This window comes from Acipenser ruthenus, chromosome 16, assembly GCF_902713425.1.
Source record: "Acipenser ruthenus chromosome 16, fAciRut3.2 maternal haplotype, whole genome shotgun sequence".
Lineage (NCBI taxonomy): Eukaryota > Metazoa > Chordata > Actinopteri > Acipenseriformes > Acipenseridae > Acipenser > Acipenser ruthenus.
In genome coordinates this window covers 26,937,867-27,005,103 of record NC_081204.1, presented here as the reverse complement: position 1 = coordinate 27,005,103, position 67,237 = coordinate 26,937,867, and the positions used below count along the sequence as shown (strand labels likewise).

The 67,237-nt window shown below is 38.8% G+C and overlaps 5 protein-coding genes across 5 annotated transcripts in view; 2 read left to right on the top strand and 3 right to left on the bottom strand.

Annotated features, from left to right (window-relative positions):
* Positions 1 to 6,743: 6,743 nt before the first annotated feature.
* Positions 6,744 to 14,420, bottom strand: LOC131697798 (uncharacterized). Its single transcript, XM_058989214.1, has 11 exons — positions 14,411 to 14,420; positions 12,698 to 12,872; positions 10,863 to 12,329; positions 10,377 to 10,469; positions 10,141 to 10,245; positions 9,595 to 9,704; positions 9,204 to 9,401; positions 8,904 to 9,066; positions 8,169 to 8,334; positions 7,779 to 7,873; positions 6,744 to 7,677 (listed from the first exon to the last, which is right to left on the bottom strand). The coding sequence occupies exons 2-11, from the start codon at positions 12,852 to 12,854 to the stop codon at positions 7,592 to 7,594; spliced, it is 2,640 nt and encodes an 879-aa protein (XP_058845197.1). The 5' UTR covers positions 12,855 to 12,872; positions 14,411 to 14,420; the 3' UTR covers positions 6,744 to 7,591.
* Positions 14,421 to 14,662: 242 nt separating this feature from the next.
* LOC131697799 (cis-aconitate decarboxylase-like) lies at positions 14,663 to 18,631 on the top strand. The gene is made up of 6 exons (XM_058989215.1): positions 14,663 to 14,787; positions 14,966 to 15,026; positions 15,230 to 15,417; positions 15,678 to 15,770; positions 16,516 to 16,721; positions 17,057 to 18,631. Exons 1-6 carry the CDS (start codon positions 14,770 to 14,772, stop codon positions 17,979 to 17,981), a joined length of 1,491 nt encoding a protein of 496 aa, XP_058845198.1. The 5' UTR covers positions 14,663 to 14,769; the 3' UTR covers positions 17,982 to 18,631.
* A 13,912-nt stretch (positions 18,632 to 32,543) lies between these two features.
* LOC117963452 (uncharacterized) lies at positions 32,544 to 40,196 on the bottom strand. Its single transcript, XM_058989212.1, has 11 exons — positions 40,187 to 40,196; positions 38,474 to 38,648; positions 36,639 to 38,105; positions 36,153 to 36,245; positions 35,917 to 36,021; positions 35,371 to 35,480; positions 34,980 to 35,177; positions 34,680 to 34,842; positions 33,949 to 34,114; positions 33,559 to 33,653; positions 32,544 to 33,457 (listed from the first exon to the last, which is right to left on the bottom strand). The coding sequence occupies exons 2-11, from the start codon at positions 38,628 to 38,630 to the stop codon at positions 33,372 to 33,374; spliced, it is 2,640 nt and encodes an 879-aa protein (XP_058845195.1). The 5' UTR covers positions 38,631 to 38,648; positions 40,187 to 40,196; the 3' UTR covers positions 32,544 to 33,371.
* A 241-nt stretch (positions 40,197 to 40,437) lies between these two features.
* Positions 40,438 to 44,423, top strand: LOC131697797 (cis-aconitate decarboxylase-like). Its single transcript, XM_058989213.1, has 6 exons — positions 40,438 to 40,563; positions 40,742 to 40,802; positions 41,006 to 41,193; positions 41,454 to 41,546; positions 42,292 to 42,497; positions 42,840 to 44,423. The coding sequence occupies exons 1-6, from the start codon at positions 40,546 to 40,548 to the stop codon at positions 43,762 to 43,764; spliced, it is 1,491 nt and encodes a 496-aa protein (XP_058845196.1). The 5' UTR covers positions 40,438 to 40,545; the 3' UTR covers positions 43,765 to 44,423.
* A 15,020-nt stretch (positions 44,424 to 59,443) lies between these two features.
* LOC117412292 (uncharacterized) overlaps positions 59,444 to 67,237 on the bottom strand; it is a 7,881-nt gene continuing 87 nt past the window's right edge. Inside the window, exons 1-11 of the mRNA XM_058989210.1 lie at positions 67,131 to 67,237; positions 65,399 to 65,573; positions 63,564 to 65,030; positions 63,078 to 63,170; positions 62,842 to 62,946; positions 62,296 to 62,405; positions 61,905 to 62,102; positions 61,605 to 61,767; positions 60,869 to 61,034; positions 60,479 to 60,573; positions 59,444 to 60,377 (exon numbers count right to left, since the gene is read on the bottom strand). The exon at positions 67,131 to 67,237 is cut by the window's right edge and continues 87 nt beyond it. Coding sequence (XP_058845193.1) covers positions 60,292 to 60,377; positions 60,479 to 60,573; positions 60,869 to 61,034; positions 61,605 to 61,767; positions 61,905 to 62,102; positions 62,296 to 62,405; positions 62,842 to 62,946; positions 63,078 to 63,170; positions 63,564 to 65,030; positions 65,399 to 65,555 — 2,640 coding nt within the window. The 5' untranslated portion in view covers positions 65,556 to 65,573; positions 67,131 to 67,237 and the 3' untranslated portion in view covers positions 59,444 to 60,291. The remainder of the gene's footprint in view (positions 60,378 to 60,478; positions 60,574 to 60,868; positions 61,035 to 61,604; positions 61,768 to 61,904; positions 62,103 to 62,295; positions 62,406 to 62,841; positions 62,947 to 63,077; positions 63,171 to 63,563; positions 65,031 to 65,398; positions 65,574 to 67,130) is intronic.

Here is a 67,237-nt window from a genome sequence, read left to right as displayed (position 1 = left end):
TTTTCACTAATTCGCCGTGGCAACATTTGACCTTTTCCAGTGGTTGATAATACTGCACGCCGCATGAGCACCAAGGAAGCGTAGAAAGGAACATGTTGACGTGATGTTTTTAAAGAAACACTGCTGTGTAGTTACACTTACAGCTCCAATGGGCACAGTCCCACGTGGATATTGCAAATGCAATTGAATGCATCTGAGATCAAACTGAATATGTCATGCCTGACTGGGTTTATCTTTCTCCTGGTCCAGCATCGTATCCTGTCTGTGTGCCGTTTTTACAAATATGAATCCTCACTACACCCCTAGTAACCAGTCATCTTTATTCCAGTTCTTTTTCTCTGGGGTGTGTTAAGATATCCCCAAGTGGTTCATGCGGTTACACTTTAGTCATAAACACTCAATAATGCATCTGCAGCACTAAATGCATTTTATAAGCAATAGTAATAGGCATTAGCAATGCTGTGGGCCATGATTTTAAGGGACATTTCAGTTTAGTAACTGTTAACAACAGCCTACTAACATGGCAACAAACATTATTTTGTGTTAACCTATATATAAACTAAGGTATAATAAAATAAAAACAGCTCTAACTTGCTAAACATTACTACAGTAACATGTTTAAAAGTGCCTTTGCACATCGTTCAATAACATGACAGACGTGAAGTTGATAACACTGAAATAGGGATCAGCTGAACAGGTTTAGCTGACCTTTTTTATTATTTATAAATAGGTTACTGTATATTACCTAACCACTGGTAAAAATGAAAATAAGTTTAGTAAACCAGTTGTCAGCAGTTAATAAACCAAATTGAAGCATGACCCACATGAAATGCATATTTAAAATCACATAAGGAATAAAGTACACCCAAAAGAACATAATACGTCTGCATTGATTTTATATGTACGGTAAGGTGTACTGGATTTGTTATAACTAGTTGTAAACAATTTTTTTTTTTAGAGGCATATATATATTTATTATAGCAGCATTTTTTTTCAAAATAATTTCAAATCTGGATGTTGTTTTGATATAATATTGTAATAAACTATTCCTCTTCAAAATTATCATTATTAATTCACAGATGCTTTTTATGCAAAGCGACTTACAGTGATTAAGGGGTGAGCTATGCATCAACAACTGCTGCCGCAGATTCACTTACAATAGGACCTCAGTTTGATGTCTTATTTGTGGGATGGAGCACAAGGAGGTTATATGACTTGCTCAGGGTCACACAAAGTGAGTGAGTAGCTGAGAATTTGAAGTAGGAACCTCCTTTTCTTTAACCACTGGACCGCCAAGGATTTAATGGTATGTTTTTAGATTTTATGAATCAATCTTAAACTGCAGTCTAACGGTCAACTTTAATGGTATAAATACTGATGTTCAGTTTTAAGCAATTTCAATGTCTTTAAATGAAACTTAATTCCATAATATCTTTTAAGAAGTCACCATCAAGGTCTCCTCCCCCAGATCACCTCACCCCGCCTGAGGAACATGCTGACAGCCAATCAGGAGATCCTAGATCACCTCCTCAACACGAGTGAGGCTGTGGAGTGCCCTCTACAGGCCGGACAAATGTCTGTAAGTAACCTCTATGTACACAATAACACACACACACACACATATATATATATATATATATATATATATATATATATATATATATATATATATGTGTGCATTTGGTATCAAAAGAAAGCTTAACATCTCAGGAACAATAAATGACCACATGTATGCTTGGCAATTGCGGCCTTCCCTTTCAAATTGGGCTTCTAAGAGTACTATTACAACCAAAAAATGACATCCTTGAGAAATTTTATGTATTTTTTATACATAAAAAATGTTGGATACTCAATAAAAAGGAGTAGAATTCACAAGAAATTCTCCTGTCGGCACAAGAGGGCGCTATACTCACTCTTATACCCCAGGTCCACGATGGTCTGACAGTCCATGGCAGTGAGCCCAACCTGTCCACTCGGAGGCGCTGTGGTTTCGTTATTCGCTATGTGCCAACCTCTGCCTATCCTGTTCAGGTAAGCACATCACTTTTGAGATGGGAGATGGGGGGTGGCCCCAAGACTATAAAAGTAGAGTTTAAAAAGTCGGGAGACACTAAGACTCTTGAAAATGAGACATATCCTATAGTTGTTCCATACTTGTTTTATTGTAAAACATATTTATGATTCATGTTCTGTAAATGTAACTTTTCTGTTGCCTTGCAATTTTGCAATCATTGAGTGGTTCTTAATTTTTAATCAGTTAACGCATAGGTTACATTTAGTGTAGATTAAATATTAGCAAAATTGATTTCCTTAATCCCCAAAGTCGTGCGAGGCTGTTTCTGTTGGCTTCACCTGCTTTACAGTTTAATACCGTGTAACAGTGGAACATTGGCTTAGACTTGTGAGCTCCAGCTCATCCAGAACTCCGCTGCTCGCCTGGTGTGCTTCCTGCCTTCACTTCTCCCACGCTACTCCACTGCTCTGCTCACTCCACTGACTCCGGATCACCGCTCGCATCCAGGACTGCCCAGTCCCTGACCACCTTCCGGCGCCTCCTCAAGACACACCTCTTCAGACAACACCTGTGTGTAGTTGAATGTTTATGGCATTGCAGTATAAAAGCATCTGAGCGATTTACTGAGCTTTGGCAGAGCTTCATGCTTACTTTAGTAATGAAGGAGCATGAAGTTGTCATGAATATTGATTTTAAACACAATGTCCCCGTGGGAGAGCTGAGGAGTTAAGATCCAGACCCAGAGTGGGCCTAGTGATTCCAGTTCATCACCTTTAGCTGCCTGTAAAAGCAGGAGGGCCGTGCGTCAATTCTCTCTGCCTGGTGTGTTTTTTGCATTTAAAAACCGTTTACATTTCAAATCAGCCACAGCCAGATGAATCTGCAATATAGTTTTTATTGTGCCTTTCATTAGACTTGTCTATTTGAATTTCAAGGATGATGCGATGAGCATCATGTAACAGTGCTCCCCAGGCTATTTTACAAACTCTGTGATTGCATATCAGTCAGGACACCACTTGCATTTTAAGAGCAGTATTTTATTACACATACATAGAGACATTTTACCCCAAAGGGAAGTAGGTTTAAATGTACCTTACTTTAATTCAGTCTGCGTCGCTTTATCGGGACGCCTTGGAAGAAGGAAAAATATCCCGAATAAGTGGCTATCCCAATTATTATAAATCACATATGAGAAATCAACCAATCACAGAGCAGCATTTCCAAACATTCCTATACCTCTTGTCTTGTGTATAAATGTCATTCTGTGCATAGAATGATCTGTATTTAAAGAAATAAAATGCTCTAAATAAAAACATAGCAAAATGGAAAATCCTGTTATTAACGTTGACCTTTATTTTAATTTGGATAAGTAATTGGGTCATATTACGTGATGTCACTGGCCGTGAATATGTCACTCAAACATCAGCATTACAGACACAAGAGCAAACTCAGTCTCAAGCATTACGTGACAAACACGGATGAAATGCAAAAAAGGGAAATAAATAGGCTACATTTCTTCACGCAAGTCTTCAGGAACAAGTCCCACCTGCTGCGACAGCGATGCTTCTTTCCTACACCAAATCAGAGCCACTGTTTCAACTCTTCAGTTACTAACTGCACTTCAGGACACTTACATGCTAGTGGTGCAAGTTTTACAGGATGTACGTTTGTTTTTTAATAAATAGTTTCGTCACGTTTAACTAGTCTGCAAACACAGCACAGACCGGCTACTGTAGTAGGTCATTTATGGTCGATCCTGGACCAAACCATTTTCAGACAGGGAGAAGGGGGGTTGAATGTTATATTTAACGAAAATAAAAGTTATTTTCACTGTATAGATATGTGTGTGTCTAATCCTTATGTGTGTGATTTATAATACGTTAATACGTCGTGTGAAGGGTGTCTCTTACTGTGAAAGTGACATCATTTCGCGCAGTTAGTCCTGTAGCTTCGCGGTCCTCTCACCCAAATTACGCAAGATGACATCTCTTATACAATAAAGAGACACCCTTCTTATAAACGACTTAAAAACGAGAGGCAGTTGAGACAACCTTAGTTACACTTTTTTTGATTCTTAATGAAAAGAAAAATAATGAAATCACATCACATTATGATTAAATGTTAAATACATAATTTAAAATGCAAAAAATGGAGACCGATTTGTTCTGTCTTTCCCCCACAATAATGCAGTCAGTGAAGGGTAGGCTTGAGGAATGCTCGTGGGTAATGTTTGGAAGCTCATAATGAACAGAAAACAATATTGTAAAAGTTTACCATGGTAAAATGCACATTCATTTTGCAGTTTGTCATACTTAGTCTATACATTTACCTTAATTTGCCATGTATCATACCTTTTTTTGCTGTCTTAAACTACACTTTGCAATGCTTTTACCATGATATAAGTCAACTTTGAAAAGGAAAACATTTTAGAAATCAATTATGTTGCTTGAAAACATCCTATTAAAATGTGCTTTCAATTTCCATTTCCATTTCTACACAATGTGTTTCCATTATAATCTCAGAGATTGATACACTGTCAGCAATTCAAATGTAATCATGCATGAGAAAGCACATGGTATTGAATTCCCAGGCAGTACACATCTATTTTAGACAGATTTACATGTATTTATTTTAAATGAACATGAACAGGGACTTTTTTTCAAAAGAAAGGCTGCATGCAGTTACTATACTATACTACAGCTACTGTATGGCCAAAACTTTTGCATCACCCTGTAGAATGAACACATTTTGCTTCATAAAGTCAGTTGAAACCGGCTAATAATGTTACGTTAACATATTAAATTACATACCGCTTCATAGTTTTCCAAACTTAACGAGAAAGAGACAAAAAGTTGACATTTCAAAATCTAATGTGAAATATTGTACTATTATTATGGCTTCTGGTAGACTTTTGCAAGATCATTTGATTACATTATGTTAAATAAAATAGCTAAATTATGCTAATATAGGCACTTTATTTTAATTTTGACTCAATCCTAAAATTCTAGGTGATGCAAAACTTTCGACCTTGGCTGCTGTATACATTCCATAATGTTTTATACTGTAGTATTTTTACATGTAACCCTACAATAATGAATCAATTAGACATATACACATACACATGTATAAGGTAATTTACTTAAAAAAAGACTGCAGTTTTATTATTATTATTATTATTACTATTATTATTATTATTATTATTATTATTATTATTATTATTATTATTATTATTATTATTATTATTATTATTATTAATATTATTATTATTATTACTATTTTTTTTTTTTTTAAGTTTTATTTTCCAACCGAGCAGTTATTAGTGTGACACTGGAACTATTTTTGTTAGAGAGGGAAGCAGAATTTCGTTTCACTTTGTTTTGACTTTACTTATTTATTTTGGTACTGTAAGCCAAATAATAATAAAAAAAGTGCTTTGAACATGAATTGCTTCTGAAGTGTCCTTTATCGAAACTCTGCATGGAAAACATGTCTTTACTGAAGAAGAGCAACTTGTTAAGGTAATGTGTAATAAAATAAAAATAATAAATAATAACAATGATAATAACTTGAAACAAACCAGGCAGCTACTTCACAATAACTTAAGACCCTGAATGCATCTCAGGCAGGCAGCAAGTATAGCTACAAAGTTGTGCGCAGTGATGCGGTGTAACGGGGCTCATGATGGAGGTCTGTCGCTGTAAAGGTGTCTCGCTGTATTGGGTCACGCAGTGGTGGGGTTGTGATGTACTGGGTCATGCGGTGGTGGGGTTGGGCTGTACTTCTCAGGGGTAATTCTCAGGGGTTTGATACTTCTAACTTTTAATAGTGAAAGATATCACTGTACCGATCCTAGTTCAGGTTTCATCCCAAACCTTTTTGTTTGTATTTAGTATGTTCCAAACCTAAATTAAACAGCTGAATTCAGAATTACTTTCCTTTTATCAAGCTGCGCGCCTGCTTAGCAATACAGCATAATTTGGAGCTGTACTAGACTAGACTGCTGTACTGTGTAATTGACTGGTTTAATGATTTAGATCTACTGTCCTTAGTTATAATGAAAAGTTGACTTTTTCTCAGCTGTCTGTCGATACACCTAGAACTATCTGTGATGAAAGGTGAGTAAGAGACCGATTTGAGTTTAACCAATTAAGAAAGTCTGAGTTGCTGTAAAACTCAAGTCTCAAATCCAGATAACACACAGAGGGAGTTTTAATGATGTCCTCAGTGAACTATGTATAGAAAGTAAAAATGTCAAGGGGAAATGCCTGAGTGTACCAAAGATGCGTTCAGGCTTCGGCAGATGTATTATATCAAGCTTTGGCAGGAGAATATATATGCACTGACCGATAGTTAACCTATGGTATATATTGTAAGGTGATGGCTGGGATATAAACATATTGACTTGTTTGACAGAAATTGGTTTATGACCAGTTTCATGAGAAAAGCTAAAAGGAAATAGTTAAGGGGCCTCATCTTATTTTTAAACATGTTTTCAGTATAGATATAAGGGTAGTGAGACATCCCAAGATGAATCCAACATCTCCAGATCTCCTATCCACCATGTGAAGGAATCATATACCATCACCTCCCAGCAGAAAACAGGTAACCTGGCCATTATCTTAAATCTGCTGTTGGATGCTGCAACTAAATGTAATGGAAGTTTAATACATGTAAGTTGTGCTTTGGAAATTAAATAAATGTAATCTTGTTAAGTTTCAAGTATTAGTCATTTGAGTCTTAATTATACTTTATTGATGGTCATTGATAAGGACAATCACAGAATAAATGTTGTAATTATAAGACATTGAACAGTTTATACAGTTTTAACAAGGATTAATTACAGATTCAAAATCCAGTCACTTCTTCCTAGACATAGTATACTTTATAAGAATAGAAAAAAAAATATCTATATACATATATACACAGTATTAAAAATGTCTTATGAAATAAAACAGTACATGTTTAAGGAAGGAAATTCACAGCAGATACAAAACAGAAATGTCACCCCGACAAATATAATTTTTAACACTTTTTAACACTTTTAACAACCATGTTTTTCTAATGCCTATACTATGCATTTAATTGCTTGACCAGTTCTTTTATATCCAGGATTTTGAGACAATCATAGCAAATAGCATTCAGGGGTAAGATTCACCAAATTATTTGATTTGTTTTATTAGTTTATAAATACAAACCTATAACAAATATAATTACATAAAGTACATAGCATACACAAATTGTATTATAATTTACCATCAAAGTGTTTTAAATATATGCACACACAAAATGTTTATTAACTTTATTAATATATGCATTATTCACAAATGTGGACTGTAAAATTTGAAATCTTCATTTCAGGAGTAAATGTTGCCAGTCTTCACAGAAACAAGTTTAAGAATAAATTAAATGGCACAGTTTTTATAATTATAAATACTATAATAATAATTTATTATCCTAGTGATGTCACTACATCATAATTGAAGATCACTGCTCACATTTTCACCAGCTAGTACACTTCTCACATCCTGAGAGGTGATTCACTACGTTAATGTTATTTGTAGTGAGTGTTCCTTGTCTTTACTCCATGGAATTTTTGACTTTTTCAAAAATGTGTCTAACTTGGGCAGCAGGAAAACAGCCTTCTCGTATAATAGTGATTGTACCTGAAAGAGAAAATAAAACTGAGTAACAGTGTTCAGTAAAAAAAGCTCTCAGTCCAGGCTGCCTTAAACAAAAGGGAACAGGAAAAATATCAAGGAAATACCTTCATCTATCTTCAAACAGTTGACCACAGTGGAACCGACCGCTTCATTTGATTCTCCGTCACACAGAACCCCACTGATTTTGTGCCCGAGACGCCTGTGGGAAACAAAAAGGAAATTATAGCATTTATAACAGTGACTACAAAATATTAGCTTTCCTACACTAGCCCAGTAGGTCCTTTAATGCAGGTAAATATTATTCTAACATGCAATATTATGTATCCATGATACAACACTTTTTTCCCATTAGTACCCAGTAGACGCTCAATAATTAGGACCAACCTCACACTGCCATGAATATAGTATCTAACAATTAGAATAGAAATGAATCTTCCTTAACGGCTGCTGTTGTGGCTGTCACCTGGTCATTAGCATACAGCACAAATACTTACGTTATCACCATGTCATGGTGTGTGCTATCAGGCTCTCCACTTGGATTGGCTGAAGTGATGGCCAGTGGTCCAGTCATATTGCACAGATGGGCGGTCACTGTGTGGTCAGGGACTCTGATCATGATGCTTTCTTTAGTCCCCACTCTGTCATAGGCTGCCCCGACTCCTAAACCAGAACCAAGAGAAGGCTGTGAGCGTGGGTCTTTGGACAGAGCCTCTCTTACAAACTAAACTCACACAGGTTTTTGGATTTTCTTAAAGGAAACAAATGATAGCCTTCCATATGAGTAAAAGAGTCAACAGATGTAGCAGTGCTATAAAAGGGAGAGTGAAGTCACCTGTGGTTTTACACAGAAATTGCCATAACACCCATAAACTATTAGACCAATGCAGTGATGACTGCCAGGATTTGAAACACAGACCTCGCTTTTTTCTCTAAATTATACATTCCAATTTTTGGAAGGACAAAAACATCTATTAATGTTACAAAACTAGAAACATACAACTAAACTTTCAACAGGAGTTTTAAAGTACTTTCATTAAATTAACAGGTGTTTAAATAGTTCATATTACACTTAAGTTTTTTTTTCCATTTGCCAGTAATATCAGTAATACAACTAAATAACAAAAATGTACTGTGTAAAATCCTATATACATACAAACGGTAGCTGACCTAACTGCCTGTACGGTGGCAGGGATCATTTCCTTTAGATGGAAGAGCCTGTCTGAACTCACCTAGCCTATTGAGCCACTCGCCCTTCTTGACAATGCAGCTGATGCCTCCTGGGTAGACGTTCCTCATGAACTCCCAGAGCAGGGGGCTGAAGGGGGGCTTGGCAGTTGACAGCTGCTCCAAGTTGGAGATGCAGATACAGATGGGCTTCTCCTGTGGGCGATCCTGAAAGAGGGACAGAAGTGTGAGCTGAGAGCATGGCTCTGGAAAGTGACTCTACTCCTGCCTCCATGCAAAAGAACTCTTGAGTGCTTATTTTGTACAGCACAGACAAACAAACACATAAATACGCCAGTCCATACCTTGATATTGTAGATCTTCTCTATAGCCTGTGGGTGTTTGCAGGATGCTGCCAATGCGTACACAGTATCAGTGGGAATACCACAGACCCCACCAGCATCCAGGAGTTTTGAGATGCTCAGCAGCCCACTGGTCTTTCTTGAGGTGGCGATGGAACAAGGAGGAGGAGGGGGAGTTTTGTCAGCTTTTTCCTGTGTAGCCTATAAGAAAGAGTGCATTTAAAAGCATGCTCAAATCTACAACAATCCACTTCAGCACTTTTGTAATGACCACTGGGAATTCAAAGGCTTCGTGGACATACCTTAGTTTAAGGATCTATTAAAAATCTTTATTATTTTGAAAAAAAAACATTATTTTAAAACTAATTCCGATATAGCTGGATGACAACTTTACCTTCAGCAATGGGGGCCCGAGAGGCAGCAGCTCCTTTCTGAAGATGGAATTTGCAAGGGAGGCCAGAGTACCATACAAACAGATCAAAGAGAAGATGGCCAGCATCGCAACTGTAATGGAAAACCAACTTAGTTTTATCACCATCCTTGGAAAGAAAATGTACTGGAGTCTACAGGCAGGCTCCATAGAGGTAGTGCATGTGTGTAACAAAACAGACCCAACAATGGTAACATTGGGGAGAAACAGGAGAGATTGCCATGCGTGAACTGTGGGTGAACCAAAATTCTAGGATCTGTTGAGTTCAGTTCAATCAAAAGCCAAAGATGAATACTCTAGTCTAAGGAAAACATTTAGTCAAGAACTTAACCTGTTTGATTGCCAATCCAAACACAGAATATGTTTTCATTAAGGATAAATTATTAGCCATTATGTGTGGTGTTCGGGTGATAGATGTCTACCTTCCTAATTCAAATTGTTTAAATAACAAGTTGCTGTTAATCTTTGCTCCAGGTTTGACTTTGGGGAAGGAGAAGGGGAGACTCTTACTTTCCAGTTGGTAAGGCAGTCTGCCCAGTGTGGAGAGCAGGAAACACACCACAATCACCTCCATGACAAGAGTCAGCAACAGCAGCACAACATTTACATAGGCACCTTGAGAAAGAGAGGAAAACACACAGCAACACACATTAATATTTTCCATCCATTTACTCTGACACTTTTCACTCCAACTAAACAAACCCCTAAATGTTAGACGAAGATCCAATTCCATTAAAATTACTTACCTATAAGCATTAGGAAGCCATTAAGTACCAAGAATGCTACAGCCCCAGCTGTGAATCCACCAGCAAAATCAGTAGAAATGCCAAGTAACACACCTACAAAATAAAGACATTATTTTACTAATTTTAAAAGCAAGACATTCCCAACTAAGAAAATCATGAATTAGGTGCAGGACAGTCATGGACATCCTCAGGGGGATTTCACAAATAGAAAGTGTTTAGCTTGTTCTAGAATCCTTATATCATGTGTGCAGTCAAACAGAGCTACTCTTTTTTACAACAGGGACACACATCTTTTATTTATTACTTTCAACACCTATATACTTCCTCAACCACTTTATTTAATTAAAACAGGTTGCACTTCCACTGACATGACTGTTGCCTACTACAGGGGTTTATTATAACAAATTGGTCGATCACTGTAAAGTTATCATGTGAATTTACTTAAAAAGACAACTGGCATTGCCTTTTCCCCTTATTAAAACATACCTGCAAACCGATACCAGGTCCAGGTAGCCCAGATGGCAGCATAGCAGGATGGGATAATGGGCCCAAAGCGCCTTCCCTTCTGGATGCCCAGTCGGCTCACGTAAACCTGGATGATTGCTCCAGGGATCAGTACCCAGGGCATGGTGAGATGGAGGAAGGTGGGGTGCACGTCCTGGCTGTGGATGGCAGAGAGGGCAGCTATGCCATTGGTCACGTAGAAAAGGGCATCAGGTAGCTGTGTAACGGTGCTGCGAGGGAGGTCTTGGGGTTTCACCCAGCACCGTTTGATGAGTCCCAGGACATCCTGGAGCTTCTCTGTGGATAGTGGCTGCACCCCAACAGGGATCAAGGTCTTCTCCCCTATGGAATTGATGAGTCGGGCAAAGGTACCGTAGAGAGACAGGGCTGTGAACAAGCTGCAGATCACCCCAAAGAAGATGTAGTAGCCCCCCAGTGGGATCTGGGAGATTGTGGATACCGTGAGCAGGAGGAATAGCAAGTTATGGGCCACCTCTAGCACATCCATGTTGAGTGACATCAAGCAGAGAACAATGGCGGTCGCTAGGAAGAACCAGTCACCAACCATCCTTTCTCGCCCGCTGACCGCTCCCTCTCTGTCGATGAGAACTGACAGCACAAACTCCTCCCATGATTTCACCAGCCAGTAGGTGCTGTGCAGACAAAACTTGGTTGTGTGGTAGACGTCTTTTCGGAGGTAGGCATAGTAACTGGAGAAAAGCTGGGAGAAAGCGTTGATAGTGACCCAAATAGTGCCCACAAAGAAGGAAGGTAGGTAGCCAAAGCAGAAGAAGGCAAAGATGAAAGGAGAGATTGTGTCGCACAGGTAGCCCAGTGCCATGGGTTCAGCATATTGGGTGTTCTTCTTCTTTTCTTCCCCTATTTTTTGGGAGTTGCTGTTATTGGCCGTCCCCAGGAGCAGCACGTCAAAAAGGGGGGTCCCAAAGCCCTTGAGGATGTAACGTTGCGTGACACCTTTCAGGAGCAAGGCTGCCGCTCCATAAAGCCCACACATGAGGATCACCAGCTCCAGGACCCCGGAGACCACTAGAGCCCACCCCCCGACAAGCCCCACTGCCTCAAAGATCAGCGTCAAGGTGATGGCCCCAAAGACAAAAGGCATGATGTAGTTTACAGTGGCAGAGCAGAAGGACAGGATAAATGAGATGGAAATGTAAGCGATTAACCCTGCTATAGCAGACTGACCGATTGGTGGAGTAGCCAATTCTGTATTTGGAAAAGTGCTGTTGGCTGGATATAGCTGGTCAGTGATGTTGGTGCTGTTAATAGAGGGTGGAAAGGCACCCAGGACTATACGGGTAGACCCATAACTGCCCCAGAGAGCAGCAAATGCGATGAAGGCTGTCCCACTTAAGTGATCATACTTCCGGAAGGATAGGAGCCCAGCCAACAGCTGAGTTACCCCCCCAATCAGAATCAGTTGAACACCTGTGAAATGTAGATAGGTAGAAGTCAGAGTCCAGCAAGGTCACCTAACAAACAAACTTCAAAGTAATTATCAGCTGTGCTATTACAGGTCCAACTATTGTTGTGCTGAAGATCTTTCTTTTCTTTTTTAAAAAATTAGCATACAGGGTCACTGTATGTTCATATTGTTTTTCTAATAGAATACCAACTTTATTTGCTGCACCTCAGCCTTACACCCATGGTCTGTAAGACTGTATTGAAGCATATAAGAGTAATACAATATTAAGAAACATCTTAAATATCATAGAAGAAATCAGTACAGGATGAATTGGTGTTTAGAGAACATGGAATCCTTTTTTGCCTAAGACACAGATAGATTGTGTTTTTACCAGCCAGAATGTGCTCCACTCCCTGGGATGGTACACCAGTCTGTGCTCCGTTGAAGTTCTGCAGAAGAACGAGGAAAGCACTGATTCCATTGGCCAGGAGGCCCAGGACCCCCGGCTCTCCATAGAACATGGCCGCAAATTCATCTGCACTCGCCATCTTCTTAACGTCAAAACTCTGTCAAATTAGAAAACAATTGAGTACACTCAGCCAACTCTAGCAGGCTTCTATGAGACGGTGCCCACTGGAACGTCACAGCATCAACTGTGAATCAAACTTAAAATCAATCAGTGCAAGAGCCGGCTTTTCATTTTGACTTGCCGTAATGAAAGCTTAGTTCTATTGGACAGCAAATACCAAACAAAGACACAATTGGTACACATTTATTGTATTATCCACCACAAACAGCCAATCAATACTTTGTAGCGATGAAAGCAACCAGTCTGTACCCACAACTGCCAAATCAGCCAATCACAGCCTGTCAGCTCGACTGGAGCTCAGCATCTTTCAGCAACAACAAACCCGAGAAACTGGCATTTCAGTAATGTTGTTCCATTTAGATATCTGGTACTGCCCAGATAAACAATTTAAATGGATACACCAAAATGTTTATTGTCTGCTTTTCCTTTAAAGTGATTTGGAGTTCATATGCACATCTGACTGATTTATATGGTAAACACTGAACAGCTGATCGCAAAATCAGAGTCAAACTACTTCCTTAAACAAGCATGACTGATACACAATGCTATTGAAAAAGAAGAAAAGGCTTGAACAAAACACCCAGGAGTGTCGACATGCATGAGGACATTCCTGAATCTAGCTATCAGTGATCTGTCTGCCTGCCAGCCAAGGAACAGTTAGCAATACCAGTACCAACTTAATGCACCATAAAGCATACAAATGAAACTGCATAACCATGTACTAAGAGAAAAAAAGGGATATCCACCCCATTATTTGTATATACATATACACAAACTACATAAATAAACAAACAAACAAACAAATAAATAAATGAATAAATACATGTTTTTATTAAATTGTGGGTAATATAATCTGTGTCAGTAGTAAACTGAACTAAGTGGTCTTTTCAAAAACACAACCTATTTTCCACAGTGCCAGTTTATGACAGAGGCATTTTATTTAAGTCTTAAGCATACTTGTTCAGTACAGTATAGTTCAATATAGTATGGTGACTAATGAAAGCATATGTCAGATAACCATGTAGATATTCTATGAATGCAAATGATTATAATGATATATATCTTTTTTTTTTTAATGAAATATATTACCCACACTGTATATATACTTTGTAAACTTAACTGTTTGTTCACGTAAAAACGTAATACATTAATTATACTGGTTTATGAAAAAGTTTGCCATTTTGATCTATTTATCTTTAGTGTTTGTAAAGGAAATATTCTGCGCAGTCTTTGTGTTTCCTTTATTATATACTGTATGGTATGTGATAATAATTATTAACACACTCATGAGGATGGGCGCCCCAAATGCATGCAGTATTTGATATATATGTTTTATAATAATCTACATTTCTACTAGTTAACTAAAATACAGTTGGTATTTTTAATAATACAAAAAATGATCACACACTATATAACATAATTTACATTAAACAAATACATTTAAATATTTTCTATATAATCAAACAAGCATTTGTCTAACTGTAAAAATATGAAACAAGATTGGTATTACAGTACCTGGCCAACAAGGTGTGAACTTTAGGAGGTGAGAGTTTATTTTTTATAGAACCTCTCTCTCAAGCAGGGGAGGAGTCTCCCAGTGCCAAGTTCTCAGTAAGTGTCCTCCCAGAACAGAAAGAGGGTTATTCCCCAACATTCCAGACCACTTCTTGGTCAATACATAACCCATTTCCTGGTCAAATTAGAAAAATCCCCCCAATTAGTTGAATAGTTTCACTAAAAGAAGGAGGGGTTTTGGAACCTGGAGGACGATCAGCATCCAGGTATGAAAGAATATAAAGAGAGGATGGAACCACAGCAAAATATCAGCTCAGTGACAGAACTTTGTTGTACACAGCAATCTACTGAACACCATCATGCTCTCAGCACTCAAGGTAATTATTGCGCTGAAACTCTTAGAAATGTATGCATTTTTATTTTTTATTTTATTATTATTATTATTATTATTAGTAGTAGTAGTAGTAGTAGTATTAGTAGTCATAGTAGTCGTAGTAGTATTTTCTGTCATATATCATATTGATTTTATTTCATTTTTTTCCCTTTTTAAATTAGTTTCAGAGAACCTCAAGGCACTTTTCCTGCCTGCGACTTCTACATAAATCTGCAGTTGAAGGTAAACATTTTTTAAAAAGCTATTTAATAAAAAAAAAAAAACTGTGTAAATAACGTTAATTTTCAGGATTTCATACCATCACCAATTCAATGGACCCAGTTGTCTTTAAGTGTTGTTATTTTAGTGCATTATTGTAGAGTTGATGCTCTGAATACTAAAGTGAAGCACAGGCAGAGACTGATCTGCTGTTTGTTGTCCTGCAGTGCAAGAAAGACCTGCCCCAGAGGAGACAATCACCAGCAGTTTTGGAGGGTTCATCCACTTGGTGCACCCAGGCCAGCTGTCAGACACTGTGCTGCACCGCAGTAAGAGGATGATCCTGGACAGCATCGGGGTGGGGCTGCTGGGAAGCAGCTCCCATGTCTTTGAGCTGGCTCTGCAGCACTGCCAGGTAATCCTTCAGCTGAGTCTTACACTGGGCTATGGTCCTAAAATGATGGCCAAAGAAGTGGGCCCTGGCTGTACAATTTTAATATCAACCATTCCTTCAGTACTTACCCCATTTTTGAAAAGTTTCTTTGAACAGTCACCGTTCCAGTTGAGGTTTGCATTGTCAAACCAGGGTGATGATAATCAAGAATTTAACTTGCTTGTTTCCATCTAAAAGAACATTGAGACCCTATAATGATCTGTGATTAACTCTCTTTGCAGCAAATGTATGCTCCAGATTACATCAGTTCAGTCTTTGGTCGAAGACACACAAGACTCTCTCCAAGTCTGGCAGCCTTTGTCAATGGAGTTGCGGTAAGTCAGTGTATTTGTTGGCTGGCATATTTTAATGTCAGGTTTGTTTACACAGTGCTCAGCCCTTTCAAATTGTAAAAATGTAGTCCATGAAATGAGCACATTCTAGCAGCTGACGAGCTCTGCAGCTCATGTCTGTGGCTGGTCATTTCCTCATTACACTGCCTGCAACTAATTTCCGTGAAAACACCTCTTGAAATACAGCATTCCAAAATGTTAGTATATACAGTACATACACAAATCAGTAGATCTTGTAAGAGATGATGTGTTATTATTTCAACATAAAATAGTTTAAACGTTTGTTTTATCTCAAGTTTTAAGTAATTGTTTGAGAAAAGCAAACAAGAGCACTTTACAGGTTACTTAACAGATGATTAAGGAGTAGTTCTATGAGAAAGTCAAAGGAGAAAAACTTCTGAGATCTGAGGCTAAACATTTTCATAATGCAGAAAATTAAAAACCAATGTAATGCCTTAATTGTTTAAATATAATACTTAAATAATTTAATTTGTTCATTATACTGGATATTTGCCCATCAGGGAGTGACTGTATTCAGGACACATTCCATTTATCCTGTTGTTTTTTTTTTTTTTTTTTGAAAAGTGAAAGCTCAGGTTTGTATTCATGTCCTTGAGGTTTCTTTTGTAGAAAGATGGGGCACTGCCAGGCTTCCTCACAATCAGGAATGTCAGTGGAGATCACACTGTACCAGGTGCTTACTGTGCCCGCACGTTCTTCTTTGCAGGTCCATTCAATGGATTTCGATGATACCTGGCACCCAGCCACCCACCCCTCAGGGGCAGTCCTTCCTGCCCTGCTCGCTATTGCTCAGATGTTACCTGGCAACGCCAAGCCCAGTGGGATGGACCTCCTGCTAGCCTTCAACGTGGGCATTGAGATTCAGGGTCGGCTCATGAGGTTCTCCAACGAAGCCCAAAACATCCCCAACAGGTGAGGAGACTGCTGCCGAACAAACTTGGCACAATACTGTAGTGCTGCCAAGAAGGAAGTGTGCCAATATTCTTCCAGCATGAATGAGACCGTGTTTGAATTTGAAAGCAAATCTTAATCTGTTTTTCAGTGGTTTTTTAGCCTCACAGTGATTATGTTGTTTTTATTGGAAATTATTACACTTTCCTAGCATGCCTTTTTTAGAAGGCATGATAAGAAACATTTGTCTACCCGAGGTTGTTTTTAAATCAGAATTTTAAAACCATTAAAAGCATATATAATGTAAAATACTCTCTCAGTTACCAGGATGGTCATGCCAGTGTTTCTCCCTTCAGGTTCCATCCCCCGACTGTAGTGGGCCCTCTGGGTAGTGCTGCTGCCTGCTCCCGTCTGCTCTCCCTGGATCGCTCGCAGTGCTCAAACGCCTTGGCGATTGCTGCCTCGCTGGCAGGGGCTCCCATGGCCAATGCTGCCACTCAATCCAAGCCTCTTCATATTGGGAACGCAGCCCGACTTGGTCTGGAGGCGGCACTGCTGGCATCCCGGGGCCTGGAGGCCAGCACACTGATCCTGGACTCGACCCCAGGCTGCGCTGGCTTTAGTGCCTTCTACAACGACTACCTGCCTCAGGCTCTGCCCTCCCCGGTGGAACAGGATCCCCGCTTCCTGCTGGAGGACCAGGACATAGCCTTCAAGCGCTTCCCTGCACACCTGGGGATGCACTGGGTGGCAGACGCAGCGTGCGCAGCACGGGAGCTTTTGGTCAACACCGTAGGGGGGTTCCAGCCCTCTATGATCCAGAACATCCTACTGAGAATCCCCCTCTCCAAATATATCAACCGGCCCTTCCCTGAATCCGAGCACCAGGCCCGACACTCCTTCCAGTTCAACGCCTGCACTGCTCTGCTGGACGGCGAGGTCAGTGTACAATCCTTCAGCCCAGCCTTCCTGGACCGTCCTGAGCTGCTCAGCCTCCTGAGCAGAGTACAGGTCGAGCACCCCCAGGACAACCCTGCCAATTTCAATAAGATGTACGCAGAGGTGCTGGTGACCCTCACAACTGGCGATGTGTTGAAGGGTCGTTGCGACACCTTTTATGGACACTGGAGGAAGCCACTGAGTCGTGACAGTCTGCTGAAAAAGTTCCGGGCCAACGCTGGGGCAGTCCTGCCAGGAGAGAGAGTGGAGGCCATCATTGATGCTGTGGAGAACATAGAAGACATGCAGGACTGCTCCCACCTCACCATGCACCTGGAGTGAAGGGCTTCATGACATCCTTTGATGACGTACACTTGAAGAAAACAATATGAAATGATTGGGGAAACGATCTTCATGCCATTTGTGTTTTGTTTTACTGTATTATTATTATTATTGTTGTTGTTGTTGTTGTTGTTGTTGTTGTTGTTGTTGTTGTTGTTGTTGTTGTTGTTATATAGTGCAGAATTTTAGTGATTATTTGCCAGTCATACTCAATTGTAAGTAAAGCACAGTTCACATGGATTATGCAATGTATATACTCTCAATTCTGATAGCACTGTGAATCTCACTATTGCCCTATTTATTGAATTCTTGTTATTTTATTTGATCTTTTACAAAGATTTATTGTGTGTAATTTCAGACTTTTGTATCGGGATTGCAATACTGTTGATTTGTGTAACAGGTCACTAGTTTGGAAGATATCATCTGTCAATTCAATCAATTCAATCATCAAATGTGAAATCAGTGTAATGCCCCAAGTGTGCAAATATAATACAAATGAAACAATTGTAATTGTTTTGGTGTTTATATTTTATTTAATTGAAAAAGATTATTAGTTTACAGTGTTTAAGGTGTACAATAATACAGTAATTTCATTGTTAAGTGATATAAATGTATTGTATATACTGCAGATAATAAATTGGTAAAATGAAGTGTTCTCTTTTGAAATCAATTGCTCATGCAAGGGTATATTTACTTTCCTCTCCTTCAAATTACATCAATAGACAAACTGCAGTGTGAGACTACAATGAGAAATGTCCTAACCAAAAATAATAACATTTTAAACTTCAAATGAACTTTTCTGTAAACTTATGGGATCATTTTTAATATTAGTGTTTGCAGCCAGCTTCTACCTAACCTAGAATCATCTGGGAATGTAAATAACCTGTCAAACTTCCCCAAATAAGTCTTTCCTCACCTAACAAAATAGTTATCTCCCCAGAAATCTCCCCAATTCCGGGTGTGGTTTATCCCTGAGGGATAGAGGTTGATTAGCTAAGAGTTGGAGCTCCAATTGAGCTGGTGCTGTAATTTGTGTCTAGCGGGTGAAACAGACGAATGCAGGGTATGCATTGACATGCATTCAGCAACAAATGATGTTATTATTGTATGATTTAAATGTATTGTTTGTGTTGATTTAGAACGGGTGAATGTTTGTTAATGTTAAAAACCCACCCCCATAAACTCGTGCAAACTCGTCATCTCCAGATTGATTAAGTGTTTGCTAATCCGGAGATGACCACATCTATAAAAACCCGCAGCATTTGCTGACCTGGGTGGGTGCGCAGGAAGGAGGAGCGTGAGCGAGCTACTAAGCAAGCAAGTAAGCGAAGGAGAAAGTATCAAAAGAAAAGAGACAATTGTTACTTCTTTGGTGGAGGTATTTGTGTTTATTTGGCTCTGTGAGCAGTGTTTTTTGTTGGCTTTCTTCTGCCAAGAAGAATGAGCCAAAATCACTCCGACACTGTGTGCAAAGCTGGTACATACTTACCCCAAAAGACTTAAAGCTGTTATTGCAGCGAAAGGTGGCTCTACCAAATATTAATGTGTTGGGGTTGAATACTTATGCAAGCAAGATATTTCAGTTTTTTATTTTTCTTAAAAATATTTCCCAACATAAAACCAATGTCACCTTACAATAATTGATTTTGAGTTTCAGTGTTTTAAAATAAAATATCAAACAGAACAAAATTTCAATGTACCATTTGTAATTCAGTAATATGAGAGAATTGGTCATGGGTCTGAATACTTTTGCAAGGCACTGTATATGTAAATGATGAGATGCATTCAGGGGAAGGACACCCACCCAGTGAAGGTATGCAGGACTCTCCATTACTCTTCCTTTACAGTATTTCCTCAAACACCCTTCTAGTATGACATACGTGCTGCCCTGCTACAATCTGTGCCTCATTTAAAAATCCCCTTTCTAGACCCTTGCCATTTCCTGAACTGGACCAACAGTGGTGCTCATTTTTTCTTAAGTAAAGAGTTTGTTAACCATTTGGAAAACAAACAAACAAAAATATCCCCAGAGACATTTCCCTTACCCCCCTTTCTCTCATTTTCACCTCTTCATTACACTGGTGTTTATTTGTCATTCTTCCTTTTCTTTCATTTTGCTTCATCAATGTGTTATTTATTTACTTATTTTAGTTTTTGTTTCCTTTAAATTTTATGCACTTCACAAACTAGACGCCCCTCTTAGATAACACTATGTAACACAATTTTTGTTCCTGGGTAGTAAGTGTTATTTCCTAATTGCTTATGCCTCAAAAGTATAGAAAATGGCTATTATTCCCCACAAACTTTGCTTTTGTGACCAGGAGTGATATTTTGAAATTTACCTATTTCCAATGAGAAAACAGGCGAATTTGTATCTTTTCGTTCACATAAAGTCAGAAAAAAACAACATATGAATCCAAATTAACATGTATTTATATTAAAGTAATACAAAAATGACTACAAAAGATTTAGAAGTGAGTAGAAGTCGAGATTTACGATTATACTGTAAATCACTTTCACGAATCAGCCCCCAAATGTAGTCTCCCATCATGTTCTCGTTATACTGTCCTTGGTAGCGGCGTTCAAAGTCCAGTATATCCTGGTGGAAGCGCTCGCCTTGCTCCTCCGAGTACGCTCCCATGTTCTCCTTGAATTTCTCAAGATGAGCATCAAGGATATGGACTTTGAGGGACATCCTACAGCCCATTGTGCCGTAGTTCTTCACCAGAGTCTCAACCAGCTCCACATAGTTTTCGGCCTTGTGATTGCCCCGGGAATCCCCGAACCACTGCGACAAAGCTGTTCCAAGCCGCTTTCTCCTTACTAGTGAGCTTCTTGGGGAATTCATTGCACTCCAGGATCTTCTTTATCTGTGGTCCGACGAAGACACCGGCTTTGACCTTTGCCTCAGACAGCTTAGGGAAGAAGTCTTGAAGGTACTTGAAGGCTGCCGACTCCTTATCTAGAGCTCTGACAAATTGTTTCATAAGGCCAAATTTGATGTGCAGTGGTGGCACAGCACCTTCCGGGGGTCCACCAGTGGCTCCCACTTGACGTTGTTCCTCCCCACAGAGAACAAGGGTCCGCTGTGGCCAGTCCCGCCTGTGGTAGTGCGCCTTGGTGTCCCTGCTGTCCCAAAGGCAAAGATAGCATGGAAACTTGGTAAAACCGCCTTGGAGACCCATCAGGAATGCCACCATTTTGAAGTCTCAAAATGCGTCTGCCGGATGCTTGCAGCCTCTTGATGCCATCTCAGAAAAATGCAGATATGTATCCACTTAGGCAGCTGGAACTAAACTGAACTGGTGGGCTTAAGGCCCCTGTATGTGTACTACTATTTATATTACTGGAAAGTCCTAGAAAGTTCTAGAAGTTACTCCAAGTTTACTCAGCATTGAATCTATCTGGAATGTTCTGGAAAATAGGTACATTTCAAAATATCACTGCCCTGGTCACAAAAGCAAAGTTTGTGGGGAATAATAGCCATTTTCTATACTTTTGAGGCATAAGCAATTAGGAAATAACACTTACTAACCAGGAACAAAAAAAAAAAAAAAAATTGTTACACGGTGTAATTTGTAATGCAGATATTCATCTGTTAAAGCAAATTCAGGTGTTGTCTTTTTATTATCAAATAAAACACTTGTAAATAGTAAAAGGTTGTCAGTAAAATGGGATTGTGTTACATTGCCTCGGGAAGCTTATGAGTAAATGATGAGATGCATTCAGGGGAAGGACACCCACCCAGTGAAGGTATGCAGGACTCTCCATTACACTATTTCCTCACACACCCTTCTAGTATGTCATGCGTGCTGCCCTGCTACAATCTGTGCCTGATTTAAAAAAAAAAAAATCCCCATTCTATAGCCTTGCCATTTCCTGAACTGACAGAGATTGTTGCACGCTGACTTTCCTCATCATGCACATTTTTTCTTAAGTAAAGAGTCTGTTGACCATGTGGAAAAAAAGAACAAAAAGGTGAATGTCCTACAGTGGCCCAGTCAAAGTCCTGATCTCAATCCCATTGAGAATCTGTGGCACTATTTGAAAATTGCGGTCCACAAGCGTCGTCCAACCAACCTGAACAACCTATAGCAAATCTGCCAAAAAGAATGAGCCAAAATCACTCCGACACTGTGTGCAAAGCTGGTACATACTTACCCCAAAAGACTTACAGCTGTTATTGCAGCGAAAGGTGGCTCTACCAAATATTAATGTGTGGGAGTTGAATACTTATGCAAGCAAGATATTTCAGTTTTCTATTTTTCTTAAAAATATTTCCCAACATAAAACCAATGTCACCTTACAATAATTGATTTTGAGTTTCAGTGTTTTAAAATAAAATATCAAACAGAACAAAATTTCAATGTACCATTTGTAATTCAGTAATATGAGAGAATTGGTCATGGGTCTGAATACTTTTGCAAGGCACTGTATATGTAAATGATGAGATGCATTCAGGGGAAGGACACCCACCCAGTGAAGGTATGCAGGACTCTCCATTACTCTTCTTTTACAGTATTTCCTCAAACACCCTTCTAGTATGACATACGTGCTGCCCTGCTACAATCTGTGCCTCATTTAAAAATCCCCTTTCTAGACCCTTGCCATTTCCTGAACTGGACCAACAGTGGTGCTCATTTTTTCTTAAGTAAAGAGTTTGTTAACCATTTGGAAAACAAACAAACAAAAATATCCCCAGAGACATTTCCCTTACCCCCCTTTCTCTCATTTTCACCTCTTCATTACACTGGTGTTTATTTGTCATTCTTCCTTTTCTTTCATTTTGCTTCATCAATGTGTTATTTATTTACTTATTTTAGTTTTTGTTTCCTTTAAACTTTATGCACTTCACAAACTAGACGCCCCTCTTAGATAATTTGTACACTTAGTCTGGGGAGGGCTTGTTTAAACTTCTCTTTTAAAAAGCCACCAGGATGTAATGACTGAAATTATTTAATTTGCAAAGTGAACCTAAGCAACAAGGAGAATACATGATTAACACTCTCTTTTATATTGTATTATGGGGTCTATTTTAAAAATGTAAATCTAGATTTTTCACGACTTTGTCACACTGTATTTGTAATGTTAATACTGTAAGTAAATCCCAGCTGGGTTAACACTGAGATAAAGAGCAGGGGTATTTACATATGCCACTCTTTAGATCATTGAAATAGACTCCTGGGTTTGTTTTGTCTCATTCGTGATTGCTTTTTCTGCTTTGATCATTATGTATTTATCAGGTTTACTAACTAACGTTTCTCAAAAAGCTCAGAAAAAAACCTGAATTTCTGAACTGAGGTTTAACCTATGGACTAGAGGGATCTTTATTTGACTTTAATGCCCTTTTTGAAGAGTTTTAAAGAAAGACCACAAAACTTCTATTTTAAATCTAACAGGCCAGCATATGTGTTGCCAGAGACCCAGATACCATCATTACATAAGCACACAATGTAACCTATATTACCAGTAAAGCAAGAAAAACTGGGTTTTCTGTAACTGCATAAAGTTTCCCCTTTGTCATACAAAATATGTAAATCATAATAGCATCACTAAAAAAAAACTTAAAGCAAATTGAATTAGGTGTGAATAGGTGAAGATGATGTCATATAGACAGCATAGCTAGTGGCACACTTATTATCTCATAAGCATGTTTGTGCTTTTCTTTTGTTTTCTATTTTTAAATTTAAATGGTAGGTAGATTAAAGTAATCAGACAGGCGTTATGCAACGGATAACCATAAATCAAAATTACAAACGCCAACATACTAGTTTTTTTTAAAGCAGTAATACTTTAGTTTCTTGGTGAGCAACCCTCTAAGATTTGTAAGTTCCTAAACCATGAGGCTTATTTTTTTTTTCTTCTTTTGACTGATCGATCATACATCGTAGTGCTAGTATGATGTTACAGAATCAAGAGGTTCTGGATGCAAGGGAAATGTTAAATCTGCAACAAAACTGCTAATGTGAATGTCCTACACATCAGATATAAAGTTGCTTTAATCGGTACACATGTAAATTCTGGCCAAATTATATAAAAACATGTAATTGTAACAGTAGCAACATGTGCATCAAAAGAAAAAGCATTGACCGCAATAATCTATAACAATGTAATTGGCTTCCTCCACTTTCTTGACACAAGGAAGTTGACTAGCTGGAAAAAAGCACCTGTACCCAGAAGTTATAAATGAATTACTCATATGTTTAATGTAATGCAGATATTCATCTGTTAAAGCAAATTCAGGTGTTGTCTTTTTATTATCAAATAAAAAACTCGTAAACACTCAAAAAATGATCCAGCGGGGTTTAAAAAGCAGCCCCTGGATCTGCTGGGACTCTGACTTTGAGGAGACAGCTGTGAGGGTAGAGAGTGGGCCAGTTTACAGAGTGCACTACGAGTGAAAGGGTGAGCTCAGTGTGATTGTAATATACTGCACTAGAGCTATAGTGCACAAGGGGATCTAGAAAATAAATTGAGTTGGGTGACCTGAGATTTAACAAAAAAAAAAAAAACAGTGAGCATGGCGAGTGAGGGAACAGAGGGCTTGGAGTGTGAGCTAAAATTGTATTGTGTAAACTAAGAGTGCGCAGAATGAGAGAGTTTTTTTTAAAAAAAAGCCAGTTTAGATAAGGAATAGAGATTTAGGCAAGTGAACATTAAGTGCTAAAAGAGTGAGCAGAAATCCTGCAAAGTGGGAGTGTACAAAGTGTGGCACGTGTGCTGTTGGGAAAAAGTGAGATCAGGTCAAGCGGGTGTGAGTATTGTTCTGAAAACAGGAGAATCTGTGTTCTGAAGAGAGTAGAGAGAACTCACATTGCATAGCATAAGCTGTGTGCGTGAATGTGAAGTTTGAGCAAGGGAAGAGTAATTCCTAAGTTGTTGGGCATGTACAGAGTGAGCTCAGTGAGTGAGCTGGAAGTGCTGAGAGTCAGTTGAGACAGTACAGAGTAAACTAGAAACAAAGAGAGCGAGCTTTGAGGGAAACAAGGGCGGGAGCTTGGAGCTGTAAGTACCTCCAATTCAACTCAACAATGACCCCCTCCCTGACTGAACTGTGTGCCACCTACTGCAACCGTGGCTTCCTAACAGGGGTGCCAGTGCTAGACCCCAAAGAGCTGGAGAGAGCTACAGAGGGCTTCAGTAGACTGGAGAGGGAGTTTGGTGAGTATATGCCTAGGATGTTGTTTGGTTGTACAATTTGAATAAATGTAAAATCTCTTCATTTGCCATGGCTTGTATGAATGCACTGCTGAGTGCCTGTCCTCACCTCTATTACTCTCTCCACTGTAGGGTTGGAGTATGCCCAGTACAGTCTCCATACCGTGCACTTGAAGTACCGCTGGGTGATGTCTCTGGCCACCCATCCCAAGGTGCTGGAGCCAATCAAGGGGATCCTGGGACCCAACGTCATCCTCCTTGATTCACGCTTCATCTGCAAATACCCGAAGCTGCCTGTGGAAAACAACAGAACAGCAGCACTCCCTGTGGGGAACTGCAATATCACAGCGCCCCCTGTGGAGGTCAGCATAATCACGGGCTTCCCTTTGTTGCCTGGCACCAGGATATCAGGTTAGTAGTGTAGAAAAATATCAATACAATTATTATGGTGAACATGCCTCATGTTATACACATATTCACATGTATGGAATGAAGTTTATTAATTATAGTAATAATTGGCCACAAGGTTGTTTCATGTCCACCAGAGGGCGATATTGTGCATTACGTGTAGAGGCAAATGTAACCACTTCCCTTTACAAACTTCTTTCCACATTCCCTTTAAAAGTAATGGCCACAAAGCTTTAAGGTTTTTTTTTTATAGCAATCCTGTTTATTGCACCTTTGATTAAATGTCTACATTAAACACTGACATAATGAAGGTGCTGTATTGTTTATTGAATCAAACTTGGTTACTGAAAAGTGCTCCTGTCTTTTTTTTTTGTCACAGTTCAACTGGAAGTTTGTCTGGCATTAGACTTAATCTAATATTTTTTAACCTTAAAACAAGAAAATAAGAGGGTGCTTGTTAATGCAATGATGCTGGGGGGTCTTGTAGTTGTGGAGATGATGCTTAAATCATCACTGACCCTGAGTGTGATTTTGAATGGCAGGTACTGGGGTTTTGAGGGGGGTTCAGTGGCTTCTGTGTGGCTGGCCCTGGACGACGTAGACTGAGAGAATGGGGTCCTGCAGGTCATCCCAGGTACTGCGACTCACACCTTTTCTTCTTGCATTTATTGTATATTGCTATTTATTTAGATGTATCTTAGCTGCTTTTCACATTTAAATGGTGCTCATATGTATTTATCTCTCTATAGCTGCTGCCAGGGTCCTTAAAAAAACCCTTGTTCCCTTTCACCATACCTGGTTAACAAATTAAAATATAAATAAATAGTACTTACACCTGCTTAGAAGGCAGGTTCCTTTAATATAATGAATATGTGCATTTGATGCTAGCCCTACAATTTATTAATGCTAGGAGCAATCAACATGTACAGTAATCAACATGTACAGATGTAGACTTTTTTATGCACTGTGCAAGTTAGAAGGAGGTCAACACAGTTATTTGATAATCTTATAGCAAAGTATGAGGACGAATTTTAACCAAAACTTATTATTTAGCTATTGTAATGATGACAGGTAAAAAGTACCTGAGTACATTAGTATGGAAGTTTAAAAAATGTTCCATATGGTCATAGTCTTTTCAGTCTTTTCAGTGTATAGAACCCATACCAGTATTGCAGTTGGGATTTAAGCTTTGCACACATTGCTAACAGGTAGCAACACATAGTAATGCTTCACAGTGAAATCTCTGATATTGTCATCACTACCGCTTTAAAATGAGATTTTATTCATCACAGCATACCATATTTTCCCGTCAGAATGTTTCAATATATATATATATATATATATATAACATGAAGATTTTTCACTAATTCGCCGTGGCAACATTTGACCTTTTCCAGTGGTTGATAATACTGCATATATATATATATATATATATATATATATATACACATATGTGCATTTGGTATCAAAAGAAAGCTTAACATCCCCACCAAAAAATGACATCCTTGAGAAATTTTATGTATTTTTTATACATAAAAAATGTTGGATACTCAATAAAAAGGAGTAAAATTCACAAGAAATTCTCCTGTCGGCACAAGAGGGCGCTATACTCACTCTTATACCCCAGGTCCACGATGGTCTGACAGTCCATGGCAGTGAGCCCAACCTGTCCACTCGGAGGCGCTGTGGTTTCGTTATTCGCTATGTGCCAACCTCTGCCTATCCTGTTCAGGTAAGCACATCACTTTTGAGATGGGAGACGGGGGGGTGGCCACAAAACTATAAAAGTAGAGTTTAAAAAGTCAGGAGACACTAAGACTCTACCCTATAGTTGTTCCATACTTGTTTTATTGTAAAACATATTTAAGCTTCATGTTCTGTAAATGTAACTTTTCTGTTGCCTTGCAATTTTGCAATCATTGAGTGGTTCTTAATAGTCTGTTTCTGTTGCCTTGCAATTTTGCAATCATTGAGTGGTTCTTCATTTTTAATCAGTTAACGCATAGGTTACATTTAGTGTAGATTAAATATTAGCAAAATTGATTTCCTTAATCCCCAAAGTCGTGCGAGGCTGTTTCTGTTGGCTTCACCTGCTTTACAGTTTAATACCGTGTAACAGTGGAACATTCGCTTAGACTTGTGAGCTCCAGCTCATCCAGAACTCCGCTGCTCGCCTGGCGTGCTTCCTGCCTTCACTTCTCCCACGCTACTCCACTGCTCTGCTCACTCCACTGACTCCGGATCACCGCTCGCATCCAGGACTGCCCAGTCCCTGACCACCTTCCGGCGCCTCCTCAAGACACACCTCTTCAGACAACACATGTAAAACTCAACTCTTCCCTTCTGGACAATATAGCACTCTGCCTTTAATGCACTCTAACTTGCACTTATCTGCTCCCTATTTTACTGTATTTAATCCTGCACTTAACCCAATCTGTAGTATCTTGTATTTCACTTGCACTCGTATCTAACCCTGATGTAACTATCAACACTGTTATCTGGTCTTGAACTGCCCCGATATCAAATCGTACTGTGTTTTGTATTTGCTCTTGTTAGGACTGAAGTCATTGTATTTTGCATCTTGCCATTAATTGTGCTGTAATTCTTGATATGAATTTTTTGTATACAACTGGGTAAGGGTAAGAGCATACCCTGGGTAAGGGCGTCTGCTAAGAAAAAAATATATATATATATATTAATAACATTAACACAGGATTTAAACCCATAGGTAAAAGGCAGTTAATTATCCCACTACATTCACAATCTTTTTAAAAGTAATTTGAAAACCTTTCTTTTTTTTTCTTTCTTACAGGACCCAGATCGTCCTCGCACCTTTAACGCTACAGTCCTAGTCTCTGGTGTTGATGAGTACCATCACTTTCCAAACAATGCCCCCAATCTTCAGTGAGGTGCAATGCAGACCATGGGGCCTATTTTAATGATCTAAACTGTGGTGGATCTAAATAGCTCATACATACTGTACAATAAAAACACAACAAAAAGAGGTCCATGAAAAATCAGCTGTATAAATGATATGGTGGCAGTATTAAAATCTGTTTAAATCATTAAAATAAACCACATTGTTCTTTGGTTCTTCTACAGTTTGTCCTGTACAGATAAGGCACCGGGCCTAGGAAGGTCCTTTCTCGAACAGGAATCAAAATCAAAGTGCATGTATCTATCTCCCGGTAATTGATCATTTTGAGGTCTTGTGTCTCCTGTGTATGTCTTCATGCAGTAAGTTTTGCATTAAAGGAAGGTGAATAGGATATCTGGGAATTGTCTTTTTTATGAGTTATATAGTTAAGGTGTTTAATGTGCTACTTTGGATGTGTTAGCCCTCACCAAATGATCTGTTATGGCAATGTAATGCTCCTTTCAGATCTCCTTTTGTTTGGAGGCTGAACCATCATTAAAGAATTTAGACTGCACTGACATCTAGTGGCATTCATTAAATAAACACTCTTTAATATATATATATATATATATTTTTTGATTAACAAGCAGAAGCAGAACATACAAACTAGATTGCAACATGTTAATAAGCGACTAATCTTTAATTTATGCTGGACACACTTTATTACAATTGACTGTATTTACATGAATAAAGAGGAGTCGCTTCTGCTTTGAAATGAGCCCATTTAGTTGTTTCGTAGAAAAACCCTGTAAATTAAATCAGTTTTACCATTAACACGATTCTCAGTTGTGATTGAGATACACAAATGGCTTAACAGGTATAATTGAATTTTTAACGGAGAGTAGAAAAGTCGAAAGAAAACACAAAAAATCAGAAGCCCTATATATATTCAACAGAAAGCTGCAGTTGTCACCAGTAATTTGTGGGGCCTACCAGTTCCCCCAGAATTACCCCAGACAGTATTCTTTACTGGTTATAATATATTATAATGAATATGTACATTGATAATATTTAAGATGAAGACATTTCATGAGCTGCTATTAGTAATGCGTAACGTGTTCATAAGCAAAGTTCATGATGCTGATGGTCACTATGTTCATGAATATGAAATGTGTAGTTGAATGTTTATGGCATTGCAGTATAAAAGCATCTGAGCAATTTACTGAGCTTTGGCAGAGCTTCATGCTTACTTTAGTAATGAAGGAGCATGAAGTTGTCATGAATATTGATTTTAAACACACTGTCCCCGTGGGAGAGCTGAGGAGTTAAGAGCCAGACCCAGAGTGGGCCTAGTGATTCCAGTTCATCACCTTTAGCTGCCTGTAAAACCAGGGGGGCCGTGCGTCAATTCTCTCTGCCTGGTGTGTTTTTTGCATTTAAAAACCGTTTACATTTCAAATCAGCCACAGCCAGATGAATCTGCAATATAGTTTTTATTGTGCCTTTCATTAGTCTTGTCATTTTGAATTTCAAGGATGATTCGATGAGCATCATGTAACAGTGCTCCCCAGGCTATTTTACAAACTCTGTGATTGCATATCAGTCAGGACACCACTTGCATTTTAAGAGCAGTATTTTATTACACATACATAGAGACATTTTACCCCAAAGGGAAGTAGGTTTAAATGTACCTTACTTTAATTCAGTCTGCGTCACTTTATCGGGACGCCTTGGAAGAAGGAAAAATATCCCGAATAAGTGGCTATCCCAATTATTATAAATCACATATGAGAAATCAAGCAATCACAGAGCAGCATTTCCAAACATTCCTATACCTCTTGTCTTGTGTATACAATGCACATTCATTTTGCAGTTTGTCATACTTAGTCTATGCATTTACCTTAATTTGCCATGTATCATACCTTTTTTTTGCTGTCTTAAACTACACTTTGCAATGCTTTTCCCATGATATAAGTCAACTTTGAAAAGGAAAACATTTTAGAAATCAATTATGTTGCTTGAAAACATCCTATTAAAATGTGCTTTCAATTTCCATTTCCATTTCTACACAATGTGTTTCCATTATAATCTCAGAGATTGATACACTGTCAGCAATTCAAATGTAATCATGCATGAGAAAGCACATGGTATTGAATTCCCAGGCAGTACACATCTATTTTAGACAGATTTACATGTATTTATTTTAAATGAACATGAACAGGGACTTTTTTTCAAAAGAAAGGCTGCATGCAGTTACTATACTATACTACAGCTACTGTATGGCCAAAACTTTTGCATCGCCATGTAGAATGAACACATTTTGCTTCATAAAGTCAGTTGAAACCGGCTAATAATGTTACGTTAACATATTAAATTACATACCGCTTCATAGTTTTCCAAACTTAACGAGAAAGAGACAAAAAGTTGACATTTCAAAATCTAATGTGAAATATTGTACTATTATTATGGCTTCTGGTAGACTTTTGCAAGATCATTTGATTACATTATGTTAAATAAAATAGCTAAATTATGCTAATATAGGCACTTTATTTTAATTTGGACTCAATCCTAAAATTCTAGGTGATGCAAAACTTTCGACCTTAGCTGCTGTATACATTCCATAATGTTTTATGCTGTAGTATTTTTACATGTAACCCTACAATAATGAATCAATTAGACATATACACATACACATGTATAAGGTAATTTACTTAAAAAAAGACTGCAGTTTTATTATTATTATTATTATTATTATTATTATTATTATTATTATTATTATTATTATTATTATTAATATTATAATTATTATTACTATTATTTTTTTTTTTAAGTTTTATTTTCCAACAGAGCAGATATTAGTGTGACACTGGAACTATTTTTGTTAGAGAGGGAAGCAGAATTTCATTTCACTTTGTTTTGACTTATTTATTTTGGTACTGTAAGCCAAATAATAATAAAAAAGTGCTTTGAACATGAATTGCTTCTGAAGTGTCCTTTATCGAAACTCTGCATGGAAAACATGTCTTTACTGAAGAAGAGCAACTTGTTAAGGTAATGTGTAATAAAATAAAAATAATAAATAATAACAATGATAATAACTTGAAACAAACCAGGCAGCTACTTCACAATAACTTAAGACCCTGAATGCATCTCAGGCAGGCAGCAAGTATAGCTACAAAGTTGTGCGCAGTGATGCGGTGTAACGGGGCTCATGATGGAGGTCTGTCGCTGTAAAGGTGTCTCGCTGTATTGGGTCACGCAGTGGTGGGGTTGTGATGTACTGGGTCATGCGGTGATGGGGTTGGGCTGTACTTCTCAGGGGTTTGATACTTCTAACTTTTAATAGTGAAAGATATCACTGTACCGATCCTAGTTCAGGTTTCATCCCAAACCTTTTTGTTTGTATTTAGTATGTTCCAAACCTAAATTAAACAGCTGAATTCAGAATTACTTTCCTTTTATCAAGCTGCGCGCCTGCTTAGCAATACAGCATAATTTGGAGCTGTACTGGACTAGACTGCTGTACTGTGTAATTGACTGAGAAGAGACAGATTTGAGTTTAACCAATTAAGAAAGTCTGAGTTGCTGTAAAACTCAAGTCTCAAATCCAGACAACACAGAGGGAGTTTTAATTATGTCCTCAGTGAACTATGTATAGAAAGTAAAAATGTCAAGGGGAAATGCCTGAGTGTACCAAAGATGCGTTCAGGCTTCGGCAGATGTATTATATCAAGCTTTGGCAGGAGAATATATATGCACTGACCGATAGTTAACCTATGGTATATATTGTAAGGTGATGGCTGGGACATAAACATATTGACTTGTTTGACAGAAATTGGTTTATGACCAGTTTCATGAGAAAAGCTAAAAGGAAATAGTTAAGGGGCCTCATCTTATTTTTAAACATGTTTTCAGTATAGATATAAGGGTAGTGAGACATCCCAAGATGATTCCAACATCTCCAGATCTCCTATCCACCATGTGAAGGAGTCATATACCATCACCTCCCAGCAGAAAACAGGTAACCTGGCCATTATCTTAAATCTGCTGTTGGATGCTGCAACTAAATGTAATGGAAGTTTAAGTTGTGCTTTGGAAATTAAATAAATGTAATCTTGTTAAGTTTCAAGTATTAGTCATTTGAGTCTTAATTATACTTTATTGATGGTCATTGATAAGGACAATCACAGAATACATGTTGTAATTATAAGACATTGAACAGTTTATACAGTTTTAACGAGGATTAATTACAGATTCAAAATCCAGTCACTTCTTCCTAGACATAGTATAAAAAAATATCTATATACATATATACACAGTATTAAAAATGTCTTATGAAATAAAACAGTACATGTTTAAGGAAGGAAATTCACAGCAGATACAAAACAGAAATGTCACCCCGGACAAATATAATTTTTAACACTTGGCCATGTTTTTCAAATGCCTATACTATGCATTTAATTGCTTGACCAGTTCTTTTATATCCAGGATTTTGAGACAATCATAGCAAATAGCATTCAGGGGTAAGATTCACCAAATTATTTGATTTGTTTTATTAGTTTATAAATACAAACCTATAACAAATATAATTACATAAAGTACATAGCATACACAAATTGTATTATAATTTACCATCAAAGTGTTTTCAATATATGCACACACAAAATGTTTATTTATACTTTATTACTATATACATTATTCACAAATGTGGACTGTAAAATTTGAAATCTTCATTTCAGGAGTAAATGTTGCCAGTCTTCACAGAAACAAGTTTAAGAATAAATTAAATGGCACAGTTTTTATAATTATAAATACTATAATAATAATTTATTATCCTAGTGATGTCACTACATCATCTCAGTTCTAATTGAAGATCACTGCTCACATTTTCACCAGCTAGTACACTTCTCACATCCTGAGAAGTGATTCACTACGTTACTGTTATTTGTAGTGAGTGTTCCTTGTCTTTACTCCATGGAATTTTTGACTTTTTCAAAAATGTGTCTAACTTGGGCAGCAGGAAAACAGCCTTCTCGTATAATAGTGATTGTACCTGAAAGAGAAAATAAAACTGAGTAACAGTGTTCAGTAAAAAAAGCTCTCAGTCCAGGCTGCCTTAAACAAAAGGGAACAGGAAAAATATCAAGGAAATACCTTCATCTATCTTCAAACAGTTGACCACAGTGGAACCGACCGCTTCATTTGATTCTCCGTCACACAGAACCCCACTGATTTTGTGCCCGAGACGCCTGTGGGAAACAAAAAGGAAATTATAGCATTTATAACAGTGACTACAAAATATTAGCTTTCCTACACTAGCCCAGTAGGTCCTTTAATGCAGGTAAATATTATTCTAACATGCAATATTATGTATCCATGATACAACACTTTTTTCCCATTAGTACCCAGTAGACGCTCGATAATTAGGACCAACCTCACACTGCCATGAATATAGTATCTAACAATTAGAATAGAAATGAATCTTCCTTAACGGCTGCTGTTGTGGCTGTCACCTGGTCATTAGCATACAGCACAAATACTTACGTTATCACCATGTCATGGTGTGTGCTATCAGGCTCTCCACTTGGATTGGCTGAAGTGATGGCCAGTGGTCCAGTCATATTGCACAGATGGGCGGTCACTGTGTGGTCAGGGACTCTGATCATGATGCTTTCTTTAGTCCCCACTCTGTTATAGGCTGCCCCGACTCCTAAACCAGAACCAAGAGAAGGCTGTGAGCGTGGGTCTTTGGACAGAGCCTCTCTTACAAACTAAACTCACACAGGTTTTTGGATTTTCTTAAAGGAAACAAATGATAGCCTTCCATATGAGTAAAAGAGTCAACAGATGTAGCAGTGCTATAAAAGGGAGAGTGAAGTCACCTGTGGTTTTACACAGAAATTGCCATAACACCCATAAACTATTAGACCAATGCAGTGACTGCCAGGATTTGAAACACAGACCTCGCTTTTTTCTCTAAATTATACATTCCAATTTTTGGAAGGACAAAAACATCTATTAATGTTACAAAACTAGAAACATACAACTAAACTTTCAACAGGAGTTTTAAAGTAGTTTCATTAAATTAACAGGTGTTTAAATAGTTCATATTACACTTAAGTTTTTTTTCCATTTGCCAGTAATATCAGTAATACAACTAAATAACAAAAACGTACTGTGTAAAATCCTATATACATACAAACGGTAGCTGACCTAACTGCCTGTACGGTGGCAGGGATCATTTCCTTTAGATGGAAGAGCCTGTCTGAACTCACCTAGCCTATTGAGCCACTCGCCCTTCTTGACAATGCAGCTGATGCCTCCTGGGTAGACGTTCCTCATGAACTCCCAGAGCAGGGGGCTGAAGGGGGGCTTGGCAGTTGACAGCTGCTCCAAGTTGGAGATGCAGATACAGATGGGCTTCTCCTGTGGGCGATCCTGAAAGAGGGACAGAAGTGTGAGCTGAGAGCATGGCTCTGGAAAGTGACTCTACTCCTGCCTCCATGCAAAATAACTCTTGAGTGCTTATTTTGTACAGCACAGACAAACAAACACATAAATACGCCAGTCCATACCTTGATATTGTAGATCTTCTCTATAGCCTGTGGGTGTTTGCAGGATGCTGCCAATGCGTACACAGTATCAGTGGGAATACCACAGACCCCACCAGCATCCAGGAGTTTTGAGATGCTCAGCAGCCCACTGGTCTTTCTTGAGGTGGCGATGGAACAAGGAGGAGGAGGGGGAGTTTTGTCAGCTTTTTCCTGTGTAGCCTATAAGAAAGAGTGCATTTAAAAGCATGCTCAAATCTACAACAATCCACTTCAGCACTTTTGTAATGACCACTGGGAATTCAAAGGCTTCGTGGACATACCTTAGTTTAAGGATCTATTAAAAATCTTTATTATTTTGAAAAAAAAACATTATTTTAAAACTAATTCCGATATAGCTGGATGACAACTTTACCTTCAGCAATGGGGGCCCGAGAGGCAGCAGCTCCTTTCTGAAGATGGAATTTGCAAGGGAGGCCAGAGTACCATACAAACAGATCAAAGAGAAGATGGCCAGCATCGCAACTGTAATGGAAAACCAACTTAGTTTTATCACCATCCTTGGAAAGAAAATGTACTGGAGTCTACAGGCAGGCTCCATAGAGGTAGTGCATGTGTGTAACAAAACAGACCCAACAATGGTAACATTGGGGAGAAACAGGAGAGATTGCCATGCGTGAACTGTGGGTGAGCCAAAAGTCTAGGATCTGTTGAGTTCAGTTCAATCAAAAGCCAAAGATGAATACTCTAGTCTAAGGAAAACATTTAGTCAAGAACTTAACCCGTTTGATTGCCAATCCAAACACAGAATATGTTTTCATTAAGGATAAATTATTAGCCATTATGTATGGTGTTCGGGTGATAGATGTCTACCTTCCTAATTCAAATTGTTTAAATAACAAGTTGCTGTTAATCTTTGCTCCAGGTTTGACTTTGGGGAAGGAGAAGGGGAGACTCTTACTTTCCAGTTGGTAAGGCAGTCTGCCCAGTGTGGAGAGCAGGAAACACACCACAATCACCTCCATGACAAGAGTCAGCAACAGCAGCACAACATTTACATAGGCACCTTGAGAAAGAGAGGAAAACACACAGCAACACACATTAATATTTTCCATCCATTTACTCTGACACTTTTCACTCCAACTAAACAAACCCCTAAATGTTAGACGAAGATCCAATTCCATTAAAATTACTTACCTATAAGCATTAGGAAGCCATTAAGTACCAAGAATGCTACAGCCCCAGCTGTGAATCCACCAGCAAAATCAGTAGAAATGCCAAGTAACACACCTACAAAATAAAGACATTATTTTACTAATTTTAAAAGCAAGACATTCCCAACTAAGAAAATCATGAATTAGGTGCAGGACAGTCATGGACATCCTCAGGGGGATTTCACAAATAGAAAGTGTTTAGCTTGTTCTAGAATCCTTATATCATGTGTGCAGTCAAACAGAGCTACTCTTTTTTACAACAGGGACACACATCTTTTATTTATTACTTTCAACACCTATATACTTCCTCAACCACTTTATTTAATTAAAACAGGTTGCACTTCCACTGACATGACTGTTGCCTACTACAGGGGTTTATTATAACAAATTGGTCGATCACTGTAAAGTTATCATGTGAATTTACTTAAAAAGACAACTGGCATTGCCTTTTCCCCTTATTAAAACATACCTGCAAACCGATACCAGGTCCAGGTAGCCCAGATGGCAGCATAGCAGGATGGGATAATGGGCCCAAAGCGCCTTCCCTTCTGGATGCCCAGTCGGCTCACGTAAACCTGGATGATTGCTCCAGGGATCAGTACCCAGGGCATGGTGAGATGGAGGAAGGTGGGGTGCACGTCCTGGCTGTGGATGGCAGAGAGGGCAGCTATGCCATTGGTCACGTAGAAAAGGGCATCAGGTAGCTGTGTAACGGTGCTGCGAGGGAGGTCTTGGGGTTTCACCCAGCACCGTTTGATGAGTCCCAGGACATCCTGGAGCTTCTCTGTGGATAGTGGCTGCACCCCAACAGGGATCAAGGTCTTCTCCCCTATGGAATTGATGAGTCGGGCAAAGGTACCGTAGAGAGACAGGGCTGTGAACAAGCTGCAGATCACCCCAAAGAAGATGTAGTAGCCCCCCAGTGGGATCTGGGAGATTGTGGATACCGTGAGCAGGAGGAATAGCAAGTTATGGGCCACCTCTAGCACATCCATGTTGAGTGACATCAAGCAGAGAACAATGGCGGTCGCTAGGAAGAACCAGTCACCAACCATCCTTTCTCGCCCGCTGACCGCTCCCTCTCTGTCGATGAGAACTGACAGCACAAACTCCTCCCATGATTTCACCAGCCAGTAGGTGCTGTGCAGACAAAACTTGGTTGTGTGGTAGACGTCTTTTCGGAGGTAGGCATAGTAACTGGAGAAAAGCTGGGAGAAAGCGTTGATAGTGACCCAAATAGTGCCCACAAAGAAGGAAGGTAGGTAGCCAAAGCAGAAGAAGGCAAAGATGAAAGGAGAGATTGTGTCGCACAGGTAGCCCAGTGCCATGGGTTCAGCATATTGGGTGTTCTTCTTCTTTTCTTCCCCTATTTTTTGGGAGTTGCTGTTATTGGCCGTCCCCAGGAGCAGCACGTCAAAAAGGGGGGTCCCAAAGCCCTTGAGGATGTAACGTTGCGTGACACCTTTCAGGAGCAAGGCTGCCGCTCCATAAAGCCCACACATGAGGATCACCAGCTCTAGGACCCCGGAGACCACTAGAGCCCACCCCCCGACAAGCCCCACTGCCTCAAAGATCAGCGTCAAGGTGATGGCCCCAAAGACAAAAGGCATGATGTAGTTTACAGTGGCAGAGCAGAAGGACAGGATAAATGAGATGGAAATGTAAGCGATTAACCCTGCTATAGCAGACTGACCGATTGGTGGAGTAGCCAATTCTGTATTTGGAAAAGTGCTGTTGGCTGGATATAGCTGGTCAGTGATGTTGGTGCTGTTAATAGAGGGTGGAAAGGCACCCAGGACTATACGGGTAGACCCATAACTGCCCCAGAGAGCAGCAAATGCGATGAAGGCTGTCCCACTTAAGTGATCATACTTCCGGAAGGATAGGAGCCCAGCCAACAGCTGAGTTACCCCCCCAATCAGAATCAGTTGAACACCTGTGAAATGTAGATAGGTAGAAGTCAGAGTCCAGCAAGGTCACCTAACAAACAAACTTCAAAGTAATTATCAGCTGTGCTATTACAGGTCCAACTATTGTTGTGCTGAAGATCTTTCTTTTCTTTTTTAAAAAATTAGCATACAGGGTCACTGTATGTTCATATTGTTTTTCTAATAGAATACCAACTTTATTTGCTGCACCTCAGCCTTACACCCATGGTCTGTAAGACTGTATTGAAGCATATAAGAGTAATACAATATTAAGAAACATCTTAAATATCATAGAAGAGATCAGTACAGGATGAATTGGTGTTTAGAGAACATGGAATCCTTTTTTGCCTAAGACACAGATAGATTGTGTTTTTACCAGCCAGAATGTGCTCCACTCCCTGGGATGGTACACCAGTCTGTGCTCCGTTGAAGTTCTGCAGAAGAACGAGGAAAGCACTGATTCCATTGGCCAGGAGGCCCAGGACCCCCGGCTCTCCATAGAACATGGCCGCAAATTCATCTGCACTCGCCATCTTCTTAACGTCAAAACTCTGTCAAATTAGAAAACAATTGAGTACACTCAGCCAACTCTAGCAGGCTTCTATGAGACGGTGCCCACTGGAACGTCACAGCATCAACTGTGAATCAAACTTAAAATCAATCAGTGCAAGAGCCGGCTTTTCATTTTGACTTGCCGTAATGAAAGCTTAGTTCTATTGGACAGCAAATACCAAACAAAGACACAATTGGTACACATTTATTGTATTATCCACCACAAACAGCCAATCAATACTTTGTAGCGATGAAAGCAACCAGTCTGTACCCACAACTGCCAAATCAGCCAATCACAGCCTGTCAGCTCGACTGGAGCTCAGCATCTTTCAGCAACAACAAACCCGAGAAACTGGCATTTCAGTAATGTTGTTCCATTTAGATATCTGGTACTGCCCAGATAAACAATTTAAATGGATACACCAAAATGTTTATTGTCTGCTTTTCCTTTAAAGTGATTTGGAGTTCATATGCACATCTGACTGATTTATATGGTAAACACTGAACAGCTGATCGCAAAATCAGAGTCAAACTACTTCCTTAAACAAGCATGACTGATACACAATGCTATTGAAAAAGAAGAAAAGGCTTGAACAAAACACCCAGGAGTGTCGACATGCATGAGGAAATTCCTGAATCTAGCTATCAGTGATCTGTCTGCCTGCCAGCCAAGGAACAGTTAGCAATACCAGTACCAACTTAATGCACCATAAAGCATACAAATGAAACTGCATAACCATGTACTAAGAGAAAAAAAGGGATATCCACCCCATTATTTGTATATACATATACACAAACTACATAAATAAACAAACAAACAAACAAATAAATAAATGAATAAATACATGTTTTTATTAAATTGTGGGTAATATAATCTGTGTCAGTAGTAAACTGAACTAAGTGGTCTTTTCAAAAACACAACCTATTTTCCACAGTGCCAGTTTATGACAGAGGCATTTTATTTAAGTCTTAAGCATACTTGTTCAGTACAGTATAGTTCAATATAGTATGGTGACTAATGAAAGCATATGTCAGATAACCATGTAGATATTCTATGAATGCAAATGATTATAATGATATATATCTTTTTTTTTTTAATGAAATATATTACCCACACTGTATATATACTTTGTAAACTTAACTGTTTGTTCACGTAAAAACGTAATACATTAATTATACTGGTTTATGAAAAAGTTTGCCATTTTGATCTATTTATCTTTAGTGTTTGTAAAGGAAATATTCTGCGCAGTCTTTGTGTTTCCTTTATTATATACTGTATGGTATGTGATAATAATTATTAACACACTCATGAGGATGGGCGCCCCAAATGCATGCAGTATTTGATATATATGTTTTATAATAATCTACATTTCTACTAGTTAACTAAAATACAGTTGGTATTTTTAATAATACAAAAAATGATCACACACTATATAACATAATTTACATTAAACAAATACATTTAAATATTTTCTATATAATCAAACAAGCATTTGTCTAACTGTAAAAATATGAAACAAGATTGGTATTACAGTACCTGGCCAACAAGGTGTGAACTTTAGGAGGTGAGAGTTTATTTTTTATAGAACCTCTCTCTCAAGCAGGGGAGGAGTCTCCCAGTGCCAAGTTCTCAGTAAGTGTCCTCCCAGAACAGAAAGAGGGTTATTCCCCAACATTCCAGACCACTTCTTGGTCAATACATAACCCATTTCCTGGTCAAATTAGAAAAATCCCCCCAATTAGTTGAATAGTTTCACTAAAAGAAGGAGGGGTTTTGGAACCTGGAGGACGATCAGCATCCAGGTATGAAAGAATATAAAGAGAGGATGGAACCACAGCAAAATATCAGCTCAGTGACAGAACTTTGTTGTACACAGCAATCTACTGAACACCATCATGCTCTCAGCACTCAAGGTAATTATTGCGCTGAAACTCTTAGAAATGTATGCATTTTTATTTTTTATTTTATTATTATTATTATTATTATTAGTAGTAGTAGTAGTAGTAGTATTAGTAGTCATAGTAGTCGTAGTAGTATTTTCTGTCATATATCATATTGATTTTATTTCATTTTTTTCCCTTTTTAAATTAGTTTCAGAGAACCTCAAGGCACTTTTCCTGCCTGCGACTTCTACATAAATCTGCAGTTGAAGGTAACCATTTTTTAAAAAGCTATTTAATAAAAAAAAAAAAACTGTGTAAATAACGTTAATTTTAAGGATTTCATACCATCACCAATTCAATGGACCCAGTTGTCTTTAAGTGTTGTTATTTTAGTGCATTATTGTAGAGTTGATGCTCTGAATACTAAAGTGAAGCACAGGCAGAGACTGATCTGCTGTTTGTTGTCCTGCAGTGCAAGAAAGACCTGCCCCAGAGGAGACAATCACCAGCAGTTTTGGAGGGTTCATCCACTTGGTGCACCCAGGCCAGCTGTCAGACACTGTGCTGCACCGCAGTAAGAGGATGATCCTGGACAGCATCGGGGTGGGGCTGCTGGGAAGCAGCTCCCATGTCTTTGAGCTGGCTCTGCAGCACTGCCAGGTAATCCTTCAGCTGAGGCTTACACTGGGCTATGGTCCTAAAATGATGGCCAAAGAAGTGGGCCCTGGCTGTACAATTTTAATATCAACCATTCCTTCAGTACTTACCCCATTTTTGAAAAGTTTCTTTGAACAGTCACCGTTCCAGTTGAGGTTTGCATTGTCAAACCAGGGTGATGATAATCAAGAATTTAACTTGCTTGTTTCCATCTAAAAGAACATTGAGACCCTATAATGATCTGTGATTAACTCTCTTTGCAGCAAATGTATGCTCCAGATTACATCAGTTCAGTCTTTGGTCGAAGGCACACAAGACTCTCTCCAAGTCTGGCAGCCTTTGTCAATGGAGTTGCGGTAAGTCAGTGTATTTGTTGGCTGGCATATTTTAATGTCAGGTTTGTTTACACAGTGCTCAGCCCTTTCAAATTGTAAAAATGTAGTCCATGAAATGAGCACATTCTAGCAGCTGACGAGCTCTGCAGCTCATGTCTGTGGCTGGTCATTTCCTCATTACACTGCCTGCAACTAATTTCCGTGAAAACACCTCTTGAAATACAGCATTCCAAAATGTTAGTATATACAGTACATACACAAATCAGTAGATCTTGTAAGAGATGATGTGTTATTATTTCAACATAAAATAGTTTAAACGTTTGTTTTATCTCAAGTTTTAAGTAATTGTTTGAGAAAAGCAAACAAGAGCACTTTACAGGTTACTTAACAGATGATTAAGGAGTAGTTCTATGAGAAAGTCAAAGGAGAAAAACTTCTGAGATCTGAGGCTAAACATTTTCATAATGCAGAAAATTAAAAACCAATGTAATGCCTTAATTGTTTAAATATAATACTTAAATAATTTAATTTGTTCATTATACTGGATATTTGCCCATCAGGGAGTGACTGTATTCAGGACACATTCCATTTATCCTGTTGTTTTTTTGTTTTTTTTTTGAAAAGTGAAAGCTCAGGTTTGTATTCATGTCCTTGAGGTTTCTTTTGTAGAAAGATGGGGCACTGCCAGGCTTCCTCACAATCAGGAATGTCAGTGGAGATCACACTGTACCAGGTGCTTACTGTGCCCGCACGTTCTTCTTTGCAGGTCCATTCAATGGATTTCGATGATACCTGGCACCCAGCCACCCACCCCTCAGGGGCAGTCCTTCCTGCCCTGCTCGCTATTGCTGAGATGTTACCTGGCAACGCCAAGCCCAGTGGGATGGACCTCCTGCTAGCCTTCAACGTGGGCATTGAGATTCAGGGTCGGCTCATGAGGTTCTCCAACGAAGCCCAAAACATCCCCAACAGGTGAGGAGACTGCTGCCGAACAAACTTGGCACAATACTGTAGTGCTGCCAAGAAGGAAGTGTGCCAATATTCTTCCAGCATGAATGAGACCGTGTTTGAATTTGAAAGCAAATCTTAATCTGTTTTTCAGTGGTTTTTTAGCCTCACAGTGATTATGTTGTTTTTATTGGAAATTATTACACTTTCCTAGCAAAATAACATGTTTTTTTAGAAGGCATGATAAGAAACGTTTGTCTACCCGAGGTTGTTTTTAAATCAGAATTTTAAAACCATTAAAAGCATATATAATGTAAAATACTCTCTCAGTTACCAGGATGGTCATGCCAGTGTTTCTCCCTTCAGGTTCCATCCCCCGACTGTAGTGGGCCCTCTGGGTAGTGCTGCTGCCTGCTCCCGTCTGCTCTCCCTGGATCGCTCGCAGTGCTCAAACGCCTTGGCGATTGCTGCCTCGCTGGCAGGGGCTCCCATGGCCAACGCTGCCACTCAATCCAAGCCTCTTCATATTGGGAACGCAGCCCGACTTGGTCTGGAGGCGGCACTGCTGGCATCCCGGGGCCTGGAGGCCAGCACACTGATCCTGGACTCGACCCCAGGCTGCGCTGGCTTTAGTGCCTTCTACAACGACTACCTGCCTCAGGCTCTGCCCTCCCCGGTGGAACAGGATCCCCGCTTCCTGCTGGAGGACCAGGACATAGCCTTCAAGCGCTTCCCTGCACACCTGGGGATGCACTGGGTGGCAGACGCAGCATGCTCAGCACGGGAGCTTTTGGTCAACACCGTAGGGGGGTTCCACCCCTCTATGATCCAGAACATCCTACTGAGAATCCCCCTCTCCAAATATATCAACCGGCCCTTCCCTGAATCCGAGCACCAGGCCCGACACTCCTTCCAGTTCAACGCCTGCACTGCTCTGCTGGACGGCGAGGTCAGTGTACAATCCTTCAGCCCAGCCTTCCTGGACCGTCCTGAGCTGCTCAGCCTCCTGAGCAGAGTACAGGTCGAGCACCCCCAGGACAACCCTGCCAATTTCAATAAGATGTACGCAGAGGTGCTGGTGACCCTCACAACTGGCGATGTGTTGAAGGGTCGTTGCGACACCTTTTATGGACACTGGAGGAAGCCACTGAGTCGTGACAGTCTGCTGAAAAAGTTCCGGGCCAACGCTGGGGCAGTCCTGCCAGGAGAGAGAGTGGAGGCCATCATTGATGCTGTGGAGAACATAGAAGACATGCAGGACTGCTCCCACCTCACCATGCACCTGGAGTGAAGGGCTTCATGACATCCTTTGATGACGTACACTTGAAGAAAACAATATGAAATGATTGGGGAAACGATCTTCATGCCATTTGTGTTTTGTTTTACTGTATTATTATTATTATTGTTGTTGTTGTTGTTGTTGTTGTTGTTGTTGTTGTTGTTGTTGTTGTTGTTGTTGTTGTTGTTGTTATATAGTGCAGAATTTTAGTGATTATTTGCCAGTCATACTCAATTGTAAGTAAAGCACAGTTCACATGGATTATGCAATGTATATACTCTCAATTCTGATAGCACTGTGAATCTCACTATTGCCCTATTTATTGAATTCTTGTTATTTTATTTGATCTTTTACAAAGATTTATTGTGTGTAATTTCAGACTTTTGTATCGGGATTGCAATACTGTTGATTTGTGTAACAGGTCACTAGTTTGGAAGATATCATCTGTCAATTCAATCAATTCAATCATCAAATGTGAAATCAGTGTAATGCCCCAAGTGTGCAAATATAATACAAATGAAACAATTGTAATTGTTTTGGTGTTTATATTTTATTTAATTGAAAAAGATTATTAGTTTACAGTGTTTAAGGTGTACAATAATACAGTAATTTCATTGTTAAGTGATATAAATGTATTGTATATACTGCAGATAATAAATTGGTAAAATGAAGTGTTCTCTTTTGAAATCAATTGCTCATGCAAGGGTATATTTACTTTCCTCTCCTTCAAATTACATCAATAGACAAACTGCAGTGTGAGACTACAATGAGAAATGTCCTAACCAAAAATAATAACATTTTAAACTTCAAATGAACTTTTCTGTAAACTTATGGGATCATTTTTAATATTAGTGTTTGCAGCCAGCTTCTACCTAACCTAGAATCATCTGGGAATGTAAATAACCTGTCAAACTTCCCCAAATAAGTCTTTCCTCACCTAACAAAATAGTTATCTCCCCAGAAATCTCCCCAATTCCGGGTGTGGTTTATCCCTGAGGGATAGAGGTTGATTAGCTAAGAGTTGGAGCTCCAATTGAGCTGGTGCTGTAATTTGTGTCTAGCGGGTGAAACAGACGAATGCAGGGTATGCATTGACATGCATTCAGCAACAAATGATGTTATTATTGTATGATTTAAATGTATTGTTTGTGTTGATTTAGAACGGGTGAATGTTTGTTAATGTTAAAAACCCACCCCCATAAACTCGTGCAAACTCGTCATCTCCAGATTGATTAAGTGTTTGCTAATCCGGAGATGACCACATCTATAAAAACCCGCAGCATTTGCTGACCTGGGTGGGTGCGCAGGAAGGAGGAGCGTGAGCGAGCTACTAAGCAAGCAAGTAAGCGAAGGAGAAAGTATCAAAAGAAAAGAGACAATTGGTACTTCTTTGGTGGAGGTATTTGTGTTTATTTGGCTCTGTGAGCAGTGTTTTTTGTTGGCTTTCTTCTGCCAAGAAGAATGAGCCAAAATCACTCCGACACTGTGTGCAAAGCTGGTACATACTTACCCCAAAAGACTTAAAGCTGTTATTGCAGCGAAAGGTGGCTCTACCAAATATTAATGTGTTGGGGTTGAATACTTATGCAAGCAAGATATTTCAGTTTTTTATTTTTCTTAAAAATATTTCCCAACATAAAACCAATGTCACCTTACAATAATTGATTTTGAGTTTCAGTGTTTTAAAATAAAATATCAAACAGAACAAAATTTCAATGTACCATTTGTAATTCAGTAATATGAGAGAATTGGTCATGGGTCTGAATACTTTTGCAAGGCACTGTATATGTAAATGATGAGATGCATTCAGGGGAAGGACACCCACCCAGTGAAGGTATGCAGGACTCTCCATTACTCTTCCTTTACAGTATTTCCTCAAACACCCTTCTAGTATGACATACGTGCTGCCCTGCTACAATCTGTGCCTCATTTAAAAATCCCCTTTCTAGACCCTTGCCATTTCCTGAACTGGACCAACAGTGGTGCTCATTTTTTCTTAAGTAAAGAGTTTGTTAACCATTTGGAAAACAAACAAACAAAAATATCCCCAGAGACATTTCCCTTACCCCCCTTTCTCTCATTTTCACCTCTTCATTACACTGGTGTTTATTTGTCATTCTTCCTTTTCTTTCATTTTGCTTCATCAATGTGTTATTTATTTACTTATTTTAGTTTTTGTTTCCTTTAAATTTTATGCACTTCACAAACTAGACGCCCCTCTTAGATAACACTATGTAACACAATTTTTGTTCCTGGGTAGTAAGTGTTATTTCCTAATTGCTTATGCCTCAAAAGTATAGAAAATGGCTATTATTCCCCACAAACTTTGCTTTTGTGACCAGGAGTGATATTTTGAAATTTACCTATTTCCAATGAGAAAACAGGCGAATTTGTATCTTTTCGTTCACATAAAGTCAGAAAAAAACAACATATGAATCCAAATTAACATGTATTTATATTAAAGTAATACAAAAATGACTACAAAAGATTTAGAAGTGAGTAGAAGTCGAGATTTACGATTATACTGTAAATCACTTTCACGAATCAGCCCCCAAATGTAGTCTCCCATCATGTTCTCGTTATACTGTCCTTGGTAGCGGCGTTCAAAGTCCAGTATATCCTGGTGGAAGCGCTCGCCTTGCTCCTCCGAGTACGCTCCCATGTTCTCCTTGAATTTCTCAAGATGAGCATCAAGGATATGGACTTTGAGGGACATCCTACAGCCCATTGTGCCGTAGTTCTTCACCAGAGTCTCAACCAGCTCCACATAGTTTTCGGCCTTGTGATTGCCCCGGGAATCCCCGAACCACTGCGACAAAGCTGTTCCAAGCCGCTTTCTCCTTACTAGTGAGCTTCTTGGGGAATTCATTGCACTCCAGGATCTTCTTTATCTGTGGTCCGACGAAGACACCGGCTTTGACCTTTGCCTCAGACAGCTTAGGGAAGAAGTCTTGAAGGTACTTGAAGGCTGCCGACTCCTTATCTAGAGCTCTGACAAATTGTTTCATAAGGCCAAATTTGATGTGCAGTGGTGGCACAGCACCTTCCGGGGGTCCACCAGTGGCTCCCACTTGACGTTGTTCCTCCCCACAGAGAACAAGGGTCCGCTGTGGCCAGTCCCGCCTGTGGTAGTGCGCCTTGGTGTCCCTGCTGTCCCAAAGGCAAAGATAGCATGGAAACTTGGTAAAACCGCCTTGGAGACCCATCAGGAATGCCACCATTTTGAAGTCTCAAAATGCGTCTGCCGGATGCTTGCAGCCTCTTGATGCCATCTCAGAAAAATGCAGATATGTATCCACTTAGGCAGCTGGAACTAAACTGAACTGGTGGGCTTAAGGCCCCTGTATGTGTACTACTATTTATATTACTGGAAAGTCCTAGAAAGTTCTAGAAGTTACTCCAAGTTTACTCAGCATTGAATCTATCTGGAATGTTCTGGAAAATAGGTACATTTCAAAATATCACTGCCCTGGTCACAAAAGCAAAGTTTGTGGGGAATAATAGCCATTTTCTATACTTTTGAGGCATAAGCAATTAGGAAATAACACTTACTAACCAGGAACAAAAAAAAAAAAAAAAATTGTTACACGGTGTAATTTGTAATGCAGATATTCATCTGTTAAAGCAAATTCAGGTGTTGTCTTTTTATTATCAAATAAAACACTTGTAAATAGTAAAAGGTTGTCAGTAAAATGGGATTGTGTTACATTGCCTCGGGAAGCTTATGAGTAAATGATGAGATGCATTCAGGGGAAGGACACCCACCCAGTGAAGGTATGCAGGACTCTCCATTACACTATTTCCTCACACACCCTTCTAGTATGTCATGCGTGCTGCCCTGCTACAATCTGTGCCTGATTTAAAAAAAAAAAAATCCCCATTCTATAGCCTTGCCATTTCCTGAACTGACAGAGATTGTTGCACGCTGACTTTCCTCATCATGCACATTTTTTCTTAAGTAAAGAGTCTGTTGACCATGTGGAAAAAAAGAACAAAAAGGTGAATGTCCTACAGTGGCCCAGTCAAAGTCCTGATCTCAATCCCATTGAGAATCTGTGGCACTATTTGAAAATTGCGGTCCACAAGCGTCGTCCAACCAACCTGAACAACCTATAGCAAATCTGCCAAAAAGAATGAGCCAAAATCACTCCGACACTGTGTGCAAAGCTGGTACATACTTACCCCAAAAGACTTACAGCTGTTATTGCAGCGAAAGGTGGCTCTACCAAATATTAATGTGTGGGAGTTGAATACTTATGCAAGCAAGATATTTCAGTTTTCTATTTTTCTTAAAAATATTTCCCAACATAAAACCAATGTCACCTTACAATAATTGATTTTGAGTTTCAGTGTTTTAAAATAAAATATCAAACAGAACAAAATTTCAATGTACCATTTGTAATTCAGTAATATGAGAGAATTGGTCATGGGTCTGAATACTTTTGCAAGGCACTGTATATGTAAATGATGAGATGCATTCAGGGGAAGGACACCCACCCAGTGAAGGTATGCAGGACTCTCCATTACTCTTCTTTTACAGTATTTCCTCAAACACCCTTCTAGTATGACATACGTGCTGCCCTGCTACAATCTGTGCCTCATTTAAAAATCCCCTTTCTAGACCCTTGCCATTTCCTGAACTGGACCAACAGTGGTGCTCATTTTTTCTTAAGTAAAGAGTTTGTTAACCATTTGGAAAACAAACAAACAAAAATATCCCCAGAGACATTTCCCTTACCCCCCTTTCTCTCATTTTCACCTCTTCATTACACTGGTGTTTATTTGTCATTCTTCCTTTTCTTTCATTTTGCTTCATCAATGTGTTATTTATTTACTTATTTTAGTTTTTGTTTCCTTTAAACTTTATGCACTTCACAAACTAGACGCCCCTCTTAGATAATTTGTACACTTAGTCTGGGGAGGGCTTGTTTAAACTTCTCTTTTAAAAAGCCACCAGGATGTAATGACTGAAATTATTTAATTTGCAAAGTGAACCTAAGCAACAAGGAGAATACATGATTAACACTCTCTTTTATATTGTATTATGGGGTCTATTTTAAAAATGTAAATCTAGATTTTTCACGACTTTGTCACACTGTATTTGTAATGTTAATACTGTAAGTAAATCCCAGCTGGGTTAACACTGAGATAAAGAGCAGGGGTATTTACATATGCCACTCTTTAGATCATTGAAATAGACTCCTGGGTTTGTTTTGTCTCATTCGTGATTGCTTTTTCTGCTTTGATCATTATGTATTTATCAGGTTTACTAACTAACGTTTCTCAAAAAGCTCAGAAAAAAACCTGAATTTCTGAACTGAGGTTTAACCTATGGACTAGAGGGATCTTTATTTGACTTTAATGCCCTTTTTGAAGAGTTTTAAAGAAAGACCACAAAACTTCTATTTTAAATCTAACAGGCCAGCATATGTGTTGCCAGAGACCCAGATACCATCATTACATAAGCACACAATGTAACCTATATTACCAGTAAAGCAAGAAAAACTGGGTTTTCTGTAACTGCATAAAGTTTCCCCTTTGTCATACAAAATATGTAAATCATAATAGCATCACTAAAAAAAAACTTAAAGCAAATTGAATTAGGTGTGAATAGGTGAAGATGATGTCATATAGACAGCATAGCTAGTGGCACACTTATTATCTCATAAGCATGTTTGTGCTTTTCTTTTGTTTTCTATTTTTAAATTTAAATGGTAGGTAGATTAAAGTAATCAGACAGGCGTTATGCAACGGATAACCATAAATCAAAATTACAAACGCCAACATACTAGTTTTTTTTAAAGCAGTAATACTTTAGTTTCTTGGTGAGCAACCCTCTAAGATTTGTAAGTTCCTAAACCATGAGGCTTATTTTTTTTTTCTTCTTTTGACTGATCGATCATACATCGTAGTGCTAGTATGATGTTACAGAATCAAGAGGTTCTGGATGCAAGGGAAATGTTAAATCTGCAACAAAACTGCTAATGTGAATGTCCTACACATCAGATATAAAGTTGCTTTAATCGGTACACATGTAAATTCTGGCCAAATTATATAAAAACATGTAATTGTAACAGTAGCAACATGTGCATCAAAAGAAAAAGCATTGACCGCAATAATCTATAACAATGTAATTGGCTTCCTCCACTTTCTTGACACAAGGAAGTTGACTAGCTGGAAAAAAGCACCTGTACCCAGAAGTTATAAATGAATTACTCATATGTTTAATGTAATGCAGATATTCATCTGTTAAAGCAAATTCAGGTGTTGTCTTTTTATTATCAAATAAAAAACTCGTAAACACTCAAAAAATGATCCAGCGGGGTTTAAAAAGCAGCCCCTGGATCTGCTGGGACTCTGACTTTGAGGAGACAGCTGTGAGGGTAGAGAGTGGGCCAGTTTACAGAGTGCACTACGAGTGAAAGGGTGAGCTCAGTGTGATTGTAATATACTGCACTAGAGCTATAGTGCACAAGGGGATCTAGAAAATAAATTGAGTTGGGTGACCTGAGATTTAACAAAAAAAAAAAAAACAGTGAGCATGGCGAGTGAGGGAACAGAGGGCTTGGAGTGTGAGCTAAAATTGTATTGTGTAAACTAAGAGTGCGCAGAATGAGAGAGTTTTTTAAAAAAAAAAGCCAGTTTAGATAAGGAATAGAGATTTAGGCAAGTGAACATTAAGTGCTAAAAGAGTGAGCAGAAATCCTGCAAAGTGGGAGTGTACAAAGTGTGGCACGTGTGCTGTTGGGAAAAAGTGAGATCAGGTCAAGCGGGTGTGAGTATTGTTCTGAAAACAGGAGAATCTGTGTTCTGAAGAGAGTAGAGAGAACTCACATTGCATAGCATAAGCTGTGTGCGTGAATGTGAAGTTTGAGCAAGGGAAGAGTAATTCCTAAGTTGTTGGGCATGTACAGAGTGAGCTCAGTGAGTGAGCTGGAAGTGCTGAGAGTCAGTTGAGACAGTACAGAGTAAACTAGAAACAAAGAGAGCGAGCTTTGAGGGAAACAAGGGCGGGAGCTTGGAGCTGTAAGTACCTCCAATTCAACTCAACAATGACCCCCTCCCTGACTGAACTGTGTGCCACCTACTGCAACCGTGGCTTCCTAACAGGGGTGCCAGTGCTAGACCCCAAAGAGCTGGAGAGAGCTACAGAGGGCTTCAGTAGACTGGAGAGGGAGTTTGGTGAGTATATGCCTAGGATGTTGTTTGGTTGTACAATTTGAATAAATGTAAAATCTCTTCATTTGCCATGGCTTGTATGAATGCACTGCTGAGTGCCTGTCCTCACCTCTATTACTCTCTCCACTGTAGGGTTGGAGTATGCCCAGTACAGTCTCCATACCGTGCACTTGAAGTACCGCTGGGTGATGTCTCTGGCCACCCATCCCAAGGTGCTGGAGCCAATCAAGGGGATCCTGGGACCCAACGTCATCCTCCTTGATTCACGCTTCATCTGCAAATACCCGAAGCTGCCTGTGGAAAACAACAGAACAGCAGCACTCCCTGTGGGGAACTGCAATATCACAGCGCCCCCTGTGGAGGTCAGCATAATCACGGGCTTCCCTTTGTTGCCTGGCACCAGGATATCAGGTTAGTAGTGTAGAAAAATATCAATACAATTATTATGGTGAACATGCCTCATGTTATACACATATTCACATGTATGGAATGAAGTTTATTAATTATAGTAATAATTGGCCACAAGGTTGTTTCATGTCCACCAGAGGGCGATATTGTGCATTACGTGTAGAGGCAAATGTAACCACTTCCCTTTACAAACTTCTTTCCACATTCCCTTTAAAAGTTATGGCCCCAAAGCTTTAAGGTTTTTTTTTTATAGCAATCCTGTTTATTGCACCTTTGATTAAATGTCTACATTAAACACTGACATAATGAAGGTGCTGTATTGTTTATTGAATCAAACTTGGTTACTGAAAAGTGCTCCTGTCTTTTTTTTTTGTCACAGTTCAACTGGAAGTTTGTCTGGCATTAGACTTAATCTAATATTTTTTAACCTTAAAACAAGAAAATAAGAGGGTGCTTGTTAATGCAATGATGCTGGGGGGTCTTGTAGTTGTGGAGATGATGCTTAAATCATCACTGACCCTGAGTGTGATTTTGAATGGCAGGTACTGGGGTTTTGAGGGGGGTTCAGTGGCTTCTGTGTGGCTGGCCCTGGACGACGTAGACTGAGAGAATGGGGTCCTGCAGGTCATCCCAGGTACTGCGACTCACACCTTTTCTTCTTGCATTTATTGTATATTGCTATTTATTTAGATGTATCTTAGCTGCTTTACACATTTAAATGGTGCTCATATGTATTTATCTCTCTATAGCTGCTGCCAGGGTCCTTAAAAAACCCCTTGTTCCCTTTCACCATACCTGGTTAACAAATTAAAATATAAATAAATAGTACTTACACCTGCTTAGAAGGCAGGTTCCTTTAATATAATGAATATGTGCATTTGATGCTAGCCCTACAATTTATTAATGCTAGGAGCAATCAACATGTACAGTAATCTACATGTACAGATGTAGACTTTTTTATGCACTGTGCAAGTTAGAAGGAGGTCAACACAGTTATTTGATAATCTTATAGCAAAATATGAGGACGAATTTTAACCAAAACTTATTATATGGCTATTGTAATGATGACAGGTAAAAAGTACCTGAGTACATTAGTATGGAAGTTTAAAAAATGTTCCATATGGTCATAGTCTTTTCAGTCTTTTCAGTGTATAGAACCCATACCAGTATTGCAGTTGGGATTTAAGCTTTGCACACATTGCTAACAGGTAGCAACACATAGTAATGCTTCACAGTGAAATCTCTGATATTGTCATCACTACCGCTTTAAAAATGAGATTTTATTCATCACAGCATACCATATTTTCCCGTCAGAAGATGTTTCAATATATATATATATATATATATATATATATATATATATATATATATATATATATATAACATGAATATTTTTCACTAATTCGCCGTGGCAACATTTGACCTTTTCCAGTGGTTGATAATACTGCACGCCGCATGAGCACCAAGGAAGCGTAGAAAGGAACATGTTGACGTGATGTTTTTAAAGAAACACTGCTGTGTAGTTACACTTACAGCTCCAATGGGCACAGTCCCACGTGGATATTGCAAATGCAATTGAATGCATCTGAGATCAAACTGAATATGTCATGCCTGACTGGGTTTATCTTTCTCCTGGTCCAGCATCGTATCCTGTCTGTGTGCCGTTTTTACAAATATGAATCCTCACTACACCCCTAGTAACCAGTCATCTTTATTCCAGTTCTTTTTCTCTGGGGTGTGTTAAGATATCCCCAAGTGGTTCATGCGGTTACACTTTAGTCATAAACACTCAATAATGCATCTGCAGCACTAAATGCATTTTATAAGCAATAGTAATAGGCATTAGCAATGCTGTGGGCCATGATTTTAAGGGACATTTCAGTTTAGTAACTGTTAACAACAGCCTACTAACATGGCAACAAACATTATTTTGTGTTAACCTATATATAAACTAAGGTATAATAAAATAAAAACAGCTCTAACTTGCTAAACATTACTACAGTAACATGTTTAAAAGTGCCTTTGCACATCGTTCAATAACATGACACACGTGAAGTTGATAACACTGAAATAGGGATCAGCTGAACAGGTTTAGCTGACCTTTTTTATTATTTATAAATAGGTTACTGTATATTACCTAACCACTGGTAAAAATGAAAATAAGTTTAGTAAACCAGTTGTCAGCAGTTAATAAACCAAATTGAAGCATGACCCACATGAAATGCATATTTAAAATCACATAAGGAATAAAGTACACCCAAAAGAACATAATACGTCTGCATTGATTTTATATGTACGGTAAGGTGTACTGGATTTGTTATAACTAGTTGTAAACAATTTTTTTTTTTAGAGGCATATATATATTTATTATAGCAGCATTTTTTTTCAAAATAATTTCAAATCTGGATGTTGTTTTGATATAATATTGTAATAAACTATTCCTCTTCAAAATTATCATTATTAATTCACAGATGCTTTTTATGCAAAGCGACTTACAGTGATTAAGGGGTGAGCTATGCATCAACAACTGCTGCTGCAGATTCACTTACAATAGGACCTCAGTTTGATGTCTTATTTGTGGGATGGAGCACAAGGAGGTTATATGACTTGCTCAGGGTCACACAAAGTGAGTGAGTAGCTGAGAATTTGAAGTAGGAACCTCCTTTTCTTTAACCACTGGACCGCCAAGGATTTAATGGTATGTTTTTAGATTTTATGAATCAATCTTAAACTGCAGTCTAACGGTCAACTTTAATGGTATAAATACTGATGTTCAGTTTTAAGCAATTTCAATGTCTTTAAATGAAACTTAATTCCATAATATCTTTTAAGAAGTCACCATCAAGGTCTCCTCCCCCAGATCACCTCACCCCGCCTGAGGAACATGCTGACAGCCAATCAGGAGATCCTAGATCACCTCCTCAACACGAGTGAGGCTGTGGAGTGCCCTCTACAGGCCGGACAAATGTCTGTAAGTAACCTCTATGTACACAATAACACACACACACACACATATATATATATATATATATATATATATATATATATATATATATATATATATATGTGTGCATTTGGTATCAAAAGAAAGCTTAACATCTCAGGAACAATAAATGACCACATGTATGCTTGGCAATTGCGGCCTTCCCTTTCAAATTGGGCTTCTAAGAGTGCTATTACAACCAAAAAATGACATCCTTGAGAAATTTTATGTATTTTTTATACATAAAAAATGTTGGATACTCAATAAAAAGGAGTAGAATTCACAAGAAATTCTCCTGTCGGCACAAGAGGGCGCTATACTCACTCTTATACCCCAGGTCCACGATGGTCTGACAGTCCATGGCAGTGAGCCCAACCTGTCCACTCGGAGGCGCTGTGGTTTCGTTATTCGCTATGTGCCAACCTCTGCCTATCCTGTTCAGGTAAGCACATCACTTTTGAGATGGGAGATGGGGGGTGGCCCCAAGACTATAAAAGTAGAGTTTAAAAAGTCGGGAGACACTAAGACTCTTGAAAATGAGACATATCCTATAGTTGTTCCATACTTGTTTTATTGTAAAACATATTTATGATTCATGTTCTGTAAATGTAACTTTTCTGTTGCCTTGCAATTTTGCAATCATTGAGTGGTTCTTAATTTTTAATCAGTTAACGCATAGGTTACATTTAGTGTAGATTAAATATTAGCAAAATTGATTTCCTTAATCCCCAAAGTCGTGCGAGGCTGTTTCTGTTGGCTTCACCTGCTTTACAGTTTAATACCGTGTAACAGTGGAACATTGGCTTAGACTTGTGAGCTCCAGCTCATCCAGAACTCCGCTGCTCGCCTGGTGTGCTTCCTGCCTTCACTTCTCCCACGCTACTCCACTGCTCTGCTCACTCCACTGACTCCGGATCACCGCTCGCATCCAGGACTGCCCAGTCCCTGACCACCTTCCGGCGCCTCCTCAAGACACACCTCTTCAGACAACACCTGTGTGTAGTTGAATGTTTATGGCATTGCAGTATAAAAGCATCTGAGCGATTTACTGAGCTTTGGCAGAGCTTCATGCTTACTTTAGTAATGAAGGAGCATGAAGTTGTCATGAATATTGATTTTAAACACAATGTCCCCGTGGGAGAGCTGAGGAGTTAAGAGCCAGACCCAGAGTGGGCCTAGTGATTCCAGTTCATCACCTTTAGCTGCCTGTAAAAGCAGGAGGGCCGTGCGTCAATTCTCTCTGCCTGGTGTGTTTTTTGCATTTAAAAACCGTTTACATTTCAAATCAGCCACAGCCAGATGAATCTGCAATATAGTTTTTATTGTGCCTTTCATTAGACTTGTCTATTTGAATTTCAAGGATGATGCGATGAGCATCATGTAACAGTGCTCCCCAGGCTATTTTACAAACTCTGTGATTGCATATCAGTCAGGACACCACTTGCATTTTAAGAGCAGTATTTTATTACACATACATAGAGACATTTTACCCCAAAGGGAAGTAGGTTTAAATGTACCTTACTTTAATTCAGTCTGCGTCGCTTTATCGGGACGCCTTGGAAGAAGGAAAAATATCCCGAATAAGTGGCTATCCCAATTATTATAAATCACATATGAGAAATCAACCAATCACAGAGCAGCATTTCCAAACATTCCTATACCTCTTGTCTTGTGTATAAATGTCATTCTGTGCATAGAATGATCTGTATTTAAAGAAATAAAATGCTCTAAATAAAAACATAGCAAAATGGAAAATCCTGTTATTAACGTTGACCTTTATTTTAATTTGGATAAGTAATTGGGTCATATTACGTGATGTCACTGGCCGTGAATATGTCACTCAAACATCAGCATTACAGACACAAGAGCAAACTCAGTCTCAAGCATTACGTGACAAACACGGATGAAATGCAAAAAAGGGAAAATAGGCTACATTTCTTCACGCAAGTCTTCAGGAACAAGTCCCACCTGCTGCGACAGCGATGCTTCTTTCCTACACCAAATCAGAGCCACTGTTTCAACTCTTCAGTTACTAACTGCACTTCAGGACACTTACATGCTAGTGGTGCAAGTTTTACAGGATGTACGTTTGTTTTTTAATAAATAGTTTCGTCACGTTTAACTAGTCTGCAAACACAGCACAGACCGGCTACTGTAGTAGGTCATTTATGGTCGATCCTGGACCAAACCATTTTCAGACAGGGAGAAGGGGGGTTGAATGTTATATTTAACGAAAATAAAAGTTATTTTCACTGTATAGATATGTGTGTGTCTAATCCTTATGTGTGTGATTTATAATACGTTAATACGTCGTGTGAAGGGTGTCTCTTACTGTGAAAGTGACATCATTTCGCGCAGTTAGTCCTGTAGCTTCGCGGTCCTCTCACCCAAATTACGCAAGATGACATCTCAATAAAGAGACACCCTTCTTATAAACGACTTAAAAACGAGAGGCAGTTGAGACAACCTTAGTTACACTTTTTTTGATTCTTAATGAAAAGAAAAATAATGAAATCACATCACATTATGATTAAATGTTAAATACATAATTTAAAATGCAAAAAATGGAGACCGATTTGTTCTGTCTTTCCCCCACAATAATGCAGTCAGTGAAGGGTAGGCTTGAGGAATGCTCGTGGGTAATGTTTGGAAGCTCATAATGAACAGAAAACAATATTGTAAAAGTTTACCATGGTAAAATGCACATTCATTTTGCAGTTTGTCATACTTAGTCTATACATTTACCTTAATTTGCCATGTATCATACCTTTTTTTGCTGTCTTAAACTACACTTTGCAATGCTTTTACCATGATATAAGTCAACTTTGAAAAGGAAAACATTTTAGAAATCAATTATGTTGCTTGAAAACATCCTATTAAAATGTGCTTTCAATTTCCATTTCCATTTCTACACAATGTGTTTCCATTATAATCTCAGAGATTGATACACTGTCAGCAATTCAAATGTAATCATGCATGAGAAAGCACATGGTATTGAATTCCCAGGCAGTACACATCTATTTTAGACAGATTTACATGTATTTATTTTAAATGAACATGAACAGGGACTTTTTTTCAAAAGAAAGGCTGCATGCAGTTACTATACTATACTACAGCTACTGTATGGCCAAAACTTTTGCATCACCCTGTAGAATGAACACATTTTGCTTCATAAAGTCAGTTGAAACCGGCTAATAATGTTACGTTAACATATTAAATTACATACCGCTTCATAGTTTTCCAAACTTAACGAGAAAGAGACAAAAAGTTGACATTTCAAAATCTAATGTGAAATATTGTACTATTATTATGGCTTCTGGTAGACTTTTGCAAGATCATTTGATTACATTATGTTAAATAAAATAGCTAAATTATGCTAATATAGGCACTTTATTTTAATTTTGACTCAATCCTAAAATTCTAGGTGATGCAAAACTTTCGACCTTGGCTGCTGTATACATTCCATAATGTTTTATACTGTAGTATTTTTACATGTAACCCTACAATAATGAATCAATTAGACATATACACATACACATGTATAAGGTAATTTACTTAAAAAAAGACTGCAGTTTTATTATTATTATTATTATTACTATTATTATTATTATTATTATTATTATTATTATTATTATTATTATTATTAATATTATTATTATTATTACTATTTTTTTTTTTTTTAAGTTTTATTTTCCAACCGAGCAGTTATTAGTGTGACACTGGAACTATTTTTGTTAGAGAGGGAAGCAGAATTTCGTTTCACTTTGTTTTGACTTTACTTATTTATTTTGGTACTGTAAGCCAAATAATAATAAAAAAAGTGCTTTGAACATGAATTGCTTCTGAAGTGTCCTTTATCGAAACTCTGCATGGAAAACATGTCTTTACTGAAGAAGAGCAACTTGTTAAGGTAATGTGTAATAAAATAAAAATAATAAATAATAACAATGATAATAACTTGAAACAAACCAGGCAGCTACTTCACAATAACTTAAGACCCTGAATGCATCTCAGGCAGGCAGCAAGTATAGCTACAAAGTTGTGCGCAGTGATGCGGTGTAACGGGGCTCATGATGGAGGTCTGTCGCTGTAAAGGTGTCTCGCTGTATTGGGTCACGCAGTGGTGGGGTTGTGATGTACTGGGTCATGCGGTGGTGGGGTTGGGCTGTACTTCTCAGGGGTAATTCTCAGGGGTTTGATACTTCTAACTTTTAATAGTGAAAGATATCACTGTACCGATCCTAGTTCAGGTTTCATCCCAAACCTTTTTGTTTGTATTTAGTATGTTCCAAACCTAAATTAAACAGCTGAATTCAGAATTACTTTCCTTTTATCAAGCTGCGCGCCTGCTTAGCAATACAGCATAATTTGGAGCTGTACTAGACTAGACTGCTGTACTGTGTAATTGACTGGTTTAATGATTTAGATCTACTGTCCTTAGTTATAATGAAAAGTTGACTTTTTCTCAGCTGTCTGTCGATACACCTAGAACTGTCTGTGATGAAAGGTGAGTAAGAGACCGATTTGAGTTTAACCAATTAAGAAAGTCTGAGTTGCTGTAAAACTCAAGTCTCAAATCCAGATAACACATAGAGGGAGTTTTAATGATGTCCTCAGTGAACTATGTATAGAAAGTAAAAATGTCAAGGGGAAATGCCTGAGTGTACCAAAGATGCGTTCAGGCTTCGGCAGATGTATTATATCAAGCTTTGGCAGGAGAATATATATGCACTGACCGATAGTTAACCTATGGTATATATTGTAAGGTGATGGCTGGGACATAAACATATTGACTTGTTTGACAGAAATTGGTTTATGACCAGTTTCATGAGAAAAGCTAAAAGGAAATAGTTAAGGGGCCTCATCTTATTTTTAAACATGTTTTCAGTATAGATATAAGGGTAGTGAGACATCCCAAGATGAATCCAACATCTCCAGATCTCCTATCCACCATGTGAAGGAATCATATACCATCACCTCCCAGCAGAAAACAGGTAACCTGGCCATTATCTTAAATCTGCTGTTGGATGCTGCAACTAAATGTAATGGAAGTTTAATACATGTAAGTTGTGCTTTGGAAATTAAATAAATGTAATCTTGTTAAGTTTCAAGTATTAGTCATTTGAGTCTTAATTATACTTTATTGATGGTCATTGATAAGGACAATCACAGAATAAATGTTGTAATTATAAGACATTGAACAGTTTATACAGTTTTAACAAGGATTAATTACAGATTCAAAATCCAGTCACTTCTTCCTAGACATAGTATACTTTATAAGAATAGAAAAAAAAATATCTATATACATATATACACAGTATTAAAAATGTCTTATGAAATAAAACAGTACATGTTTAAGGAAGGAAATTCACAGCAGATACAAAACAGAAATGTCACCCCGACAAATATAATTTTTAACACTTTTTAACACTTTTAACAACCATGTTTTTCTAATGCCTATACTATGCATTTAATTGCTTGACCAGTTCTTTTATATCCAGGATTTTGAGACAATCATAGCAAATAGCATTCAGGGGTAAGATTCACCAAATTATTTGATTTGTTTTATTAGTTTATAAATACAAACCTATAACAAATATAATTACATAAAGTACATAGCATACACAAATTGTATTATAATTTACCATCAAAGTGTTTTAAATATATGCACACACAAAATGTTTATTAACTTTATTAATATATGCATTATTCACAAATGTGGACTGTAAAATTTGAAATCTTCATTTCAGGAGTAAATGTTGCCAGTCTTCACAGAAACAAGTTTAAGAATAAATTAAATGGCACAGTTTTTATAATTATAAATACTATAATAATAATTTATTATCCTAGTGATGTCACTACATCATAATTGAAGATCACTGCTCACATTTTCACCAGCTAGTACACTTCTCACATCCTGAGTGGTGATTCACTACGTTAATGTTATTTGTAGTGAGTGTTCCTTGTCTTTACTCCATGGAATTTTTGACTTTTTCAAAAATGTGTCTAACTTGGGCAGCAGGAAAACAGCCTTCTCGTATAATAGTGATTGTACCTGAAAGAGAAAATAAAACTGAGTAACAGTGTTCAGTAAAAAAAGCTCTCAGTCCAGGCTGCCTTAAACAAAAGGGAACAGGAAAAATATCAAGGAAATACCTTCATCTATCTTCAAACAGTTGACCACAGTGGAACCGACCGCTTCATTTGATTCTCCGTCACACAGAACCCCACTGATTTTGTGCCCGAGACGCCTGTGGGAAACAAAAAGGAAATTATAGCATTTATAACAGTGACTACAAAATATTAGCTTTCCTACACTAGCCCAGTAGGTTCTTTAATGCAGGTAAATATTATTCTAACATGCAATATTATGTATCCATGATACAACACTTTTTTCCCATTAGTACCCAGTAGACGCTCAATAATTAGGACCAACCTCACACTGCCATGAATATAGTATCTAACAATTAGAATAGAAATGAATCTTCCTTAACGGCTGCTGTTGTGGCTGTCACCTGGTCATTAGCATACAGCACAAATACTTACGTTATCACCATGTCATGGTGTGTGCTATCAGGCTCTCCACTTGGATTGGCTGAAGTGATGGCCAGTGGTCCAGTCATATTGCACAGATGGGCGGTCACTGTGTGGTCAGGGACTCTGATCATGATGCTTTCTTTAGTCCCCACTCTGTCATAGGCTGCCCCGACTCCTAAACCAGAACCAAGAGAAGGCTGTGAGCGTGGGTCTTTGGACAGAGCCTCTCTTACAAACTAAACTCACACAGGTTTTTGGATTTTCTTAAAGGAAACAAATGATAGCCTTCCATATGAGTAAAAGAGTCAACAGATGTAGCAGTGCTATAAAAGGGAGAGTGAAGTCACCTGTGGTTTTACACAGAAATTGCCATAACACCCATAAACTATTAGACCAATGCAGTGATGACTGCCAGGATTTGAAACACAGACCTCGCTTTTTTCTCTAAATTATACATTCCAATTTTTGGAAGGACAAAAACATCTATTAATGTTACAAAACTAGAAACATACAACTAAACTTTCAACAGGAGTTTTAAAGTACTTTCATTAAATTAACAGGTGTTTAAATAGTTCATATTACACTTAAGTTTTTTTTTTCCATTTGCCAGTAATATCAGTAATACAACTAAATAACAAAAATGTACTGTGTAAAATCCTATATACATACAAACGGTAGCTGACCTAACTGCCTGTACGGTGGCAGGGATCATTTCCTTTAGATGGAAGAGCCTGTCTGAACTCACCTAGCCTATTGAGCCACTCGCCCTTCTTGACAATGCAGCTGATGCCTCCTGGGTAGACGTTCCTCATGAACTCCCAGAGCAGGGGGCTGAAGGGGGGCTTGGCAGTTGACAGCTGCTCCAAGTTGGAGATGCAGATACAGATGGGCTTCTCCTGTGGGCGATCCTGAAAGAGGGACAGAAGTGTGAGCTGAGAGCATGGCTCTGGAAAGTGACTCTACTCCTGCCTCCATGCAAAAGAACTCTTGAGTGCTTATTTTGTACAGCACAGACAAACAAACACATAAATACGCCAGTCCATACCTTGATATTGTAGATCTTCTCTATAGCCTGTGGGTGTTTGCAGGATGCTGCCAATGCGTACACAGTATCAGTGGGAATACCACAGACCCCACCAGCATCCAGGAGTTTTGAGATGCTCAGCAGCCCACTGGTCTTTCTTGAGGTGGCGATGGAACAAGGAGGAGGAGGGGGAGTTTTGTCAGCTTTTTCCTGTGTAGCCTATAAGAAAGAGTGCATTTAAAAGCATGCTCAAATCTACAACAATCCACTTCAGCACTTTTGTAATGACCACTGGGAATTCAAAGGCTTCGTGGACATACCTTAGTTTAAGGATCTATTAAAAATCTTTATTATTTTGAAAAAAAAACATTATTTTAAAACTAATTCCGATATAGCTGGATGACAACTTTACCTTCAGCAATGGGGGCCCGAGAGGCAGCAGCTCCTTTCTGAAGATGGAATTTGCAAGGGAGGCCAGAGTACCATACAAACAGATCAAAGAGAAGATGGCCAGCATCGCAACTGTAATGGAAAACCAACTTAGTTTTATCACCATCCTTGGAAAGAAAATGTACTGGAGTCTACAGGCAGGCTCCATAGAGGTAGTGCATGTGTGTAACAAAACAGACCCAACAATGGTAACATTGGGGAGAAACAGGAGAGATTGCCATGCGTGAACTGTGGGTGAACCAAAATTCTAGGATCTGTTGAGTTCAGTTCAATCAAAAGCCAAAGATGAATACTCTAGTCTAAGGAAAACATTTAGTCAAGAACTTAACCTGTTTGATTGCCAATCCAAACACAGAATATGTTTTCATTAAGGATAAATTATTAGCCATTATGTGTGGTGTTCGGGTGATATAGGTCTACCTTCCTAATTCAAATTGTTTAAATAACAAGTTGCTGTTAATCTTTGCTCCAGGTTTGACTTTGGGGAAGGAGAAGGGGAGACTCTTACTTTCCAGTTGGTAAGGCAGTCTGCCCAGTGTGGAGAGCAGGAAACACACCACAATCACCTCCATGACAAGAGTCAGCAACAGCAGCACAACATTTACATAGGCACCTTGAGAAAGAGAGGAAAACACACAGCAACACACATTAATATTTTCCATCCATTTACTCTGACACTTTTCACTCCAACTAAACAAACCCCTAAATGTTAGACGAAGATCCAATTCCATTAAAATTACTTACCTATAAGCATTAGGAAGCCATTAAGTACCAAGAATGCTACAGCCCCAGCTGTGAATCCACCAGCAAAATCAGTAGAAATGCCAAGTAACACACCTACAAAATAAAGACATTATTTTACTAATTTTAAAAGCAAGACATTCCCAACTAAGAAAATCATGAATTAGGTGCAGGACAGTCATGGACATCCTCAGGGGGATTTCACAAATAGAAAGTGTTTAGCTTGTTCTAGAATCCTTATATCATGTGTGCAGTCAAACAGAGCTACTCTTTTTTACAACAGGGACACACATCTTTTATGTATTACTTTCAACACCTATATACTTCCTCAACCACTTTATTTAATTAAAACAGGTTGCACTTCCACTGACATGACTGTTGCCTATAACAGGGGTTTATTAAAACAAATTGGTCGATCACTGTAAAGTTATCATGTGAATTTACTTAAAAAGACAACTGGCATTGCCTTTTCCCCTTATTAAAACATACCTGCAAACCGATACCAGGTCCAGGTAGCCCAGATGGCAGCATAGCAGGATGGGATAATGGGCCCAAAGCGCCTTCCCTTCTGGATGCCCAGTCGGCTCACGTAAACCTGGATGATTGCTCCAGGGATCAGTACCCAGGGGATGGTGAGATGGAGGAAGGTGGAGTGCACGTCCTGGCTGTGGATGGCAGAGAGGGCAGCTATGCCATTGGTCACGTAGAAAAGGGCATCAGGTAGCTGTGTAACGGTGCTGCGAGGGAGGTCTTGGGGTTTCACCCAGCACCGTTTGATGAGTCCCAGGACATCCTGGAGCTTCTCTGTGGATAGTGGCTGCACCCCAACAGGGATCAAGGTCTTCTCCCCTATGGAATTGATGAGTCGGGCAAAGGTACCGTAGAGAGACAGGGCTGTGAACAAGCTGCAGATCACCCCAAAGAAGATGTAGTAGCCCCCCAGTGGGATCTGGGAGATTGTGGATACCGTGAGCAGGAGGAATAGCAAGTTATGGGCCACCTCTAGCACATCCATGTTGAGTGACATCAAGCAGAGAACAATGGCGGTCGCTAGGAAGAACCAGTCACCAACCATCCTTTCTCGCCCGCTGACCGCTCCCTCTCTGTCGATGAGAACTGACAGCACAAACTCCTCCCATGATTTCACCAGCCAGTAGGTGCTGTGCAGACAAAACTTGGTTGTGTGGTAGACGTCTTTTCGGAGGTAGGCATAGTAACTGGAGAAAAGCTGGGAGAAAGCGTTGATAGTGACCCAAATAGTGCCCACAAAGAAGGAAGGTAGGTAGCCAAAGCAGAAGAAGGCAAAGATGAAAGGAGAGATTGTGTCGCACAGGTAGCCCAGTGCCATGGGTTCAGCATATTGGGTGTTCTTCTTCTTTTCTTCCCCTATTTTTTGGGAGTTGCTGTTATTGGCCGTCCCCAGGAGCAGCACGTCAAAAAGGGGGGTCCCAAAGCCCTTGAGGATGTAACGTTGCGTGACACCTTTCAGGAGCAAGGCTGCCGCTCCATAAAGCCCACACATGAGGATCACTAGCTCCAGGACCCCGGAGACCACTAGAGCCCACCCCCCAACAAGCCCCACTGCCTCAAAGATCAGGGTCAAGGTGATGGCCCCAAAGACAAAAGGCATGATGTAGTTTACAGTGGCAGAGCAGAAGGACAGGATAAATGAGATGGAAATGTAAGCGATTAGCCCTGCTATAGCAGACTGACCGATTGGTGGAGTAGCCAATTCTGTATTTCGAAAAGTGCTGTTGCCTGGATATAGCTGGTCAGTGGTGTTGGTGCTGTTAATAGAGGGTGGAAAGGCACCCAGGACTATACGGGTAGACCCATAACTGCCCCAGAGAGCAGCAAATGCGATGAAGGATGTCCCACTTAAGTGATCATACTTCCGGAAGGATAGGAGCCCAGCCAACAGCTGAGTTACCCCCCCAATCAGAATCAGTTGAACACCTGTGAAATGTAGATAGGTAGAAGTCAGAGTCCAGCAAGGTCACCTAACAAACAAACTTCAAAGTAATTATCAGCTGTGCTATTACAGGTCCAATTATTGTTGTGCTGAAGATCTTTCTTTTCTTTTTTAAAAAATTAGCATACAGGGTCACTGTATGTTCATATTGTTTTTCTAATAGAATACCAACTTTATTTGCTGCACCTCAGCCTTACACTCATGGTCTGTAAGACTGTATTGAAGCATATAAGAGTAATACAATATTAAGAAACATCTTAAATATCATAGAAGAAATCAGTACAGGATGAATTGGTGTTTAGAGAACATGGAATCCTTTTTTGCCTAAGACACAGATAGATTGTGTTTTTACCAGCCAGAATGTGCTCCACTCCCTGGGATGGTACACCAGTCTGTGCTCCGTTGAAGTTCTGCAGAAGAACGAGGAAAGCACTGATTCCATTGGCCAGGAGGCCCAGGACCCCCGGCTCTCCATAGAACATGGCCGCAAATTCATCTGCACTCGCCATCTTCTTAACGTCAAAACTCTGTCAAATTAGAAAACCATTGAGTACACTCAGCCAACCCTAGCAGGCTTCTATGAGACGGTGCCCACTGGAACGTCACAGCATCAACTGTGAATCAAACTTAAAATCAATCAGTGCAAGAGCCGGCTTTTCATTTTGACTTGCCGTAATGAAAGCTCAGTTCTATTGGACAGCAAATACCAAACAAAGACACAATTGGTACACATTTATTATATTATCCACCACAAACAGCCAATCAATACTTTGTAGCGATGAAAGCAACCAGTCTGTACCCACAACTGCCAAATCAGCCAATCACAGCCTGTCAGCTCGACTGGAGCTCAGCATCTTTCAGCAACAACAAACCCGAGAAACTGGCATTTCAGTAATGTTGTTCCATTTAGATATCTGGTACTGCCCAGATAAACAATTTAAATGGATACACCAAAATGTTTATTTTCTGCTTTTCCTTTAAAGTGATTTGGAGTTCATATGCACATCTGACTGATTTTTATGGTAAACACTGTACAGCTGATCGCAAAATCAGAGTCAAACTACTTCCTTAAACAAGCATGACTGATACACAATGCTATTGAAAAAGAAGAAAAGGCTTGAACACAACACCCAGGAGTGTCGACATGCATGAGGAAATTCCTGAATCTAGCTATCAGTGATCTGTCTGCCTGCCAGCCAAGGAACAGTTAGCAATACCAGTACCAACTTAATGCACCATAAAGCATACAAATGAAACTGCATAACCATGTACTAAGAGAAAAAAAAGGGATATCCACCCCATTATTTGTATATACATATACACAAACTACATAAATAAATAAACAAACAAACAAACAAACAAATAAACAAATAAACAAATAAATAAATAAATACATGTTTTTATTAAATTGTGGGTAATATAATCTGTGTCAGTAGTAAACTGAACTAAGTGGTCTTTTCAAAAACACAACCTATTTTCCACAGTGCCAGTTTATGACAGAGGCATTTTATTTAAGTCTTAAGCATACTTGTTCAGTACAGTATAGTTCAATATAGTATGGTGACTAATGAAAGCATATGTCAGATAACCATGTAGATATTCTATGAATGCAAATGATTATAATGATATATATCTTTTTTTTTAATGAAATATATTACCCACACTGTATATATACTTTGTAAACTTAACTGTTTGTTCACGTAAAAACGTAATACATTAATTATACTGGTTTATGAAAAAGTTTGCCATTTTGATCTATTTATCTTTAGTGTTTGTAAAGGAAATATTCTGCGCAGTCTTTGTGTTTCCTTTATTATATACTGTATGGTATGTGATAATAATTATTATCACACTCATGAGGATGGGCGCCCCAAATGCATGCAGTATTTGATATATATGTTTTATAATAATCTACATTTCTACTAGTTAACTAAAATACAGTTGGTATTTTTAATAATACAAAAAATGATCACACACTATATAACATAATTTACATTAAACAAATACATTTAAATATTTTCTATATAATCAAACAAGCATTTGTCTAACTGTAAAAATATGAAACAAGATTGGTATTACAGTACCTGGCCAACAAGGTGTCTCTTCAGCTGCAGTGTGAACTTTAGGAGGTGAGAGTTTATTTTTTATAGAACCTCTCTCTCAAGCAGGGGAGGAGTCTCCCAGTGCCAAG

Coding starts and splice junctions, on each gene's coding strand:
- LOC131697798 (XM_058989214.1), bottom strand. CDS start 12,854: ATGGCGAGTGCAGATGAATTTGCGGCCATGTTCTATGGAGAGCCGGGG. Junction 10,470..10,862: donor GACCTGGTATCGGTTTGCAG/GTATGTTTTAAT, acceptor TTTATTTTGTAG/GTGTGTTACTTGGCATTTCT. Junction 9,705..10,140: donor ACTGCCTTACCAACTGGAAA/GTAAGAGTCTCC, acceptor TTTCCATTACAG/TTGCGATGCTGGCCATCTTC.
- LOC131697799 (XM_058989215.1), top strand. Junction 15,418..15,677: donor TGGCTCTGCAGCACTGCCAG/GTAATCCTTCAG, acceptor CTCTCTTTGCAG/CAAATGTATGCTCCAGATTA. Junction 16,722..17,056: donor GCCCAAAACATCCCCAACAG/GTGAGGAGACTG, acceptor TTCTCCCTTCAG/GTTCCATCCCCCGACTGTAG.
- LOC117963452 (XM_058989212.1), bottom strand. CDS start 38,630: ATGGCGAGTGCAGATGAATTTGCGGCCATGTTCTATGGAGAGCCGGGG. Junction 34,843..34,979: donor AGAAGATCTACAATATCAAG/GTATGGACTGGC, acceptor TCCCTCTTTCAG/GATCGCCCACAGGAGAAGCC. Junction 33,458..33,558: donor CTGTTTGAAGATAGATGAAG/GTATTTCCTTGA, acceptor TTTCTCTTTCAG/GTACAATCACTATTATACGA.
- LOC131697797 (XM_058989213.1), top strand. Junction 41,194..41,453: donor TGGCTCTGCAGCACTGCCAG/GTAATCCTTCAG, acceptor CTCTCTTTGCAG/CAAATGTATGCTCCAGATTA. Junction 41,547..42,291: donor CCTTTGTCAATGGAGTTGCG/GTAAGTCAGTGT, acceptor TCTTCTTTGCAG/GTCCATTCAATGGATTTCGA.